This window comes from Mugil cephalus, chromosome 3 (genome assembly GCF_022458985.1).
Source record: "Mugil cephalus isolate CIBA_MC_2020 chromosome 3, CIBA_Mcephalus_1.1, whole genome shotgun sequence".
In the NCBI taxonomy this organism is placed as follows: domain Eukaryota; kingdom Metazoa; phylum Chordata; class Actinopteri; order Mugiliformes; family Mugilidae; genus Mugil; species Mugil cephalus.
In genome coordinates, this window is record NC_061772.1 from 22,918,719 (window position 1) to 22,974,945 (window position 56,227).

Sequence of the window (56,227 nt, forward strand, 5' to 3'; positions counted from 1 at the left end):
ATATAAATAATAATGATATAAAATTCTGTTCATAGCAAGCATGGACAGCTCTTTTTTTTTGTTTGTTTGTTTTTTTGAATGGCAGTTTTGCTGATATATAATATATATAATTTAACAGAATGGCAGAAAACCCAATGAGAGAAAGTTTTTAAAGAGTGAGAGCAGTTTCAAGGTGTTACAGATGAAAGCATGTTGTCTAAGGTGAAAGTAGGTTGTCTAAAAGGACAGAAGTCAAGGGCAGATGTGTGTTGTTGTTTTTTTTTTTTTTTTTTTATTGCAGGTGGAACAGTCCAGAACACAGAAGCTGCCTCTCGCTGTGTTCCCTCTCCCCTCTGTACCGGATTTCAGGCCAAGACCGTGAGCTCAGCATTCATAGGTCAGATGGTTATAGTGGTATAACAGCACGACAGAGGATCAATACTGAACTAACTGGCCGGGATAGGAACTACTGGCAAGCTCCGGGTTAGAGGCACACTCGGCTCAGCGGTGGCGCTCGTCTGATTTATTGCAGTTGTTAAGGAGAAAATTGAGTCAGAAGGTTTTCATTTAATGGCATACTAGTCTCTGGCTGTACTCTAATACCGCACTTGACCTTCAGCTCCAGATAGGAATCAAACAGCCGAATTAAATACTGTAGTGGCCCGAGAGCTTATCTGCTCATGTTTTCTATGGAAACGTATAACGTCGGGCTGGCGGCTTGTGGCTGAGTAAAAAAATATAAAAAAAAAAATATAGGAAGCAGGGCTGAGATAGTGGTTAATAAAAAGGTTCTTTAAGCCTAAGCTCTTTCGCAGGCTTCGTTCTGTCCTCTTGTGTGTTTGCTGTGGCGGCCCCGCGACGCCACCTGGTGGAGAGGATGGCCGTTCTGTGTGAATTTCAATTCCTCCTGAAGGTGAAACTGCATTGTCATAGGTGGTTTTCGGTTTTGCAGCTGCTTATGGGAAATTTCTTCCCAGAGAGGAATGCACAGAGTAATAAATCGTGGCACGCAGCACTTCACTGGCTGTATACTTTAATGGCACAGTTGAGGAGCTGTACTGGTGTTCTTCATCTTTGGCCCCTTGTAAACCCTTATGTAAGCATGAGCACTCACACGGTATCCATCCATCTATCTATCTATCTATCTATCTATCTATCTATCTATCTATCTATCTATCTATCTATCTATCTATCTGCTGTGCAGCTTCAGCACAGTGAAGTCCTGCTAATTAAATTACGGGGGCCGGACTCTCTTGTCCCAGACAGACTGAGTAATTATCTTAATGAAGGAGTGAAATTTGATTACAAAAGTGCAGTAAGAGGCAAACAAATGCATTTAGCCGAGAAGTACAACCTAAAGCATTTCTTATTTTCCTCTGCTGACTATCTCATTATAAGCCCCTGCTGTGTGTGTGTGTGTGTGTGTATAGCCACACCACATCTCTAGTGTTTCATTGATTTAGTAATGAAGTGTAAATATTGAGAATACGAGAGTCTGGGTCCTCTCTTAATATATTTACTGGTTCATATCTCACTGGCTGGTTTCGATGGAGAAATATTTGCAGTACTATCTAATCAGGGAAAGTACACGTCACGCATTGTGCATTTAAAACCACAACCACAGCTGCAGCAGTGGCGGTGCCAGTGTTTCTGGTTTGTCCAGGTGAGAGTCGTTACTTCGGCTTGATGCTACCCTTCCTTCCTACCTTCCCTCCTTCCTTCCTTCCTTCCTCGGGTTGTCTCCCTGGCTGATGAGATAGTGCTGAGTGCACGGGACTAAACAAATCTCATCCTGCGTCATTGTTTTTAACTTCCCCCATCCTGCCCTGTCCTTTGACACGTTACTCAGCCTCATGTGGCTCTCTTCGTCCTGCTGACAGGAAAAGCTCGCTCTCGTAAGTTTCACGGGAAAGAGAAGATATCTGAAGAAGGGGCACCTCATCCCCTCTTGACTCAGTGGGAGGAAGTGATCTCTGACTGTACTGTAGGTAAAAAAACACTGAACGCACTCCTTGTTATCTTAACTATCATTCATTTTAAGTGCTGGATTTGCTTTACATTGCAAGCCTGCCACCTAGTGGAGAAACAACAATGCAACATTGTGCCTACGAGTCAAGAAGTCGAGGTAAACATGCTCGTTAATAGTTAACCATTTTCTACTGGTCGTTGGCAGTTTGCAGTGTGTTTAATGGCTTAAAGAACAGTTGGCTAATAAGATTAATAAGATAAGAGAGGACTTTATTTATCCCTGTGGGGAAATTAAGGTGTTACAGTGGCAAAAATACACTGACAGAATAAGATAAGACAAGAAGATGTGAACATGTATCAGTCCAAATTTATTGTAACTAAGCCAACTATTACTGCTCATCAAAAATCAACCAATGTTAATGGAAGGTTTAAGTGGTAGGAGGCTGGATATACGTTTACATGAATATCATGAATAAACACGGACTCTGTGTATTGCACAAACCTGACACGTGTATGGGTATTGCACATGAACTTTGACAGATTTATTGATAAGAGAGAACACTTTTGATCATAAAGAACTCATATGATTCAATTTGAAAGCAGAAATACCAAACATTTGCTGATTCTAGCTTCTTAAAAGCAAAGAGTGACAGCTTCTTCTTTTTTTTTTTTTTTTACTTTTGTGACAGCTGTCACATTGTAAAAGCATGTTTCACTGTACTCAGAGGAAAAAAAAATATATAAAATCATGTCTGTGAAGGTTGATCCAAGACGCGGTATATCCAGATAAATAAATAAAGAACTGAAACAATGGCATCTCCAAGAAAACCCAACTGCCTGTGTCTCAGCTTTGGTTTTTTTTGCATATATACAAAATTATGATTAGTTGCAGTCCTAGACTCAGTCCTAACTAACAACACGGATAGTTGCTACCTCTCTCTGTCTTTTTTTTTTTTTTTTTTTTTTTGCACTTCTTGTTGTGTGGTACAGGATTCATTTGGTATTCTCGTCTGCTGGCGCAGATTCCAAACATTCCCAACATTTGTGCATGTAATTACCTCAGTCATCACACATCTACTGCACAAACACACGCGCACATCAGACGAGAGACGGCGAGGGGGAAGGGGAGGGGAGAAACAGAGAAAGACAGATAAAAAGAGATGCTCTTTGTGTCTCTAGAGAACCCCGTCTTTAAAGCAGAAAGAGTTTGAGAAACACGTCTGCATTCACAATCAGCCTCTGTCTCCGCAGCTGAAGTGATGTCTCAGCAGCGAGCCTGCACCTGTCTGGATGCGGCCCGGTACTTATCATACCAATTTGCTCCGTATAAACCCCGGCCCATATGAATTCTCTGTGGTTTTCCCCATCAATAGCTCTATTTGTATATACTTCATGAAAATGATTTGTCAGCGAGTCTTTAGCGCGGATGATTGAGCCGCGTACCATCACATGCTAGAAAAATATCCTCTTGTCTCTCTCTGAATGTTGATGGCCCGAGGCAAGGATTCAACCAAAGTTTCCCCCTAGAAGAAACTGCCACTCAGCACAGTTTGACAAGTCGAATCAATGATCAAGCTGCCTTTCATCAGCGCCTGCCATTTTCTTTAATTTTATTCATGCACGTCTTACTGGAGGCTCACTTTTCAGAAATGTCAATAGTTTGTGAAAGTGGCCGTGCGTTTGTGTGTGTATGTGTGTGCGTTGCGCTCTTTCCCAGCAGTCCATCCATCCAGTCTGATTAACTCCTCGTGTGTCCTGTTGCCTGCAGCGATTAATTAATGACCCATTTGCCTAATTGCAAAGAGCTTGCAGGACAAAGAGGAAAGCAAAAGAGCCATTACGTTGGGGATTGTGGAGGGGTGGGGTGGGGTTGATGTTTGTGTAAGGATTTAGACGTAAGGGAGAGAGCAGGTGAGGCCGAGCAGATGAAAGCCTGAAATGAATGTTGAAAACGATAGCACGGCTAAGTGTTAGCGTCAAATAGGCTACGGGCTGCTGCGTGCCTTGTCTCCTTTTGACACCGTTGTGTTTTTCCTGCCCCAGCGTGCACGTGCGAGCGCGTGTCCGTGCGCGCCGCAGTCCAGGGCGCGAGCGTCGGTTTACGCGTGCGTCTAACGAGACAAAGCAGAAGCTTCAGGTTCTTCTCCGTGTCTCTTTCTGCGTCATTGTGCTGAAAGCGCTTTCCTGAACGCGGCACACATTGTCGACAGTCACCGGTTCACTCCGACCATCTGTCACAGGCCTGCCTGGGCTTCCCTACGCAGTTTGTCCACAAGCTGTGGCTGCCATTTGGTTTAACAATAAAAGTCACTGGAAGGTTTGTCCTAATTTTTGCGCACCACGGGTCAATTCTGGGACATGGCTTGACTTCAAAAGTTCTGCTCCGTCGGCCAAATTAAGAGGGAATTGGATTCTGATATGTATCCTTTAGTACGAGCAGAAACTTCCCGCAGTGATTTGATATTTTTCTGTTTTAGCTGAGTAATATTTTTTTTGTAGAAGATGCAGATTTCTTTAGTGCGAAAAAGAAAAAAAATAGGATGAGCATTTGAAGTTTAGGTTTTTATGTTAAAAACTGGGTCTGTAGAAGTTCTTAATCAATGTGTAAAGAGCTCACTACATTAAGACTAAGATTTACTTAAGAATTTTAGTTTTTAAGTTAATAGTACGCTGCAAACTTGGGTCATGTATTATTGAAAGGCATAATAAACAGTCCACTCTTATTATACCAGGCGCCAGTTTGAACCACCTCCCCAGTCTGTTCTCTATGGTTCATCTGTTCTCTTTCTCTCTGTGCGCCGTGTCTGCCATGTGTTTCTTTCAACAACACCAACTTCTTCTGCAGTTATATTCATGCCAAGTTGCCATGCCAGGGTGGGTCATGTCCGCTGGCTTAAGTCTGTCTATACAGCAGATGCTTTCATTGCATTGTGAAATATTACAAAACTTTAATGGTCTACTGATTGGGGAGGATCGGTCAAATATTCTCCGGAGAGGGACGTCTTCCGCTGTTGGTGGGGCCGTATGTCGAGTTCTGTATGAATGTGTGTGTATTTAACTCACCCTCACATATGTCTCTCTTCTGTTTTTACAAAGAACAGTTTGCTTTTTACAAGAGAAAATGGCTTTTTGGCTTCCCAAGATCATTTATCAAATCTTGAAGCTCTGGTTTTATTATAATAGGACACAAGCAACGGGTCCTGACTGGAATCTGCTCATTCAATAGAATTGTGTCATGGCCGTTTAACGGCTTAATAATATCTTTCCGTGTTACGCCCGGGCATCCTTATCTTTGTTATGGAAACAACATGATCATTATGCTTTCTTGTGACCTTAACATTCATGCAACGCAATACCGGTTTATGCACATTAGCACTAACATGGCAATCTGATAAGTAGGAGGCACAGATAAGGCCCTGATTGCGTAATTCTGGCAGTGGTTTATTTCTCTATGTTCACCTGGCAAATGAAGAATGTATCTGCTACGTTTCACAAACTGACCGAAGCTTGTTTATGGTGTCCGCTTGATGGCATCTTGCTGGTCAGTACTTTTGTTAAAGGGACACAAAAGGTGTTGTTGTTGTTGCCAGATGAGAATAGAAGGCTTTGTCTATATGTGCAGGCGTGGGTTACATCCTAGTGAAGCTTCCTTTGTCCAAGCAATGGGATAGCCGGTCTGTGGCTAAGTTGAGGCCTCAGCAGGGGGAGGGATGTTCCGCTACAGCTGGGAAATAGATATGAGGCCCATGCTTCAGGTAGGGTCATCGAGAGCACCATGTGATGTTACATAAACAAAGAGAATCTTGGCCTCAGGCTCGGAGCGGATTGTTACGCCGATGAGAGAGAAAGAGGCGACGGCTTGGCAAACTTTGGCGTTTGTGTTCGCCTCCTATGAAGTGCAACCGCAGCTCTTTGTATTAGTCTCCTGTGTGGCCTAAAGTGATCTGGGATTTGTGGTTTAGGTGGTGAGGTTAGGTTGCAGCCAGGGGAATATCATAAACTTTGCACCTGGTGTCGACATATTCTAACAAACAACCATGCTACATACATTAATTTATGCTTCATTGTTAACGGTTTTATAATTGTCCTGTGCACAATTAATGAGGACAACATTAGGATCTCCAGGCTGTAAATAAAACAGTTTGTTTTGATCTAATGATATTTATTCTTTGTAGCAAACTCATCAGATTAATAATCAGTTTGTTTCTCTAAAATGCCGAGAGCGTCTCAGTTCATTTATTAACCACAAATTAACATTCACTACTGTGGACTTAATGAATTCTAGTCAAAAATTTAAATTTAATTTATTCATGACTTATTAAGGCAGGCATAAAGGGCCAGTGTGGAGGCAATGAAGACCAGCCCGGTGCTGTTGACCCCCACTGGGTTTCAGTTAAGTTGTCACTCTAATTTCCAGAAGCTTGATCAGTTTGAGGTCTGGTGAATTTGGAGGCCAGGTCAACACCTTGTGCTGTTCTTCATGTTTTTATATTTTGAGTTGGTCAATTTTTGTGTGTGTGTGCCTGTGTCAGGCTGCATCCTGCTGGGGATGACTGCTTTGTCTCTCATAACCGTTTGGTATAAGCATTGATCCAGGAGCTAAGCTAAGCTTAGCACAAGGGTGAAATGAATAGGCATCAATTAGCATGTATCTGTTTTTTGCTGTTCCCAGTTTCATGCTAAGCTAACAGCGTGTTGGCTCCTGCTACTTATTTATTCCAGGACATGAGTGAGTCTACTCAGTAAATGCTGCGTGCGGATATAAATTACAAAACAAGAAGGCGTGGTCAGCTACACAGTTACAGCTTTACACGAGTGCTTGTTGATGTTCTGGATCTGATTAAAGTTTAACTGGTGAATTGAACTGGTTGGTGTGTCACTGAGTCAACGGAAAAAAAGTTGGACTCAGTTCAACTTCATTTGTTGGGAACTAAGTAAATGATTTCCCAAAATGTCGACCCATTTCTTGAAGGTAACAACCTGAAACAACAAACATCACAATTAGCCAAAGGTTTTCACCTCTTGAGTGTCCTCACTTGTTTTTCACAAAAGGCTACGTGTTACTTTTACACAGACATACTTGGACACACTTCTCCCACTCCACATCCTCCCCCCGTATATAAATGTAATTTACAGCCACGGAGGAGAACGGCCCCTCAGCGTTGACGCACGGCAAGTTCGACTAAATCAACTTCGACCGCCGCAGCAACTCCAGCAGCAGGTTCGTCATCGAGGAACTGCTTAGAATGCAGGATCAATGCGAAAGAGAGAGATGGCTTAACACGGGGGAGGGACGCGCTTCCTTCGGTTACGTGCATGAAGGCACATACAGGCACACACACACTATTCTGACTCTTATCTGCAGCCCGAGGGAGTCAGTCAGAGTCCGCGAGGTCCCCCGCACAGAACTAGTCGCCATGGCTCTCCACGCTCCTTGATTACTGCGTTAGATCCCAGCAGGTGAAGGACAATATTGTTCAGGCTTTGTATGGGAAGTCTAGCTCCAACCCCACAGCTGTACCTCACATTTGCATTTGTGTTCCTCTTGAGTTCTCTATCTCTCTGCATTGAAGTCCCCCAGGAGAATATATGCAGTTTCATTATTCATATTCTGATATGGAAAACTTTTCCCAGGGGATATATATACGTTGATCATGTTCAATTACGTTTGCATGTGTGCACGCAGACGTGAGTGTGTGTGTGTGTCCGTGTGTGTGTGCACCTCACATTAAATGAGGCAGCGTTTACAGCTGGCCATGTGAACTGATGTGTGACACTGGTAACTGGGAGCTATGATAGCACGTTTTCCTCGTGAGCGAGTGAGCGGGCCGGCAACTCGTCCTCTTAGGCTTTCTTGCCCTTCCAAGCCGGAGGAGTGTTCGTTTGACTTCCATTGTGTGCGTTTGTGTGGGGAGGGTTTAGAAATGGGCCTGTCAGAAGTGAATGATCAGACTAATCAGGTGGAACACAGCTGACAGCAGGATTAAGACACACTGGAAAAGGCCCAACTATAGCAGGGATCAAGCCACACCTCATGCAACGAGTGTGTGTGCGTTTTAAGTGTAGACCCAGAAGTCTCATGACGTCACATGATAGATCTTTTTTCCCCTATTATTTGATTGACAGAGTCACGTCATAAGAGTCTAAAAATCTGTCATCACTTAATTTAACCATGTTTCATTTGTGGAGTGCTTTTAAAGGCACACGTGCTTATAAATAAACAATGGCATTATTAGAGCTAAATCTTTTGATTGTCCTTCAAGCGCATCAGGTATCTCAGAGACATCCCATTTTCACCAGCGGGTCTTAATGGCATTAACTGTTAAGCAGAATGAGTTGTTTCGCAATGAAGCTTGACAAGTTGTTTACCTCCTGTAACAATCAACCCATTTAACATAAATGAACCTTACAAGCTTAAACGGATAGATCATGAGCAAAGGAGATAACAGTCTGTGTTTGTCTCCCGGCATCTTTCCATTTAGTTATCCAATTACTGATAAATGTACATTCCCGCACCCGTTTGCCCTGACAAATATTGATGTTGCTTTGTTTTGTAATGTGTCGGGATAAAAACAATCATCAGTATTAATGGCCACTCCATTCAGAGCTAATGCTTACGTTCATTATCGTCCATTAATGTTTGTTTGTCTAATTAGATTAGACTATAACCTTCACAAAAGCATATAATGCGCTCCTCGACGTTGTTTAGATGTGGGATCCTAGTGGAAGTGAAAGTCGAACTCATCCTGTGAACGTCGGTGATATTAGCTGCTTTCTAATTTCTAATCAGGCCATGCTATAGAGAGTCTCGTGATACCTGCACATCATGTTGTTATCATTCACTTCATTACACTTCCAATCAGACTCGCACAGCAATGCCAAACGGCGTGAGTCCAATTTTCCTCTCTCTGTCCCCGTCTTCCCCCCCCCCAACGATTATGCTTTTTAAAATTTGACTCTCTTATGCTCATTTCTCGCGTCCCTCTCTCTCGTCTTCCTTCTAGGCTGCCTCTCTAGAGCTGCTCTAATTAAACACAGGGTCGATGGTGGTTCAGAGTCTTCCAGCCGAGCAGAGGAGAAAGGCTCTAATTCCAGCTCTCAGGATGGAACTATGACACACAATGGCCCTGCCATCCTCTCTGCCCCCCACAGATCCCCGGCTGAAAGCCCTCTCCTCAGGCAGCTTTTTAATAGGCCTCCCCTTCCTCAGCACACACATGCAAAAACACGCAGGCAGGCACACGCAAACACACGCGCACCTATGTAGCAGCGCACACGTACGCAGCACACACACACACACGCACAAGCCATTGACCCCCCGTGTGTATCTGTCACTTGTGCTGCGGCTCACACTGCTTTGGGCCTTTTGAAGTGCTCCCGAGGCCAGACGACAGTCTTTTTACTTTCCACATCATGCAGAGTCGCAGCCGCTAAGCTAAAGCTACTACTCTGACGAGCAAGTATAGCACCTCTCAAGGGCAGAGTGATGGACACCGAAAGTTCCTGGCCATTGTCCCCGCAGGGTGTGGATTTTAAAAGCACTCGATGCACAAAGATTTAGCATGAAAATGTAGGTACTTAGGACTGGATGCAGTTTCCCTGTGTTGAAATGGGGTTTAAGTCATTAATTTCTGAAACCAAGCGAAATCTGAAGCTGGATTTTGCATTGCAACACAACACATTTGATCTGATTAATTCTGACAGTTGGTTTGTTTGTCGTTATCTTTATCAAGGGAGAAACAGTGGAGACAGTTTTGGTTTCCATTTTTCTTGTGGAAATGCTCCTCTTTTGCTTCTTTTTTTTAAACAAAATAGCAAATAACAAATATTGTACAGCTAACTCCTGCTATATCTTCTGTTTTGCAGAGCTCCACTGACGTCTACAAACTATTAAAACACACAGCTACACGATTTGACTAGCTAGCATTTCTTCATCACCTTGGACGTTGGCTCGGAATTTTATTTTTAAATCCATGTCACTGTGATTTCTCTGACAGTCTTAAACTTGTTACCATTGCGACATAGGTGCATTGTATCTGGGTTCTGCTCAAAGTTTCTTCCTGTCTAAGGTTTTTTTTTTTCTTGCTGCTGTTTCAAACCGTGTTTTGTAAAGCGTCTTGAGACAATTTGTATTGTTAGTGACGCAATATAAATAAAATTTAATTGAATTGCTCCACTGACAAGCGTTTTGGGGGCGTAATTACAGAGTTTAAAAGCCACTTGCCATTTAGGCGCTGCATGGATTCATTGCAATTATCCGCTACAACTCAGCTATTTTCTCATTTGAGTAACATTTGCTGAAAGTCACAGCGTCCAGGTTTTTTAGGAAAAAAATTAAACTATGTATTTGTGTCACTATTTGGAGATTAGCATATTCAGTAGAAACAAATGAGATAACTGCCACAGGAAGGACAATAAACAAACAAAAAAAAAAGTTGAAAGCTGTCATCCTGTAAGGGCTACTACAACTTCAGAAGGTATGTTATGAAATCAGATTTTTTTTGCAGCTGTGTTTAGAGACATGCAAATGACTCAAAGCTTCTTTTAGGTTGTGTGTGGGTATGTGCTGTCGGGGATGGGGGTGGCGCTAAGCCGTATCCTGTGCGTCCAGGGTATTGGATCGTTGTTGATGTGTTTTTGCCCTGAATGATAATTCTGCCTGTTGGAAAGACTAGGGGTTGTTGTGCAACATCTTGGCACTCAGCTCTTGCCTCCTTTTTGTGCCATCTTCTCCCCTCCGTCACTCTCTGTCCTCACTCCTCTTTTCCCTTCCAGCTACCCTCCTTCAGCCCTGCGCGCTCCCTGAGACTGTAGATGTGCCTTAACAACACAAAGAGACAGTGTTCAGTCAGGGGTGGGAAGGAGCGAACGAAAGCTCATCTGCTCAGTGTGCTGCTCGTTACACATTGATCTAGACGCTGTTTGGGGCCGCGAGGGCAAGTTTATGCTTGTGCCTATATAAACGCAAAAGGAAACAACAGGAGAAAGCTGTGTGTTGGCCTCGGCGCGTTCCTGTGATTTCTCGTGATGGCTGGTTGGGGGATAGCCGTGGAACAGGAGCAGAATTAGGCAGCTGATACAGTGCTGACTTCATTAGCCGTTAGCCAGCGTCACATTCAAGCTACATTCAGTTAAACCTTGCAGAGCGATTCATTTGCAATTGCCCTGCATAATCTGATCCAAGGGACGTGGTTGTATTACTTTATTTTCGTCATTCACGGCCCGTCGTTTTGCTCTGATGTACGTCTAATTTGAGTTATCTGATCTGAGCAGGAGAATTTAAACAGCCCTTTGTGATGTGAAGAAATGTTGGCGCATATGGTGTAAGCTGTTCATTATTATTACAGCATACTGCTCATTCAGCCAAAGCGTTCGCCCGAGGGCTGGTTTACACTACCGGCTGTTTATGTGTTTGTATGCGTTTGTGCATGAGGGGCTTTCCCAGGCTCAGTTTTTTACAGGCAGGTGACGAGGGTCCCGTCGGCTGCAACTGGTACGTCCTCATCACTCCCCCCGGGGGCAGGGTGTGTGTGTGTGAGCCAGGGTGTGTCGAATGGTGCGTGCCTGGGAAGATGTGATTTCTCAATGACAAAGCACCATAATAGCAGGCTAGGCTTTAGTCATAAAGCAATTGGGATAATCCACTGGTTTACCAGCAAAGCTCCTAGAACACCCACACTGTAAAAAGGTCTGAGTCAGGCTTCAAAGGCGGGCGGATAAAGACGGTGGAAAGAAAGGGAGAAAGAGAAATACAGTTGCTTGTTTGCACCTAAACAAAGCAGGCGTACGGCTGTGTAGCTGTCAGGTCAGTTGGGCACTTTGTTAGTTGTACTAATGCCTAACTTCAATGCCCTCGCAACAAGAAACATGCTCAGGTGCTCCTTAGTAAGTAAGTGAATGTGCTCTCGATAGGCTTGCTACAACTTGCTCCACTCACCCAACTCCTCTCCAAAACACTCTCTTTACTCTCTCACACACATACACACACAAACACAGCCTGGTGAGCAGATTAAATCTGACAGATAAGCACCTTCACTTGCAGGTGCTGTAGCCGGGTCTGTGCATCTCAAAGAGCCACATTGGACAGATATATATCTTACGCTCTCCTCCTGCTCTTACCACTCTCCCTCTCAGACTGGCTGTGTCACAGGCTTGATGCCATGCATGGTAATAGGGATGACATCCGTCTAGATTCAGATGCGCTGCCACTCTAATTTCCAGACTTATTAAAAAGTCAAAGATGTCTGTAACCCCTCTGTGATCTTAGCACTAGATATGGCACTACACACCGATCAGGCATAACGTTATGACCGCCTTCCTAATATTGCCTCATCAGAGAATAGACGTGGCCTTTTTAGGGTGTCCTGTGGTGTCCTTTGGGTCCTGCGGGTTGAGGGGAGGGGTCTCTCTGGATCAGGCTTGCACAAGTGCATCTCACAGATGCTTGATCAGTTTGGGATCGAATGAATTTGGAATGCAGGTCAACGCCTTGTGTTGTTCTTCATGGTTATTGAGTTGTTCCTAAAGCGTTTCTGTATGTGTGTCTGTGTCAGGCTGCACCCTAATGGAGAGGACTGCTGCCATCAAGGAGTGTCATTGCTATGGGTTGGGGGTGCCTGCTCTGGTCTAGGTGGGTGGTACGAGTCAAAGTAACATTCACACGAATGAATATCAGGTCCAAAAGTTTCCCAGCAGAACATTAAATTGTCACAAGTAGGTCAGTGTTATTTACTTGTCCTGTCGGTGGTTTTAATGTTGTGGCTGATGGGTGTATATGTATGAAGAAATACTTGCGTTGGGAAATGTTAATTAAAGATAATTTTTTTCATTCTATCCTAATCCCAAAGTATTCTCATCACATCCAGGTTATTAGCAGGATAATGTCATGTTTTACTACAAATCTTATTCAACTGTTACGCCTAGTAATACTTGATTCTGTTAATGAATGTAAAACTGATTATCCAGGCGCGATCTGCATAAAAGAAAACTAAGTCCCTGGCGATCATGTCGGCGAGAATTTCACCGAGACGACACAAAAGTCTTAATTCCAGCCGTGCACTATTTGTGGCGACAGCGCTCAGGAAGGCGGAGACAAAAACTGATGAGTCGCGTTGTTAATGCTCTATTTTTATTTCTGGATTCCGCAGGATAAGGCTGCGCATTGTCTTTGTAATTATTCCTTGTGGTAAAAAACAGGTGGAGGAAATGCAGATGCTGGTGAAAGAGCATGTTAGTCATCTCATATTGTGCAACAGCCATTCGCCGGCAAGGACATCTCACTAAACTTTGCATAATATACCAATGAACTCAAGTCTGCGGGGCAAAATTACCTCCATCTTGCCATCACCCGCTTCCTCTCTGGTGTCAATGCAGTTGATTGCAGGGGTTGGTTGAAACTCTGTAGGGGAGAACTGAGGAAACTCTCCTTTTTTTTCCTCTCATTAAACGGCCTTGTTTGTGGGTTATCCGCAGCATAACTGCCTGCATATACTCATAAAAGCATAGGAACCACTAGCCCCTTCCTGTCTGTGCTTCCATTCCTCATATTTCAACAATTTCTCTCTCTATTCCTTGCTTTTTGCCTTCCCTTTTAAGTCACTTTTCAAAGCAATGTGTGCCATTAACCAGCTGTCAATGTAAGGGCGGTTGGCACATGGATTAGATTTTGATGGCTTTTCCCGACTGTGGAGGCTGCGCCGCGAGAGCGTCAAAACTTTATTTTTTTTTTCAATCCGGGCTCAAAGAAATGTCGTCTTCCTCCCTGCCATTTAGTTCCACTTTCAAATGAAGCAGTTCCTGGACACTCTGTCAGTTTTTAATGCATCAGAGAGAGAGCGCATGTACTCGCTAAAGCCCACGAAGAAACCCTCTAAGCACCTTTCTGTGATTGAGGCTTGTAAGTGTAATTGCGGGTTTCACCTCCGGGCTTTTAAGAAAAGAGGACAGGAAAGAGTACAGATGGGTGATTTTTGGTCTAATCAACCTGCCTTAAATTTCTAAGGAGATGCAGCAGAGAATGCCAGTCATCAGTTTCATTATGTGCTGTGTGTGGTGTACGTGCGGTTACGTATTTTGTGCATGCACACGTTACTGTTCTCATTTTAATCTGTACTTTCAACTTTAGCAATTTACCTGCCTGCATCTGGATAAATGCCCTTGCTGCGTTCCACTTATACTTAAGTAATAGATGTGTTTTTTTTGTTTTTTTTTTAAAGTATATGCTTCCCCTGTCCCCACGAGAAATACAGTAAAAGCACACAAATGCGCAGACACATCTGTATGACAACAGGCGCGCGCTCATTGTCTGGGAACAGTCGGTCCTTGTAATGAGACTAAAGTGTGGCCGGGCGGACGGACAAATGAATGAAACGGCTACAGAATCGTTGGCTTGTGTTTGATTTGCCTCCGCTAATTCAAAGAGACCAACTGATAAATTGAGAGGATGGGATGTACATCAGAATAGCAAGAGGCGCCTCCTTTGTTCTTCCCCCATTCCCAACCAAATCACAACCCAACCCCCTCTAGAACACCCAGAGGGGAGAATGTTTCCCTTGTGTGTGTGTGTGTGTGTGAGAGAGAAAGAGAGAGCCTGGTTGCTAGGAAGTGTGAGTTTTCAGGAGGTCCTGCTGAAAGCAAATGAAGAAGTACTTGTGTCAACATTCTGACGGCAGTGATGAGCCACAAAGCCTCCTGGCCAAACATCCAAAGGGCTCGATCACCTCCCTGCGAAGAGGCAAGAGCTGTGCCCCCAGTGCCCTGCTACACTCCCCCTCTTTATGTGCAGATCAGTGAGGAGAACACCCTTCTCCTTTCAGAACGGTTGTTTGACTTTAAATATGTCCACAGTCTTTGACTAGGGCTCCAACAGGAAGTTAGCTCTTATAATAATGATTACTTCCAGCGTACTGGAGTTGTCTGTGGTGTTTTTCAAGGATATGTTTTGCTCATTTTTGCTGCATTTGATATTCAGTGAGGACGTATACAGATTAGAAGTTATTTTACCATTTCCACAGGTACATTGGAATTCTTGTGCGTTTCTGTGAGTCAAGCTCACTAAGAATTTTAAAGCGTAAATAAAAAATACTAAAGTTGGAAATATGAGCACAGAAGATTATAAAATACTGCCTAATATAGGCGCAAAAATCTGTATCAGGACATAGTCTTGGAGTCAACGCGCTGAGGACAGGCGGTGTAAACATTTTTGAAGAATTGCCCACATTGCAAACATATGAAAAAGTGTTGCACATTGTTATAACATCTGGGAACGAAAAGAGGAGCTACGACAAGCATTTGTTAAACAGTTTCTTGGCTCAGATCGGGGGTGATGGCTAAGCCAGCGTGACCTCAACATCTGTGTTCTCGTTTAACTGAGTATCATGGTTAATAATATACTTAATAGTTCACTGAATGTTGTACTCCTTTTGTCGTACTGTACTTATCCCATATGGGGAAATGATTTCTTGCATTTGACCCATCCATTTTTGGCCCATCGGAGCAGTGGGCTAACACCTGGGGAGCAGTTTTGGGGGTTAGATGCTTGCTCAAGGCACCATGGGACGCGAACCAGTGACCCTTCCAAAGCGGCTTCGCTAGCCAATACCACATCCCCCCCTTGAAAGAGCTTAACTACTAAACTTAAACTTCCGAGAGACATTGACGACATTTCTTTTGTACGAGCGTCACATTATTTCATCTTTGTGATCTTTGTTTTTAGGGGTAAAATTAGTTAACTGAGCTCTAGCACAGCACTGTATCCAGCTCCACTGACCCTGATCAAGTCCAGTATGAACGCTGCCAGCGGGAGTCAGGGGCGTCACTGGGTTTTAAGGACAGGGGGGCTTAGTCCCCAGGGGATACAGAGGAAGGGAAACGGACAGATATATATTTTAGGGAGGCTTCAGCCCCCCTAAAATAGGCCTAAAGATGACAGTTGACTTGTTAGCTTAGCTACAAGCCTGAAAGAACACGAATCAGCTAGTAATATTGCTAGCAAAATACACACAGTGTACGGCATTTCTACAGTTTTATTTGTCATTTTAGAGGAAGCTAAACAGGTACAATCAGCTAATCTGGACAATTTCGTTTTCCTGTAATTTACTGGAAATACACTCAAAAAAAAACTCCGGTTGTGTGAAATGTATTATTTCATATATCTGAAGTTCTACAGTATGTGATGCACGTGACCGTATTATACATTATGTGCACGTTCAGAGGCATTCCTCTACAGACGATTTACTTATTTTCAGTACCGCAAATTAACACATGCAGAGTGATTATCTCTCCTCCCAACCATCTCTTCTTTATTCTTTGTTGTTGACGGCTAATCTTATCGCAGCCCCATCTCTGTGTAACATCGTGCCCTGGATGTTTACGCTGCATGCATTTAAATGTATGCAACCGCCAGTGTGCGTGCGTCTCTCCACAGCTCACTGGCGACTTAGATCTTGTGCCCCGAGCAGTAGTCAGTCCAGATGTTTGGTGACTACAAGAACATTCTACATTGGAAGCTTTCCCACATGTTATCTGGTGTGGGTGATTCTGCGCTGGCCCGAAACATCAAAACAACCCAGTTCTAAAAATAGTCTTAATCGTTCTGCAGACTCTTTAATGTCTCTGATAGCCAACGCACCGCTAAGACGTACAATTTTACTCACACACCAGTCATGCTGCAACTACAGATTATATCTCATGCGTCGGGATTCACAGGGCAGATTTTTTAACTCTCCTCAGCTGCGTCGTGCTCTCTCAATCCACAAATGCGTGACAAAAGACAAAGTCTTGAGGCCTTACCATGAAGAATCTCACAGAGCCACTCTTTCTGTGCAGTAATATTTTATTTCAACTATACATGCCGTGTTAAAAAAATCAACAAAAAATATCATGAAACAAAGACCATCATTATTATTTACACATTCACAGTACAACTTTACAACATATCTACACGCTCAAGGACTCTGGAGATCGTATCTACAGCTGGCCTCGCGTCGCCATGTTGCACAGTATTTAAATCAAAAATGACATGACAAAATCTGGTTCATCTCCACCTGCACCAAGCTCAGACTGAAATATAAAGGCTTCCATTTAGATTGCAACAGAAAGACCGAGCTCATATTGCAATGTACAAGGCAGTTGAGCGACCTACGTTGAGCGAATGCCTGTGATGTGAGTATGTGCATGTGTCGAGTAGAAAAGAGAGCCCAAACACTGGTTAGATGACAGGCAGAACGTCTTTACATACAATCATCACTTGTAAACAAAATGTGGCTTTGGGCTAAACAGGCAACTGACGCTCACCCAAATAATGTACCCACTGCTACGAGAAATGATTCCTCGGTCGTCCCAAATGGCCAATAAAAACAACTCCGCTCACTGCAACCCTTTGGAGTCACAGATTTTGCACGAGACCGCTTTCATGTGAACACTGTTAATACGTTGGCTGCGGGCAGGATGTGCTGCATTGAGCCGACTGCTCCACAGTGCAAGGTCTCGCCACCTTACATCCCACTGTCAAAAAAATACATTCACTGCATGGCACCTCTATGCGGTGGATTAACACCATTCTCAACAACAGCGGCAGTAAAAAGAAAGTATTCAAAATCCCAATAAGTGTTTTCTTCGTCTTCCTCTGCGTGACTATCACAAGAGGAATGTTTGCCAGTCAACTTGTTTCCCCACATCACATCAGTTCGTAATAGGTAGTGATTTTACAACACACGTCCTGCTTGATTTCAAATTGTGCACACACACAAAAAAATGTTCATATAGCATATGACAATAACATAGAGAGGACCAATTGACGTTGCCAATATTGTAGACTGTAGAAGTTTTGTGATAAGGCACACAATGCACAGATTCAGGTTCACTTGCCTAAAAATATTTATACTCCTTATTTATAGTATTTAAGTATATACACGATCTTGTCATTCCCAGCATGACTCTTTTGGACACATTGGTAAATGTTGTGTTGATTGTACACTGGGCACTCTCTAGGAGGCTGCACAGGGAATATGGGCCGCAGAACCAGAACCATAGATGATAAGAGATGTTACATCCGTGTGTTGTTCTAAGGTCAGTCTAACATACCTTTATCAGGATTAATGTAGGAGGAAAACACTGTTGTTCTATTGGAAGGGGTGGGGGACAGGCAGGTTTAACAAACCACAAGTCCCCCTGAAATGTTGAATTCATACACATGGGATAAATCGTTTGTGTTGCTTTAGTGTCACGTGGTAAATTCTTTAAATAAACAGCAAAATGTTACAAAAGCAAACAGTTTGTTCATAAATGAGATGAGAAATGTATGTATTTTTTTTTTTCGTAATACCATTGCTACATACAGACAGGACGACCAGTCTATAAAGGGGCAGTGGAGGATGGGAGAGGTTTCAGTCGAGGAGAGACACGTTTTATCCCGTGTACCAGTTGTTTTAACCGAGCGGTTGTTTGCTTGAAATTGTACTTTTTAAGCCTCTGCAATGCAACACACACGCATAACGTCACTCACATATCCGAGGCTATCCCAACTTGGTAGAGGAAAAAACAAAAAATCAAAGACAAACACCTATGTCAGAAAAACCAATAGCAGCAAATGTACTAAGTAAAATTTCCCAGTGAGTTACAGTCCCTGTTTCATTGCCTCCAGCTCGATCCAGCTTTACTGCAGCCTAACCGAAACACCACAAGCATTACAGAGTGACACAGAAATGTGGTTTAGGCTCTGTTCAGATGGGTTCAAGCAAGACCACAAAAGAGGGAATATTGTTGAAATGATAAGACAGTGCCTTGGATCTTAACTGATCTTAAGGTGCATCCTCTGGCATGTGGCACCGCTCTCGACTGCCAAGTGTGAAGGCCTTAAATGCGTGCTGCCTTTACACAATTCTGCTTTTTCCGACAAACACTCCAACACATTCACCTGCGCTCTTTTTCTATTCGCTTGCTGCTTGATTCAGCGATTCGCAGTTATATGTATTTTAAGCAACACACACTTGATTATTGACGTTCCTCTCCTCTGCCCTCTGCCCTCTCTCTACCAAAGGCATGGCCGACCTTGCCTCTCTGATCAGTTCACATTAGTGGGAAGACAGTGCTGGAGGGCAGTGACAAATGAGACTCATTCAAGTATTCCACTGTTTCTGACCTGGTACCACATGCACACACGCCAAGCGGTCCTTGCTGGTGTCCCAAACCTCGTACCTAATATGGGAACAGGCGACACCCTGAGCCCAGATACAATGGGGAGCAGCAGATTCACCACTGTCCACTGTTCATATCCTGTGGCTACCTTGACAAGGGAGGACGATGGGGTCGTAGGGAGCAAAGAAGCCCCAATGAGTATCTTTGGCCGCACATGTGATTTTCCCTTTTTAGTGTAAGCGAATGTGCATATCATTTAAAGGGGGAACACACCTCAGGTTGATACACAAACACACACTAGGCCTTATCCCATCTGTACCCCACCAGGCCCTCAGGGCTCAAAACTCTACAGTCAAGAGCTCAATCAGAAGTGTCCATGGTCTCTAATAACTGTACTTGTTGACCACTCGCATCTGTGGAGTCTGTGGTGAAAACCCATTGGGTTTAGGGGGCACATCTGGCTTTATCGATGGGGTCCGTTTGAGCCCCGTGCGAGGGAGTGAGCCATGCCCACTGTAGCTACTCTGTCGGGACACAGAGGACGGGTGGGCTGAGTGCATTCCAGGTGACATCAACCCGCCATGGGAATCAAGTCTGGAGGGGGGTGTCGGGGGCATGTAACCCCCTCTGTTCATACTGTGTTGCCGAGACAGAGACACCCCCATAGTTACCCCATTGGGTGAGGTGGATAAGGATTGCCTATGAGAGGCACTCCGGTGTAGTTGATAGCCCCCCCTTTGTCTCTCCAGGGTACCACCCATGCTCAGGCTTCCCGTTGGTGTAGTGGGAGTGGTGGGCATGGGAACATCAACCCTCTTGGTGGGGCTGTTCCGTGGCAGGGAGGAGGAGGGGGAGTACAGGGAAGCCTCACGGCTGGGTACCTTGGGGGGTAATTCAGTTAGTTCCTCCATGGGCTCCAGTGTGAGATGCTGCCTCGGGCGGGGCCCTGATCCCTCTTGAAGAATGGCCTTGGGGTTGGCCACAGAGTCATTCAGGTGCTTTAAAAGGTCATTAAGTGTATTTCTGGCATCCACAGACCTCTTCTGGTCTTTCCTACCTCCCTTAGAATCTGGATTCTTGAGCTTCTTTTCAGAAGAATGTGGCAGTGTATCATCTCCACTTTCAAGGTTAGGGTGGTCATGTGTGGCGTTGGGCAAGACAACAGCACTAGGGATGTGGGAATGTCCCAGGTTAAGGTGAGGGTGGTGGGGGTTGGTGTTCGCAGGAGCAGGAGATGAAGGAAGGAAATGGGGACTCTTGGCTGAAGAGCTGGACTCCTTACGGGGCCCACTGACCTTCCCATGAGCCCTCTCCCACTGGTTTTTGATCGGCTGCAGGCCCTTCTGCTGAAGAACTGGGGTGGACTCGGGCGTGGGCAAGGCAGCCAACTCAGGGGGCTGACAGCCGTCTCGTAGGATCATGGTCTTGGTGTCACCGTTAGGTGAACCCAGATCTTTACCATTGCTCAGCAGGTTTGTGTACAGCTTGGGAGAATCAATGTTGGTTTGGTACTCCTAAAATGTGACAATACAAACAAAAATATTAATATTAGACACAGTCCTCTGTGTTTAAAATCACTCCTTTCCATGGAAAATGTAGCATTTCCAATGTTTTTGTTGCAGTACCTTTACAGGGCTGTCAAATAAGCCGTTGAGCTTCACAAAGCTTCCAGTGGAGTCGGAGCAGGATGGAGCAGACTCGGCATCCTTGTGGACATGTCTTGGTTTACGCAGGAATGAGTCTCGGTAGCAGAAAACAATCAAACCAGCCAAGAGAGCACCCATGAGGAAAGCAGCAAAAACGCAGGTGATGAGGATGTTCATGTGGACCATCTGGTTGGTCTCACCTGCTTGGATGTCCCAAACACCTACAAAACAGTGAGGCATTTGTTAAACCCCTGGTGAAAAGAGTCAGAATGCTTAGTGATGCGTACTGCTCTATCTATCCCCATAGCAGAAATGTGCATGTTTGTATGTGAGCACAATCATGCTTGAGTTTCTGTTTTTATTCCTCCTCCATCAAACACATGGTAATTATAGCTAAAATTCCACAGATATTTTTACATTACAGTTTATCTAAACCCAGATGAAGAAGAAGAAGTGGAAATTAGCCGATGCTGTTATGTACCCACATCCATTTCATCATGTTTAAGAAGCAGTGTTATGTTAGTTGAGCAGAAAAGACTTGAGAGTTGCCTTGACCCACGTTCCATTAGAGGCTTTTTGTCATGCGTCCAGTACCAAGGGGTTAGGGGTGCACTCTTAACTGAGATAGAGAGCCAAATCAATCTTTTTGACATAGTCCAGCGGGAAACTGATCAGAGGACAGAGGATGAACCTTTTGTCTTCCAGGTGTTCAAATGATTGATCTACAGGAGATTTGTTAGTAACCACAGACATTGAAAGAGTTAGTCATCCACCGTGCGGCCACAATAGTGATGTGGCAGAGCAGGCCCAGTCAATGATCTACCAGTCAGGGTAAACTGTTACTAGAGCTATGGATAAAAAAAAAATCTATTCAGGCAGAGAGAAGCTAAATCCAAACAACATACTTAAAAGAAGCTAAAATGAAAAGAAGTTGTTAACTGATAAGAAAACTAGAATTAATCATTAATCATTTAAAGAAAGAAAGAAAGAACGAAAGGAAATTACTATTTAAATGAAAGGATAAACGGTACATAAAAATATAAATGCATACTAACATAAATAACGTATAAAAATGTTTGATAAATAAAAGAGGCTGAATTTAAAATCTGCCATTTTATCTGCTGCCTCCCTGAGAATGTACGTGTTTGCATATGTATGCCTGTATGCGGATTCACATTTGTGTGGCTCAGGGAGGGCTGCTGGCAGCTATCAGATCAAGCTCAATGTAGCATGCTGGCTGCCTCCCCGTGGGCCTTACCCTCTCTGCCCCCTGGGATAGAGTCTAAAGAATGGGAGGTGGCTGGGTCATCCTGCAGCACAAAGCCTGAGCCGTAGAGCTCTGGACCAGGCCCAGAGCTAGGGTTCTGAGTGGGTGTGAGTACTGGGGGGTGTATGGGCACACTGGGCTGGACAGTGACTGGCGTTGATGAAAACTCCATGTCTGTGGTGACAAACAAACTGTTAACAAAATGTGCAGACGAGTGAAAAGCATACTGTTATCATCCCAGTTAGTTGGCACGGGCAGAGTGTATGACAAAAATAACAAGTAAACCTTCAGCTGAAACATAGTGTCACATTCACAGACCAATTCATTTTTTCATTCTTTTTTTTTTTTTTTAGACATTTTATGAATTGTTCAAAGAGGACTTGGTACACAACAGTGAGGATGCGAAGGGGTGGTGTGTGGGCATGCAAGACGGAGGATGCACCAGAACTGGAAGTGATGAGTGAAAAGAAGGAAGTGAATCTGTGCCGAGACGGAGCACTGATGTCGTCTGGTGGTTTTGTTATTTGTGGTAATGAAAATGAAGCGGGTGACATTAGCATTCGAAGGGTGCTTTTGGTAAAAAATGAATAAATAAATAAATAAATAAGATGAATGGTAGCATAGTGGAAAGAAAGGGTCAGAGATGCTGAGATGCTGAACTCAAGGGAAAAATAAAACAATTTGAGTAAAAGATCAAACTAACCAGAGGTAGGGTCGCCAAATGATTTGTAATCTGGCGCTGAAGTAGTGCCCAAAAACGCTAAAAGAATTAAAAGGACAAGAAATCATTATAAGGGAATTCAGAAGTAAGGGTAAAAAAATAAAAAAAATAAAAAAGAAAATCCCTAAGAGACACTAAGAGTGCAGCTCAGTTGGTTTAACAATACAGATATGAAGCACTCGCTGGCAGTGTCGTTTTCTCACTGGAGGCCCTCTGGTTCTGATCAATACTGAGGTTCAGCCTGGGTCATGTTTAGCTGATACATATGAAGGGACTGGTGCATTAAAGAGAAATTAGTAAAGGCGCATTTTCTGGCCCGCGAGACGTCGTAAGACCTCTGTCATTTGCACCAGCTGAGCATGACCTTCAAATGTACATGTCCATGTTTATGCCTCGCAGGCGGAATTAGTTACAGGGTGGCCATGTACTCTATGTAGATGTGTGTGTTAATACTGCACATAGACTAATGTAGGGGGCAAGTTAACTGGAGTGGTTACTGGTGTGAGTGTGCAGGCTCATGGTGTATGTGGAGATGGGCTTGTGTTTCATTTACGCGCAGCGTGTGCATGTTTGCGTGTGCGCTTGTCCTGTGTATGTCTCCGGATAGATGAAATGGCATGGAGATGAGATTCATACCTTGACAGTCTCCTAGGTGGGCAGTGTTTCCAAATTCAACATCCTGCTCATATCCAGACCTGGAGAGGAAGTAAAAAGATTCTTGTAATCTCATTTTTTTTTTTTTTTTTCATCTGTAATATTTCCGCTTCATATTGTGGCTGGGGCTTGAACTCACAAAACACCAGGCTGTATTCTTTCACAGGCTCCATGGGGCAGCCAGCCACAATAAGGATCCCTTGATGCAATGCAGGACCTGTTACAAAAACACAAACAAGTAGGCCATCAGACGTTTAATCACTCCGGAAACACTGTAATAATTTGATGTGACTAAACATTAACCACGAGGCATAAGGTGATGCAGTTATCATCGGCTTTATGACTTTTACCTGCAAAACAAAACAATAAAACAACAAATGCAACGGACATTCAGCCTCATCCTAAGTGCTGTGTCACTTACTTGTGGCAGGACGAATGCCTTTCGCAGCGACTCAGGGGAACACGGATGACGCAGCTCGAAAAGGCGACATAAAGGCTGTGTGCGTCTTTGTCCACGTGCAGCGAGAGGACACGCTTGTCATCCTCTCGGTTAGACAGGCACCTGGGGAGGGAGGAGGGAAACCCAATCAGAGGTCTATCAGATAAGTCTGTCTACGGTTTCAGTCTCTGTAGATTTAATCACTTGTTAGGTTGAGGAGCCACATAAAGCTTTTCCTCGCAGTTTAACAGGATTTTAACCTCTGACAGGTAGCGTGTCACGCGCGTGTTTCACTTTCGCAAATAATCACGCACACACGCTGCTATTTCAGGCCTTTCGTTTTTTTTTTCTGATTCCTCAGTCGGAGGGGACGGAAGGGGAAGAGAAAAAGAGAAGAAGGGCAGACAGAGGGAGAGGGTGAATATCCTTACTTGGCCCTGTTGAAGACATCTATCTCCTCCAGAAGCAGGCTGTCATTTAGGTATACGGAGGAGGTCTTGGCTAAAACCTTGAGGACGACCCCCGACTCAGCCCCGATGAACACCACGGTGTGGTTCTTGTGTGGCCCTGCCTCGTTGTCAACAGCCAGCGCTGTCAGCCTGTACCTTCACACACAGCAGAAGGGGCATTCGTTACAGCAGGGGATAGCTCATCCAAAATAGGTATTCGCACGAAGGGCGGTTTATAGAAAGGTTCAGATTCCAAAATGAAGTATTGCATTAGAACCGGTACCTGACACGTGTCTTCGTGAACCAAGGCTCATCCCCAATCGAAGGCACAGCTGTGTCCATGAGGGGGTGGGATTTGATGAACTGCAGGGTGTCGTCCGGGAATTCGACGGAGCTCTTAAAGGACGCGGCTGGACCGTGACCTGCACAGCTCCCGGGTCTAGGACACGCACAGAGGGCAAAAAAAGGTCAAAGATCAGCCCATACAATCACACACCAGGGAAAAATGATAACTTGTAATGAAACGGATGGAAAAGTGCAACAAAGACGTGGGTGGGCAGTGGGGGGCAGAGTAGCAGGTGCTTATTAGGATCACAAAAAGGCCTCAGTTGGAAACATAAAATATACATATGCGTGCTTATCCTCCATGAATGATTTACTGGGGCAATGAGGTGCTTCGTGGACTTTGTGTTTCGGACACAGGGCACTGCTGCAAATATACGTGCCGACTGTAAACGGGTTAAATATGCAACGCGTCTAATTATGACTAATTAATTATTTATCCATCAGCAGATGGCGAGTGTGCGTGCTGGGTCAAAACTAATAACCTGGTCCTTTACTAGTGAAACGGATTTGATCTCATTGGGTTTAACTCACACAAGGAGTTTAGAAATGGAGGAAACTGGCAGCTGCTGAGTCAAGCACCACCTGCTCAGAGAATAGTCACATTTAAAATCTGAACTACTTTGGCTTTTCCTTTGCTTTCTTGACTCTTGGTGCTTTGAGGAGGTGGAAATTTTCAAGGAGGAAGAGAAATACATACCGAGGTTTGGGCAACTTCTCCTCTGGAAATGGAGTCCACACGGAGTCAGGAGTCTTCTGCTCTTTGAACCGACCCCAGAACACTTTCTCAATGTCAGCCATGGAGAAGGCGCACACCGCTGACCCCGGTATACTGTGGAGAAGGAAATGCATCAATGCAGCGGTTCTTCCTTTCGCATCCCTCACTAATATCCCCGGCAGTGGTTCAGCTAAATCTAACCCTTACCTGTTCATCTGAGTGGTGAACACACCCACCACCGAGGGGACTCCATTGATGTCGATGATGTCCGTGATGGACTGCAACACGTCGAAGTAGAAGAAGGACTCGCCCGGCACGGAGCAGTTCAGCCTCGCCTTCACGAAAGACGTCCAGTGCTTCTCCAGCACCCGCTGCGAACCGCCCACGTCGTTTTTACAGATCCGGGCCACGCGGGAATACACAACCTACGAGGAGCAGAGGTTTAAGAGCGGACTGAGGCGGGAGGAAGAGGAAGCCATCTCTGTGAATGTCACTAAAAACACTTCAACATGCTGAATAATGCATTTCTCTATCCTGTAGCGACCCGGCGCAGACGACTTAACAAACACGCGCTCTCTTATTCAACTCAGTGTGTGGAGAGTGTTCACCGTGACTGCGACAAATATTTAAAAAAAAAAAAAAGAACACAGTCAGTGTTTCTGACTGACTTATCATGTGAACTTGAGTTTGATTCTACATATTACCAAGGCTTAGAGTATAAATGAACTACTTGAAGCAGTTGGCTTAGACAATTTGAATAATTTACCAGTGCAAACCTCCATCAGAGGCCAGGTGTCACCCCAGGATTAGTAGGTTTTAAATATTTATTAGCTGGTGGCTGATGGAGGATGCTGGCTTCCTGTGGCTTGGCCAGACCAGCTCAGGACGAGGCACGGTCAAATCTGAAGTTGGCTTCGAACATAGAACATCCTAATTCCCTCTCCCTGTGTGTGTGTGTGTGTGTGTCGCAGGGAGAGACAGACACAAAGCGGGCAATCTCGGGAAGACAAATCCTCTCGCTGCGTAATGGTTTTACATTACTGGAACACTCCCAGAAAACACTGCCGGTTGAAATTTCTCGTGTATTCTAATGCGAGTGGTGGTGTCGTTGCCTGAATGCGCCCCATTACCGCTGGGTCCATTTGCGGCAGAAACATGCACTGAGGGAGGTGTAAGCTTTTTTTTTTTTGTTTTGTTTTGTTTTATTTTTTTGCGGGATAAAGGCCTGCATACGGTTTATTTGTGTAGACTGTGTGATGCATTATAAATGACAGGTGCGGCGTCTTACCTTTCCCAGATTGCTGTGCTCCACTGCAATCTCTCGGTAGAAAAAGTACACATAATTCCCATACTCTGCTGCATGCAGGAAATGAGGTTCTGAGGGAGAGAGACAGAGAGTTAAAGTGTGTTTCTGCACCGTCACCACCACTGTGCATGTTGAATATTTCAGGGATTTGTACAAGGCTGTATATGACTGGGGGTGACCTAGATTGCCTGGGAGAGAACAGGCCACATCCCCATAGAGCTTGGCATGACAGGAGAGAGGGCTCTATCACTCCAAAAAAACAGCGCTCTATCATTCAAAACAAAAAAACAGCCCTGACAGCCATGTACATACATACACCATGCAAAGGCACCATGGGTGTCTACTTATCTCCAAACTACAGAGGAGGTGGGGTGGGGATTGGTCTAAATAATGAGGCGTTTGCTTACCTTTCAGCCATTTGGAGTCATATTTGATAGTCCTCAGGGCTGACCCATCACCCATACTGCGATAGATGACAGAATCACTGGCCTGGAAGTCAGCTACAGTTGCAGAATACAGCTTCCCTTCTACAAAAAGAAACAAAAAAACAAGAAGGAACACGGTCACAAAAAAAATACACTGTGAATGCTTTGTTGTTTCGCTCTTTTCATAAGGCTTAATTTGTTGAGTTGTTATCGCTGCGGGCGCAGTTTTACTGTGGCAAAGGCACAGAAGTGATAATGAGAGCATAAGTAGGAACACATTAGTTCTTCTTCAGCAAGACTAACTACGCGAGTGGGTGGGTGTGCGTTTGACCCTTACCAGCGAAAAGGGCAACGTTGGTTTGCTTGGAGTCGAACGGGCACCTTGCCAGTCCATTGATCTCTTCCCCGTCAAACTCTAGGTTATCCAGCTGCAGGGAACACCGACCGTCACCCACACAGAAGCAAACACACACCAGCGCGCACATAAATCAGTCAAATGAGTCTAGTCAAATGCATTTAAATCAAAGCGTGCGTTGCTACCCAAATTACTATTTGCGCGGTGCAAGTCCAGATTTTTTTATGTTCGGATCAGAGTCTGAAATTTGCCTCGTGAAATTGTCACGACAGGCTCTGAATACTGACCCTGTAGTATCTGCACATAGGGTTGAAACCGTTGGTGCCACAGATGAAGACCAGATCGTCGTTTCTGGGAACAAGCACTTTGATGAAGTTGTGGCACTCGTCCTGGAAACAGATACACAACATGGGACAGTGTTTTTGAGAGGCGGCCAGCTTGCTCTGCTCCCTGCAGTTCCTACCCGTGTTAGGTGATATAAAACAAACAAAAAAAAGGGTTTATTGTACATACTCTGTGTTTTCCCTTGACGGCGCACGTCTCTCTGTCGGCTTGACCCGACCGCCATGTTAGCTTCTGTTAAAAAAAAAAAAACACAACAGCAAAGCATTAGACGTGGAAAATGCACACATGTATACACGCACTCCCTCCCTTTTCCACTCTCATTTTACAGCCTGTCTAAATTGTGATGAATGGCTCAGTATTTTCTGTGGAGCCCTTTTAGTGTTTGTGGATTGAGAGAGAGCAGCTTGTGGCGAGAATCTTACCCGGTAAGGAATGATCTCATTCCTGTAGGATTCTCTCAGACTGACGAGATAAACTTGATCTCTGTGGACAAGAGGCAAAACACAAAGCTCAGTGATACTTCACAAACAGGAACACACGCACTGGCCTTTTTTTTTTTATATGTGCAGTGTAAATATTAAATGTCTTTCTATGTATTTCTTTGCCGTTATTACACTATTTCATATGAAAACCTCCTCTGATAAGATGCCAGTTATGAAAAACTGAATATGAATGTTATTGACCCGTAGAGAAGCACATTTTGCTTCCCTTTTAATAAAAATAAAAAAAAAAAATACGCCCACGCAAATGCCCAAAACTGGCAAGATGAGCAACCGAGAAACTGACAGCACAGATACATGTGGTGGTGATTACAGGAGCTGCACAAGTAGGAGTTTTACACTATACATGTCCAAGTGATTTCCTGCTAAGCAGTCAGATTAAGTCCAGCGTCCATAAATACCAAAAACGACATGTAAAGATGCCAAGAAATCCCTGACAGGGCGTCAGGGCTGGGGACGATAGACGCCTTTACCAGATCAATATTGGCCGTATACATCAGAAGCGGGCCGAGAAGCCACGGATCCAATACCGCTAAGAGCTTTTCCCCTTATGCCACTGTTCACCTGCCAGGCAGTGACTGAGTATACTGGTGGTGGGGGAAGTGTGAAAGAGAGGGGGGAGGGGGAGAGGGAGGGATAGAGATAGCGCGTCTGCTGAATTTACCTGCCAGCAATGAACAAAGTGTCCTGTATCTTGGTCATCAGCTGAAAGTCAAGGCGATGCTGGGACTCGTTGCCAGAGGGCCTGCCTCTGAACACAGGGTACCTCCGTGAGACTGCAAAGACATCACAAGTAGGGACACGCTTTATACAAATCCTCCTGCAATTAAGGCGGTGGTATAATAGTATAATAAATCGAATAGATGGTAGGGTATAATAAATAGAATAGACGGTGGAGTATAATAAATAGAATAGCGTGTTTTTTCTCTCCGGTCACGTGCGTGTGTCACAGTGTTGTGTTGAATAAGACCGCTTACGTCAGCACATCTCAGAGATGAAATTGAAATCCACTTAATGCCACGACTGACCATACACCAGACTGACTTTATATGGGAGTAGCGTGATGGCGAATGAACTGCTGACGCGACAGAGGGGGGGGCGGCGTTTGTCTCTGTGTCCAACGATAGCGACCGGGGGCAAGTAAAAAAAGTGTACATTGAGCATCGTCCGCCGCTGTCGTTTTTCAGTGACGTTGCAGTAATTGGAATCTAAACTCGTCTCTGCTGAGCTCATACCCCCCCCCAACCCCCCCGCGTGTACTCACAGTGTGCGTCAACGACATCGAGGGGTACGATGTCCTCTGGGAAGCTGACTGCGAGGAGAGTGCGCGAGGCTGTCAGCAGCAGCAGCAGCTCACTGAGCAGAAGCACAGCTCTCTGGCCCATGGCTGCTCACAGACGACACTTCCTGTTTCGCACCGGCGGAGATGTTACCTGCAAACACACACAAAACGCACGCTTTGGTTGTCTGACACGCAATGAATTTCACGTTATATTTAGCGCGCCGGTGCACGCTGCGCTCTCATGAGGCAAATTCAAACCTTTTATTAAACTCCTCACAACGATATTAATAACCTCCTGTTCTTGGCTGCTCTGTTAGTAACATGCAAACATATTGCACACATAATAACCCCTCTTATTTATTGATGACTGAGCTCTCTGCGGCAGGGCTTGGCGCTTTCCCCTCTACCTCTCCCTGCATCTGCTGTCTAAAGGAAGGTCAGCCAAGTGACCGGTGGGGTGTCTCCGTGTGTGTTGGATGCAGCGGAAGTCCACTCTGTTAGGAGCGTGGCAGGCCTGCTGTCTCAGTACATCTGTGCCCCGGTGGCTTTGCACTAGGCCCGGGCTCAACACTGATCAGCACATTGCAACTTCATCACCGTCACCGGCGCAGCCTCCGCTCTGACCGTAGCGGACTTCTGCTGGCTGTTATTGTTGCAGCACTTTTCCTTGTGGCGGCTGAGCTTCGGTGCAGCGCAGCGATTCACACGCACGGGCACGATGAGTGCCAACATGTGCACAGCTGTTTTGACACAGTAGTGATTTTTGTGGATAATACTTCGCACAACATCTGATCGTAGACATGATACACCAACAGCTTCACTGGTAATAATTTACTGTGGGAGTGGCAGGGGTTTAGTATGTTGGAAGAGTACTTTGGAGACAGACTGTGTCTGTGCATATTAATGATCGGTGTACATTCAAATATTTATAAGGCAAACAAATTATTCATGCAGGCAAAGCCCGAACGGATATAAACAATTTACTGGGGGACGTCACACAGGCAGAGGGATGGATTAGCTATGAGCACACTGGAGTGCACACGCACACACAAACACACACACACACACACACAACCCCGACTCTTTCAAATGTAGTAATGCAAAGACTGATGCGTGTGCGCACACACACATACAGTATTGACTCGTTTTTCAATTAGCCCCGAAGCACACCTGCTCCAGGGCTGTCTGTGAGCCCTGCCTGCCAGGCCATTAGTGCTCTGATTGATCCACACAGGAAACATGGCAGATCCGCAGCCGCAAATGGCAATCTATGGACTTTTACCATATCAAGAGTGGCCACGTGAGTACTTTGTAACTCCAAATCGGGCCACTTTTCCCTTTTAATAGTTTAATTTCTAAACGCTCGGTTCGGGGCCCCTAATAAAATACGATACATATGGTTGTCAAGGTGATTAACGGCAGCGCACATGCTTGTCGAGTAGAGAATTAGACGGCGAGATGTGTGACAGCAACAACACATATCAGCATGTCAACCTTTTGTCAGTGTGCGGATGACATAACATATAAATTATCCACGCAGCCTTCATGTCGAGGTGGAAAAGCATGGCGCTTATTTTCCCAGACTCTAATAATCCAGTGTTTGGCCTAAACAGTTACTATTTGATGATGTGTCACTAAAAAGAATAGCCACCGCGGTGAGAAGGAACCGAGGAAACGGCAACATGTTGTAGTCATCAACAGTGTGTAATCACGGCTATTCAGCTCGCCGTGGGATGCTGAGGCCTCTGTAAGAGCAATGTCATTATGACTGAGTAATGCAAAGCCTGAATGAGGCGACGCTTCAACCCAATCAGTCCATTTAGCGGTTAAATTACAGGGTTGGTGTTTTGACAAAATAGGAGGATATTATGAGGGTCAAATGGTTGTTTTCTCCTACAATAACTATAACTAATTCTAATCTAGATGCGAGTGAATCTCCGGACGCGAGAGAGCCACAGATCCAATGCACACAGACCCCCATATCTGTGCAGCTGTCGGGAACTTAATTTAAATGTGAAATAGTGAATGCGGCTGTGAAAGGAGAGGTGATCAGGTTTGTTAAAAGCCACCGTAAACTGCTGAGTTTATGGGAAAAGTCTGGGTCTGGAGTAGATACCAACTGTTCAACAGCAGAAAAATAGAGGAACTATGGAAGGTAAATAACCAAGCTCCGCATTTTAATTCTATGGCGCTATCGTAGGGGCTGCAGGCTGTGCCCGGCTGTGTTCACAGGTAAGTCATTTCCTTACTTGTCAGAATGTACAGCCCCGCTCTATATCTATATCGCCTCTTCAGGAGCACTTACATTCACGCCACTTTTTTGCTGCCGCTCTCCCTCACTAAACAATTCAGGAGAAAAACACTCCGTGCCGAGGGAGAACGCTTAGCGTCCGTCTCCCATGATTCCTTGCACCGTAATAGCCATACTGCAGGCTTTCCTCAGAAACTTTAATGTAAAACAGAGACAGAAGACATCCAGAGGTCATTGATCTAAAATTACTTCTCGGTCTCTAGTGAGCCCAGCGTGTTTTCTATTGACTATTCCTTTTTCGTTCTCTGGTTCCTGCCCTCCAGAGTGTGTGTGTGTGTGTGTGTGAGAGAGATCGTGTGTGGGTGTGTGCGCGAGCACACATAGGCCCCGACAAGCCTGGAGACGCTGGGCTTGTCACGCAACTCAGTGCCATTCAGTCTTGCCTCATTCTACCTCTGTTATTACAGGCTTTCCAGTGTCCTACAACCACGCACTTTCCCTGCTGATGTTGTTGGCCCAGGCCCATGGTGTTAAACATGGCGGGGAGGGGGACTTGCTATTTCTGCTGATGGTGGGTGTAAGGGTCTGTAGCCCACTCCTGGTTGGAAACAGCCGAAGCTTTGGAGTTCCGAGCTTAAAACAAGAGATTAACACATACTCGCCTCTCAGTTGTGCTTTCATTGGCATATGTAAGCCCTGACCTCTCCTCTACCGCAGCACCGGAGGGATGTGTTTTTTGTTTTGAGGTCCTACCGGGGGCGAACGTGGGACAATAAAAAAAGATGGCAAACAACAGGGGTGCGTGAGGTTTCGTAAATTGTGTGCGAATGTGATGGGTGGATGTAATCCCAGCAGAACAATGGCCGCTGCTGCTCGAGGCCGCCTGACTTGACATCTAGCACCACAGCGAGCTGTAAACCTGACGGCACAGGAAATCAGATAACCCAGGAGTTCAGTTTCAGGCGTTCGGTGCGTGTGCCTCTTAACCTGTATGTAAGTAAGTAGCCGTGTGTGACTGGGTAAAACTGGATAGATCCTATAACATGGTTGCAGCAACTGTCAACTGTAATCAAGATGCAGCAACGTGAGAGACCGCCACACGGAGCAAGGAATCCTCACTACACCTTTTCCAGATTCAGTAATAACCAGCGGCGCTAAGCACAAGTGGGTTACCTAAGGATCGCTTCTCAGGGGCTTGGTTGGACCTGCTGCTTCAGATATTTGGCAGAATGAGGCACCTGTGCCACCCTAAACCGTGCTTCCCTCCCTTTCTTCTGCACCTTGGCAAGAGGCGGAGTGAAACAGGAGAAAGGCTGTTCTCAGCAGTAGTTCTTCTATAGTACACCACAAAGGGCCTAAGCTGCAGGTGTGACCAAGAAACAAAAAGGGCTTTGGGCAACTCAACACAATAGAGCCCCACCCCCGGTCAGTGGACCAGCGTTCAGAAGAGCTGTTCTGGGGCTCGTGAAAAGAGACTTCTGGAGGAAACAAAGCAAACTATAAACATGCTGACTCCAACTGCTGCGCCGAAGGTCAAACTTTTATCGCCTGGCCAATTAAATACGGAACAATCTGATCCCCAAGCAGAAGTTTAGGCAAACCATCAGGCTGTAAAGGGTTAACACTGATCACTGTATGGTTTAATGATGGTTGTTCCGGGGTTACAGCCGGCTGTAGAGGAGGTTAACGGTGGTCGTTCTGGTCACTGAATTCTGACCCTGTGGCCACTGAGGCGGAGTGAGACACAGCAGCCAGCTGTGCTGTCATCAGACCCAAGCCTGGTTCTGATGTTTGACCTGACCATAGCGCGCTGCTCCTGCCAATATGTTGTTTGTAATTTCAGAGGCTGAGGGCTCTGATCTCACTCCAGATTTTTCAGGGGAATCTGCATGTCTTATTTTGCTTCTTTAAAAGCCCTGTACTTATTTGAGCATATGGCACAAACATTTTGACCACTGGCGAAGTAAAAAGTCTAGTCATTTAAAAATCATTAGAACCAGGTTACTGTCTGGAGACAGGAATAGGTCCATGTGCTGGGTATGTGGCCAGTCTTTTTTTTTTGCATCTGGCCATATTTTCTTAGATATTAAGACACATCTCCTAAAATCCGACTCGCACACATGCTTGCATATTTGCTTAAAAAAAAACAATTAGTTTTTTTTTTTTTTTTTAATTTAATCCATTATTCTTCATTCTTTTAATCCGTTTCGATTTTTCAAGTTTTGGATTCTCCTGTTTTGCGCACACAAACCCATGCAGCAGCCCGGGCAGCCTCTAATGCTCGTATTGTGCGGACCAGGGCATAAAGGCATTCAAGTTTTGTCCGTGCTAAATCTTTTCAGATGCCTTTAGTTCACATGTAGGACTCATTCAAAAGACAACAAAGACGCGGGGGACAGCGGTGGAGTGACAACAGTGATGGGGTTGCGTTTTAACTGCCTCCACAGCACTTAATGCATGCACAGGGCTGGGCTTCCATGCTGCTCTTCCTCCAAAAAAACATTATGAGCGCCCGTGAAATGTATTATCCAATGTAAGAATGCCAGAATGAAATCGAGGAATACATTAAAGCGGTAAAAGGCGCCGGAGAAGGGGCAACATTCGTGTTAAATTGTGCGTCCCGATCGGCTCTTATTGTTTGATAGCGTACCGTGTTTATCAGTCCGCCCAATCACGTGTATATTACCTTTGTTACATGAAGTTCTGTAGAGTCCAAATATCAGGAAACACTTAAAATTATGCCTCGAACCATTTGAAACAACTCGCATTTATTGAGACTTTTAAGTGTACGAAAATATGGTCACCATCCTGCACGAAATGTTTAATATAGGACTGCACTGGTGAGTTTTCTTTATGCCGATCTGATCCATCGATAACACAAATCAGCCCTTTTATTTTGAACTCAGTTTGACAAAAAGAAATATCAAAGAAATAACTGTTGATTTTGACATATAGTTGGCTCTCTTGTGTATAGATTCTGTTCACAAAGAAGCTTCCCGGACAGAATGGAAGCCAGTAGTGATGTGTCCTTTAATAAAATCAAGGACCGCTTTAATAATACAAAACAGAAAGTGTATCCTAAACCAGAAAGAAGAAAAAAATCAATAATTCAAATTCTCTGAGGGCACCTACCTTGAGTATCCGAATTCACACATCAACAGGGCTCTCCGACTGAACGCAATATTCCTTTGGTAATCCATTTGCGAGAAAACACCCAGAATGTAATATTCCTGTTATTTTAAGCTCCATCCGGACCCCACTTTTCTCTTTTTATCATCCAGTTGCGCACAGATTTCAGCTCCGCTCACCGCACATGAGCATTTTGACTCTGACTCTGTCTCCGTCCCCGGGCCCCTGCGCTCTGATGAGTGATCTTCAAAGCTCTGCCACGACCACACGACTCCCCCCTCTCTCTCTCTCTCTCCCTCCCTCCCTCCCTCCTTCCTTCCCTTCCTCCCTCACACACACCAAATACACCAGCCCCTTCCACTACGATCAACTTTGGAAAACAGAGGGGAAAAGGCATAAACATTAACGACGCGCAGCTCTTACTACGCCGCGCTCCGACTCCGTGTATCCCGTAACCGGAGATTTAAAAGAACGTGGAGGTGTGCGGGAAGCACGAGAGCGCACGTCCACCAGATATAAAAATTAACAGATTCACAAAAAACTCATAGCTGTGTTTGTTTATGCAAGCAGACAGCGATCACATAAGTTTGAGTCCATCGGTTTGGCACATATTTTAAAGATTACGCGTGTTTTTTTTCCTACAGGAGCGTAAATTTGGCTCACAAATGAAGGTGGTGCGTAAAACGATTTCAGTTTGATTCGTCCCTGCTTCTCTTGCACGCATTTACTGCCCGTGCAAAGACGCCTCGGAGCAGAGCAGATTGATTTTTTTTGCCAGCCCTGTGAGAGCAATGAATGGACAGTGCGTCGTATTGAAGTAAAAATAGTCCGGACCTGAACTATTTCTGTTCTGCAAGCATCGGTTTTGCAGAACAGCATAGCGACGTGGTCAGAAGAAATATATCTATTTTTTCTTTTTTTTTCTTTTTTTGTTTCCCGGCAAAGAGTTCCCGTCCCCAGTTTTCCCCCCTCGACTTTCGCTGCACAAATACGGCGCAACAAAGTGTGTCCACGTAGCTGCAGGGAACTCACCTCATCTGAATTGATTATTTTGTATCCTTTGGCGTTGCCGTAATCCCCCAAAAAAGGATAATATTTAGCGCGTTGTATTGGACCAACTTCTCCTGGCAGGGAGAAAAACAAACTAATGCACGGCAAATGGTGTAATTCGACCCGTGCTAAGTCAATCCATCCAGCCAGGACCTAAGCCTACCAATAAGCAGCGCTCTTGCTCCAGTCCCTCCCCCCGAACATCCATCTCTCCTCAGTTGGTTCGGGCTTCTCTGCCTTGCTCTGGCTTCCTTCCTTTCTTTCCTAAGAGAAAGAAAAAGCGACCCCCTCCCTCTCAGTTCTCCTCCTGTGTGACCCCGTATTGCCCCCCCTCCCTCTTCTGCTAAACCCCCATCCCCCAACACCAAGTCAGCAAGAGCGCCTAGTTAAAATCATTTCAGCTCAGTTTTCTGGCAAGTCTGCTGCTTGGTAAAACACAACTTTAGACATGCTAGGATTTCAGAAAGAGATTCTGCACAAATATCCCTCTACTTCAGCACTGCTTCCTGCAACGCACCTTTTTTTTTCTCTTAAAAATTGGATGCAACTCTGTAGAAGTAGAGACAAATTTGACCTTTATGCCAAGTAAGTTTTGCACAGGTTTTGCACACATCGATCTGTTTTGCTCGAAAAATATTTTAATAGATGAATAGATGCCAAAAACGTGACAAACCCAATAATTCTCTGTAGCAATGTTAAATGAACTTTTTTTTAGCTCCTTTTATTCATAGGCATTCAGCGTGTATGTGTAAACACTGAGCGCGAGCATCTTCACATATGCATGCGAAGCTGAAGTCCTCGCTGAATGTGACTGGTCATTCTGGCCAGGTCGGCAAGGCTTCGACAAAGGAGGCCCATTTGCACCCCATTATAGAAGCAGGTTAGCAGATGTGTGAGAATCTCACATCCTCACCCATAAGCACGCACACACGCACTCCTGACAGCCCCCATTATGGGCCGCGAAAGAGGGATCTGCATCTCAATACTTGTATAGGAAACACTAGTTTGCACTGCTGATCTGCCTGATCCCGGTCTGGCACTTCTTGCATGTCTTTGTCCGCGCTTGTCCCACCCTCTTCCTCTTTCTTTTATAGTATCCTGTCTCTTCATTTGACAGGACCGTTCTTTTTCCTCATGCTCGCTTTACTTCGTCCAGTCCCACTGAGGGTATCTCGACACATACGCTGCGGTTTCCCATTTATGTGACGTTTCATCCATTTTCTCTCATGCTTCGCACTGGCCACCCAGTGTTTCTGACAGTCCTGGGTCTCTCCTGTGTGCTTTCGCTGCGTCCTGCGGGGACTGAATCAGCACGAGATTCTACGTGCGAGAAGATAGATTGGATGGACGGATCGATGCGTCTAAGGTTTGCCAGATACAGGTCTTGAGTGTCAGGGAGCATGAATAGATATATGGATCTGTGGGCGTCTGGTGATTGGTGGATCTATTGATTGGGCTTTTTTTTCCAGGGAATTGACGGTTTTATTGGTAGCGTAATGGCAAAGTGACACCATTTCAGCAGGTTGTGGTGGCCTTTAGTGCACAACTGTCTCTATTTAGATGTGCTTGTTGTGTATTTCGTGCAAGTCCAAATGAATTTTCATCAACCTAGTGAGACTGATGAAACAATACTCTATACGCTTCCAACGCAACCAAAAATCCCATCTCTCTATTTTCTTTACTTTAAAACCATGAAAAATGTGATTTCCTGAACAAAACACATTGATGAGTCACGGGAAAAGAGATGATTAAATGGAGATTCAATTACAAATATAGCTGTAATAAAAGTGAAACAGATGGGTGTATGACAAAGGTCTTTTAGTCCAAGAGTCTGCTTGGATTGGTAGTGGGAATGAACAGATGAATGTATTGATGTTGGGAAATTGAGAGATGCATGGTGGGAGAGTGGACGGGGGAGTAGAGGATGAGGGGGTGGACAGAATGGACAGAAGACAGAAGGCCTGTCCTGCTCCAAAAGCCTGAGATGCCCCCCCTGGGACCTGGCAGTGTGTAGGTCAACCCCAGGGGGTGTGCACGGGTGGGCCCCAGGGTGCAGAGGAGAATGTGTGGGCTTGGCCTTAGGTTGGGCTTACAAGAGAGGTGCACTACCCTTCACTCCCTTATTTACTGCCTGAAACGCTGGTACAGATGGCCATGTGTCAAGGATTGGGGCTGCAGGTTTAAGGTTGCGGCCCAGGTCAGAGAGAGGGTTGATGTTTTAACTGCATCACTGTTTTTTTTTCCACCACCTGACACATCTGATAACACATCTTAAATAATTGAATTCAAACATGCTTAAGGCAACTCACTTAGCTTAGTCTTACCGCCGTGATGAACAAGCAAAAGAAAGACTCCGGTGTGAGTGGTCCAGTTTTCGGAAGTACAGAAGTAATGAGACGACAGCGGTGCGCTAAGTAGGAGAAAGGAGGGAGCGCTTCTTGACTTGGCATTAAGTGTTCTATCAGATGGCCGCCTCTCAGGGTGGAGACAGTCTGGACTCAGCTTACGTGCCGACCTCTGATTGATTAAGAGGCCGTCTTGGGGCCCTCTACTGGCCTGGGGCACCATTTGTCACCTGACAGTGCAGTCCTGTTTAGACGCTTCGTGTCCTCCAGTCCACACGCAGACCTTCTTTCTAAATCCACCAACACAGCCGGATCCACTGGGGCCACCCATGTCAAAAACCTGTTCACTCACTCTGGTGCTCGGCCTTTTGGGTTGGAGTAAACGCCAAATGGCATTTTTAAAATCACATGAAACCCGTAATTCACTGCAATTGTTTGAATCTAACCTATTGAGACCAGAGATTTTATTTGTTGTGTTGTTAATTTCTCCAAGGACCTAAGAAGTATAAAAACTAAGCAACTTTGAGCAGGACGTTTAATCCCAGTGTCCTCAAATGGGTACTTGCTAATTAGCAATGCTCTCATTTGTCACTACTGATAGAATTTGTTAAATTTGCAAGTCATATTAAACTAGAAATGTTAACAAGTATAAGTAGATAGGTTTCAACCATAAAAATAAAAATTTCGCTGAAATGCCCGCTATCATGCTATTATTTAATCATTTTTTAGCTAGCAGCTAACGTATTGACCCTTTTCTACCAGTAGATGGCAGATAAATGCGTCGACTTATGAGGACAATGGGTCTAAATGAACCCGAATAAGACTACCACTAACTTAAAACCTTATGTCCCCATATGAGGACCAGGTCTAAACGATGAAGCCCATGTGTGTGCAAAAATCTGCAGTTCATCCAGTGGCCACTTGAGGCTGGCTCCAAAAGGGAGCAAATCCCCATACACTCCCAAGTTAAAAAGCCAAATTTTACAGCAATATCATACAGTTATAAAAAGGTAAGGAGTGTAGTGTTTTCCTGCTATGCTAACAAGTGATTCCGCACAGTGGTTGATTAGAAGTGTCGCTGAACACACAGATATCTCCCAGTTTTGCTTGATTTACGATGTGACTGCTTTAAATAACAGGTGGGTGCCCTCACAGGTTGTCTGTTTTCCACCTAGATGTAACCCACTTGCCTCAACTTGATCTCACACTCCACCTCTTTGCCTGAATTAGCCGGTAGTTAGGCAGAGTCAAGATGCCAAGATGGCATCCGCCACGTCACCAATACTGAGCGTCAAAACTGCTTATCAGGAATCCTGTGGATGACGTTGCAGAGATTGATAGTGATGCATAATCAATGGTGTGTGGGCGTTTAAGCGGAACTCATCTGAATTAGTCATCAGGGGCTTTATAAGACTAAGAAGCGTGCCAGAGAGTACTGCACCACAGAAGCTGACAACACATTAGAACTAATGCTGGCCCTCAATCGTTACTCACCCACTGTTGTGAGAAATGCCCAAAAAAAGGCTAACAGAGCTTGTTCTAAAATATAATTTATGTTTTCTTGTACAAAAGCAGAAGAAGTGGAAAGATTTAAACTTCAGTTTGACTTGAAACCCAAACCAGCAGCATCCAAGTTATTATTATTATTATTACTCTTCAGATGAGCTGTATGTCAGCGAGAGTAGAATTCACGATAAGTCATTTGAATTTACTTCATCATCTGCTTTTATGGAAGATTCATCATTACCAAAGGTCAGAGAGAGGTGGCAAGTTTTATAGCCCACTGTTTAATGCACCAACGGGAGTTTGGATTGAAACATATATCTGTAATTTGCGATGAAATGACCTGCGCTCTGTTTTCACATATTGCTCCTTCAGGTACTTTATGAGATTACATTTTGAACGAGGGAGGAAAGTAAATGGTTCTTTTCACCTGTTTTCCGCTCCAAATTTAAGGAAATTACAGTATCTTTGATGCAATCCTGATGTTTGCCACGTTTACTCAAGGAAATGCACATGAAGGTATGAAATAAATTCTGATATAATATAATTGGGTTTATTAGAATTTGGTTGGGGAAAATGAGAATGCTAATCATATTCATAGCCAGCGCTGTGGGTAATTTGGAGCCCCCGATAAGCTGCTATATTGGTGTGAAAGCTGATGATTGAGTGACACACATGACATTTCTGACTCATTATTTATTGATCCCATTTCGGTTCCCATCTAAATGTTGTTATCTGCCTTGGCCATCGCTCACACAGGAGGGCTATAGGGAACCTGAGTTGACCGTCACTAAGTTACCCTCCGTTTTATGTATGAAATAAATGATGATGTGCTTGTAATGCGATGCCACCTTGACACCATTATGGCAATGTTTCCACCAATTAAACCCAGGCCTTACACTAGCATTCATTCGGTGTGGGAAAAATCCCACAGTTAGGGGGCAAACGTTTTATTACTTCTGATAATGATAATAAATGCCTCCTCCCACACGCTATGCCCTTCATTACAGCATTGATCCCCTAACATCTCGGTAAAAAATCCATCACCGTGTCTCCGTTAATGAATGCTCCAAACGTAGCCGTGAACCACGCGGATGATCCAAGACCCTCTCACGTTCTCAGTAATGAAGTTAATGAGCTTTTGGAGAAGTTAACATTTTCAGAAAGGAAGGATATGACTCGGTGGAAGAGGATAGAAGCAGGATTTAGCGGGCTGAGGGTGAAGTGTGAACAGGAAAGGCAGGAGTCGCAGAGGTTGCTCCGTTCACACGCTCTGCAGCATGGGTCTATTCTCGTGCGTGATTTGCCTGGGACACATTCATACACAGACATGCAGTCAGGTGCTGTGTGTGGTACGCAGCCTGCATGGGGCAACAGCTGTGTTTTGGAGCTTGTGTTCTTCGGGTGCTGGGAGCTAGCTGTTGCATTCTCTGACCTTACCACCGGACACAGCATTTGCCACAGACAGACAGATTCACACACAGAGGGGCAGCTGCAAGGTGCCATTCAAAGGGGCCCAAAGCCAACTGCACCCACCCACACAGAATTCACTGTCTCCAGCGTGATATGCAACCTCCCAGCCAACGAGAGTTGGAGTCTGCCTCTGCCGCACACCCCCTGAACAATGAAGATCTGTGACTGTGCTACCAACCAGACGCAGCCTGTCAAAGGACGCACTGAAACTACGACTGCTGGCCCAAATATTTACCTACCCGTTACCCAACCCCAGCACCAGCCATAAGACCAGGCATCAAAAATCCTGTCCCACCTCCCATCCTGGCTGCCTGTCGCCAGCTAAGTCCTCCTTGGAGCTTGGAGGCTATCTGGGATTTAAGGGAAAAGCCTTTTATCCAGGACTTTCTCTACGGGCTGGGGTGAGCAAATGTCTCATGTCAGCAAAACACCATAAATGCTGCAAATGGCATCTTTTCTGCCTGTCAGAGGTGGCAAACAAACTTTTCTGAGGGCGTAATACACAGTGTATACCTCATGAGTGAAACGAGCCATTGGGAGGTCTTTGGGGCTTCCACTTACTAATCTTTTTATTTATTTATTTATTGTTTAAAAGATTTATTTTTACATCTATTTTTTTAATTTTTTTTTTAATTTTGCATCTGTTTTACATTATGCATTTTATATCCACAGCATCATTTCTGCTTGTGTGAGTATACATAAAGGTTGCACTGGTAGGATGTGATGCTATATGCTGATTAACCCTTAGGTGGATTGCACAGGCTAATCTGGGGAATTAAGTTCCCTGCTCTCAGGAATGCCATCGGCTTCTAGATCCAGACCAGGTGTCCACGCGCGGTCGGCTGGGGGCGGGTGGGAAGTGCGCTGTGTTAGTTGTGTAAGAGTGTGTGCGTGTGTGTGTGTGTGCACGTAAGAGCGTAAATGACAAGAATGGCCTCGCCTGCATGACAATAGCAAATGGTGGGATTCACAGGGTGGGTCAGAATGTTGGAATCCTCTGGACCGTCCACACAGCTCTTATCACATTTACATCAACTGTTTGTATGAATGCAGATGCATTGAGCTGCAGAGCAAATGTTTATGCTCACGCCCACATCACTCAACATTCTCTAATGCCAGGCACACAATCCCTGGCTATGGACTATGCCCAGAGTATCAGCTCCATTTACTGTTTTATCAGCTCCACTATTACGCCTTTGCCGATCCAGCGTGTACAGACAGAACCTTGTAAACTTGTGAAATAGAACAAGACCGATGTGCTCTATTTCCTTTGCTGGGAATGTTGCGTAAAATGTTGCAGCTTGACGTACGTGGCATTGCTCAGGCTCCAGGTCCAGTTCCCTGTCGCCCACCTTATTAACAAATGACCCAGTTGTGATGAGTGACAGATAGCACCAGTGTCACCACAGCCTGTCCCTTTGACGGTGGCATTAGGAGAAGCAGCTTGCAGGAGAGCAGCTGGAGAAGGTAATCCCGTCTCTCCAGGTCAACCATCAGACAAGCTGTAGCAGGCCCCACTAACTATAGCCTAATTAACATACACCAACAGGGAAATCTTTCTTCCTCAGACCCATATTGCAGCACACACACACACAGTTCTCCAGCCAGGAGTTCTAGGGTTAATACTTTCCAGCTTCTACACTTGTGGGATTGACCGGCTCCAACATGCTTCAGCTCCTGCTTCCCAGCTTCCGTGTCACACCCCCTCAGGGGATCAACTGATAGATCAGTGGATGATGGAATTAGATCGGTTGTTAAAACATGCAAGGTGGGGTTTTTTTTAATCTCTTTCAGGAGAATTTCCTTGGAAGCGTCACAACTTTACGCTTCTTCAGTGCCAAATTTCTTCACGTGACCTGCCACACAGATTCAAATGTAAGATTAAGTGATTCAGCACAATTTATTCAGTGGAAAGCCTTACCAGTAAAAAAAAAATGGTTAATCTATACATCAATCAAATAAACAGGGAGCTGTTTTACTGTTGAATTTTGTGGACGTAATTTTACGATGTCTCTTGAATTGAAAAAGCATGCTAAGACACATTTCACCTGAGAAAAACCTCAAACAAGTCAAAATTCAGTCTCCAAAGACCTGCGTGTTAGGCCTTAGGTGGATTGTTGATTCTAAATTGGCCGTAGGTTTGACTGTGAGTGTGTACACTGCCTCTCTTGGACATCGTCATATGGGAGAGGCTCCAGCTGACTTTCGTCACTGGAAACCCTCTACAAAACAAAGACGCTGAAACCACAACTCATTACATAGATCAGCCGTAACATTAATGTTACCATTAAAACTCCTGACAGGACCCAGCACCCACCTAGTACAAACCTCCACCCACCTCATAGCAATGACACTCCTTGATGGCAGTAGCCATCCACTGCAGGATGCAGGCACACACACACACACAAATGTTTAGGAACAACTCAAAAAAACACAAAAAAGAACACAATGTGTTGACCTGATCAAGTATCTGTGGGATACACTGGAACAAGTCCAATCCACAGAGGCCCCTCCTCTCAACCCATAGCACCCAAAGACCCCCACTAACAACATGCTGTTATCCAGCAACCGCAGGACCCCCTCAGAAGGCCTCATGTCCATTCTCTGATGAGTCACAACTGTTTTGGAAGCACATACACAATACTAGGAAGTCAAAATGTTGTGGCTGATCAGTGTATAAAAATACCAAAGAAGCCTTTTTCTTATACGTAGCACAAGTGAATTTTTTAAATCAGCACTACTAGTTTAAATAGGTTTGTCGAAAGGATTGTCAATCAATCCCACCTTTTCATTATGAAGTGAAGCAAGAAGTGACAACTACACAGCTACACAGTTTGAAAACTATTCAAAGGCAAAAGCAGGAAGCCATCTCGCGAGCCGTGATGGATGTTTTAAACAGACAGCTTCGGTAATGTTTTTTCACAGCCCTTCATAAGACCAATTCATGGAATCTATCACTGACAGCTCCACATTGACGCTCCCCCTGCAGACTTTCACTCTGACTGTCACACACCAGGTGGAACGTGAAACCCACACTACCCCAAACACATGGAGACAGCCGTGCGCAGTGGCGGGACAGAGATGCAACATCTCTGGCGTCTGACCCCTCACATACTCCTCCTCCTCCTCCTCCACAACAGCACTCAACCATTCCTCGGCCCCCCTCTTCCCCTCGCATGCCCTCTTTCGAGTGTGTCTTTTAGCTGAATGGCGGTAGGCGAGGGGGTGGCGTTGGGGCCGGGATGGTATCAGGTATCATTTAAAAAAAGCAGTTGTCAGGGCTGGCTGAAAATGGAGCATGACTTTATTCAGTTTAAAATTGTAGCCTGCTGAAAACAGCGTGGCCTCTCAGTGCCCTCCCTGCAGTGGAGTGGCCATTTCTGTAAAGCTCCAAGAGTCGGTTTAATGGAACTCTATTAAGTGCTCTGTTTTTATCGGATTGATTTCTCCGTCCTGTTGCGCCAAATGAATATTTCGATGGATTTCTCTGCTCCTGCCATTGAGTAAAAATAACGTCTTATATCTCCCCCAGGTAGATTAGATTTAAATGATGTAAACCTCACTCATTTTTTCTTCTCACAAGTCATCTGGCTTTAGTGGCCACACAAAGCACTGTGCGTTCACACAATCGACACTGACTTCAGCTATTTTCTCTCTGTTGGCCTCACATGCACACACACACACACAGTTGGAGGGGATTATGGGAGAGGAAGCGGAGTGAGCACACAGGGTTTCAGAGTCAAAACAACAGAGCTGGACTTGACCTTTGGCCCTTATGGCCATTCATCTGTTGATAACATCAGTCAGTTCCATGAGTCCGTTCCAGCTCCAGAGTGAGTACAGGCCATTAAACGCATCCAAGACAGCCAGTATGCCTTTTCAGGAAATCTAAAGGATTCGCCATAAGATAGTGATGACTGGAAAGTGGGTATGTGATAATTAATGGCTGCTATTAGAGGGAAAACCCTTCCTCTGCACTTTTATTGGTGGATGGTGGACGGTGGATGGAGCGCTGAAGTAGCTTAGCTCTGTGTTTTTGTCCTACTCAGGGCTACAGACAAGTGGTATCCTGCATGTTAAATAAAGCCCCCCCCCCTCCCTGATCCCAATTCCTCAAGTTAAATCGAGTCTATCCGTGCTCTCTTCACACCTCTGCCTCCTCCCTGCTCCCTCCACCCAGGCACTGTTACACCCCTTTCACATCGAAAATACCGGGTTGACACAGGATTTTCAGACCCCGTCGCCTTTGGTGTGCTTTCACATTGCCAGCAGTCCCAGGTCTGACCTCCTGTTATGGGAGCTGCGTGTCTGTTTTTTCCTCCCTCTTATACGTCATTGCGTCATTGTCATCATAACATAAGTGTGACGAATCTCCTCTTCTCCACGGATGACGAGCAGCTCGCGGATCTCACAGTCTTGCCAGTTCACTGCTATGATCGATAAAAAAGTGTGCCTTCTCGCTATACAAGCTGAATATAAACATAGCTGTGCATGAACTTCCATTAACAATAGTTTACATTTGATTGAAAAAATGGACAAAAATCTCTGCCCTTCAGAGACCGTTTTTTTTAAAGGAGTAGACCAAAACTTTGCTCTGTTTTTGAGCTGCTCGCAACCCTGGAGCTTCTACAGTGACACAGTCTGACAGGCCGTCCGGTGACAAAATCAGAATGTGACAGGCAGGTACATCAACATCACAGTGTAAATTCGTGGATTTTACGCGGCATTCCTGTTCACAGCGAAGCCGAGCTGAGCTGATAAAATCCCAGGTTGGTTGCCGGGTCACTCGACCCTTTTACATTGCACAAAAAAAGGTTTTTCGTTTGATGTGAAAGGAGCTTTTTTCAGACCTCTTCTTAAATTATAACGTGCCGGCATTAAACATTATGTCGCATTTTCTCCCAGACTGTTGAGTAACATGCTAGAAAGGGGAGCAGTAAATAATTCCTCTGATGGAGGCAGCATGATGGAACTGTATGTTATGCGAGTCCTTATCTCCACAGACTCTGAATGTGTGCATGTGTGCATCGGTGCGCCGTCGCTGTGGGATGTTAATTTTATCTCCCATCAGACTAGTGGCTGTGTCGTGGACTAAGTAGAGTCATTTACCAAAGGTTACGGCTGCAGTCATGGATACCAGCGGACGATAACTCATACCAATGAGCCTTATCCTTGGCATTCAACCATTATATATTCTCCATTTCCCTTTCTGGCATCCTTCTTTTTGTCTGTCTGCATTTTTACCTCTTTTTTTGACACCCGAAATCTTCCTAATTCTCTCATGCCTTGCTTTACGGAAAAGAGCTAACCAGCATTTAGCTGTCAGAGGGTTGTTATAGTGCCCACCATTTTCAGTGAATCATGGTATCAACGCAACCGTATGATATCCACCGCTATGGAGTTATGGAAATGAGACAGCAGCTCTCAACAGGGGCTCTCAAAACAATTATCTATACTTCATAGGCATGGATGCTGCTGGGATGCTGGCCAGTGCCCTGGGCTTTCTCATTTCTCTAAGAGGTAAATGTTGCTGACTTACCACTCTCTCTCAGCACCAGCCTTGCCCTTGTTATGTACAGAGATAACTGGAGGCCTTTTCTTGCTACGGCGTGTCCTCGTGTTTGGAGCCAAACAGCAGAAACAACAGGTATAGTGTGACAGCGAGGTAAGGGGAGTTAGAGTGGGTTTAACAGAGCGGCGCAACCGAGAGCTGGGATGAAAGCAGAGTGGAAGGCTGTGGATGAGGAAGGGACTTAAACGGCCTTGAAAAGCATGTGAATTCCTGCCAGGAGTTAATTACAACTTTTCATTGAATTGGAATGCATATTTTCTGCGCTGATGGTGCCAATCCCTAACCACATCTCGCATAACTTTAACGTCTATATGTTAGAGAGCGTTCGGCTAATGAAGATCAGCATTTGATTTACTATCTCATCTTATAGAAGTGCCATTTCCTCTATACCTGTCTATATTTGGCACTATGTTTAAATATATCAAGAAATTACACTTACATTCCTGTTTCTGTACGTGTAGATAATAAATCCCTGGACAAATTCAACCCCTCTTCGTGAGACAACCTCAAATTGGCAACGTTTCCTATACTTTTAAATTTGCTAAGCTATATTTAAAGACTTTATGTGGGCTCTTGCCAGCTTTATTACTGCAGGCTCTTTCATCTTAGTGCCAGACTTTTGAAACACTTTCAAAATACCTCTTTTATTCGTGTATCAGTGTCGGGGAGCACGGCCAAGTTTGGTCTCCTCGAAACTCTCCCAAGCTCTTGGTTGTATCCCTGAAAGACCTGCGGGGTCCTGATAAGTCGGTGCATCATATACATATCGCTCGGGCCATGTGAGCCCGGCAGTCAGCAGCCGTTACGCAAGGAACAGTTCGTTTTCTGTTTGTTTCTGTGTTTGTCTGTCAGCCTGAGCCTGTGTGTACACGCAGAGCCGTGACTGATGCACGGCCCATCCCTTGATTTGACGAAGGTATATGTGGGGCAAAAGTGAACGCAGTAACGAGCACTCGATGAGCGTGTGTACAGGAATCATCTGACTGTATACTTGTGAATCAGGCTCTTGCCCAAGGGGGTCTGGGCTGCGGTTTCAATCTTTTGAACAGAGAGTGATTAGGCAGGAGAGTCAGACTGAGCTGTGTGTCAGAAGCATGACTACTTGTGTGTGTGAGTATAGGATGAATGCTCTGTGGTAGCTGGAGTTCCCCTAGATCAAGCGTAGACTGTTTTCAGATGACTGTTTTTAGCAGCAGCTGTCAGCCTGTGCTCTGGACATGAAAGGCAAAGATGGAAGGCAAGAAGGCCAACATCTAAAGACCAGGGATCCAAAAAAAGCTGCGCAGGGAGACTTCAAGCAATTCCAGCCACCCTGTTTACCATTGACACTTTTGATTGTGTGGATAGAGACAACACTGCTGCCTCAGCATGCCAAAGCTTTAGGCTGCAACGCACTGACACACCTGCCTGAGTCAGCTGAGTCATGTGCGACTGGAGAAAAGTGGGTGTGCACATCTTTATTTATGGAGAACGGGCTAAACGTGGGATCGAAAAGGTTTTTCCCCTCTTTGCTCTCTTGCTCTTCCTTCATCCTTCTCCTTGTACAGATCGTTGTTGTGCTTCCTCCTTCCTCCTCAGGTTGTAATGTGTTTCTTAGGGCTCTGTGGGAGAAAAATCAGTCACCCTGTCCTCTCTGTTTGCGTCCTGATATCCTGATCCTGCTCCACACAACTCGCCGGCCACAGGCGGTCAAAGGAGCGCAGCACTAATTGCGCAGGTCACCAAGGTTGTGCAGCCTCCCTACCCTTTCTGCCGCCGCCTCCTTCTCCTTTGGTGTGGTTTACTCCTCGCTCTCCGCTCGGTTGCTGTATAATAATGCATGACATCACAGCTTACATTGCCATGAGAAACAAATACTGCGCTCTGATGTTTGAAAGTGGAAACTTGCGCCAGAGGTTTTTTTTTTTGTGCGGCACGGAGGCTAATCATGCAGTGAATTCGGCACAACATTCTGCGCATCTAAAATCATTTAGGGCTTGTTTTGTTTCCCCTCTTTCTTCGCCCGCTATGCGCGATGTAGGAAATGTAGGAGATGTTTGTCTTTTCAGGCGGGTTTCCGTTGTCTTTTGTGTGTCTTGTCTGAAACAGCATGTCAGCCAGGCGGGGCGGCTCTGGGAGGATGTGTGTGTGAGAAAAAAAGAGAGTGTGCGCGCTGAATGAAATGTAAAAAGCAGTACGCCTGCCTGCACACACACACAACAGCCTTTGGCCTAATGGGAGCTGACACTCTGACAGGCTCTCTGAGCTCTTTATCTGGGCCTCTCGCCTCCGAATATGTGTGCGTGCGTGCGTGTTTGTGCCTTGTGTGTTGCGTGTTTGTGCCTGTGTGTGTGTGCATGTGTGACCCCAGCGGTGGTAGTCGCCAGGCCCCTAGAGAGTTCTTTAACCCCCAAACAGAGTCAGACTCATTTACATTGAAATGGGAGAGTGGCAGGGCCTCTTTATGGACTGTTTGCTTTTGCTCTATAGAAAAGCCTCAACTCCACCTCTTTCTCTCTCACACACACACACACACACACACCAGTGCATGCATGCCTACGCACACACATGCATGCGCACACGAAGAATCACAGCAGATATATGGGAGTTCGCTCTGCTGCAACACAGTTGGGTTTTCAAGCTGTGTGTGTGTGTGTATGTGTGTTTATGCTTGAGTTATGAGGGGTCAGCAAGGGCTGCTGGATCAGGTCTGTGTGACAGAGACCATGTGGTTGTTAGCTGAGTGTTTTTCCACTTCACACTACACTACTCTAGTAACCGTGGCCTGGTCTGGATCTGGAGTTGCTCAGGTTTCCTTCAACTAGCTGGTTCCAAACTCTTCCTTGTGGGGGTGGGTGGGGAGTAAGCTCTAAATCAGACCCCACGCTGGTGTCGGTGGCAGCTCAAGGGAAGGGGTTCCCAAAATTGGCGGTGGCTGCCAAAAAGAGCACCGGCCTAAATATAGCAAGCAGGAAGTGAGCGGGAAGGAACCGCCGATGATACATGTAATTATAAGTCTGTCAGGGAAGTAGTGTGTTGAGGAGGGGGGCATCTCTCCTCCATCGCATACGCATAGAAGTCTAGTCCGTTGCCTCTTGCATACAGCAAAGACTCTGTGCTCGTTGCAATTCAGTTTCCCCCCATTATCCCTCTTCTTATCGTCCTGAAAGAGCTTTCTATAAAAATGGAGAACAGAGTGCACTGCAGTCAAGTGGCCGGTAAAGAGTAAACAGAGCTGATGTTTTCCACCTGTCTACTTCTTCTTCTCTAATTTTTTTTTTTTCCTTGGTGAATTCTCAAGTGTACCGGCTATTTCTCTCTGTGCCTGGAGCCTTCACATTCTGACTAGACCCAAATGTTTCACATCACAGAGGGATGTATATGAGAATCTATATAAGCTGCTTCCTGTATATATATATTTCATGTGAATTTTAGTTTATATGCAGTGGCTACATTGCGGTTAAGTGCAATGGACTGGAAATGTAAAAGAAAGTGATGGTTTCTCCATAAAAATACAGATTTTAATTTATTTGTTTATTGTGCTGAGCCGATACCCATCGATCGGCGTATAATTAAATCTGTTGGATCGCATGGTTTCAGTTTTATTTATGGTCAGCTTTAGGGAAAAATGCACCTGAAAAATATTGCAGTTTCCGTATCTAAATCTTCGCAAAGATCGTTGTATTTGAAAAGATTCTGATGTGGATTAAGGAGCAAATTTGCCAGAGGGATGAAGGGAAGGGAGGAAAATCATTCAGCGTAGAGCGGCCAACGTTAAATACCAATAAGGATTAACTACAGTAACACAAAATATAAATGTTATAATAATAATATTTAATTTCATCAGGTGGTAAAAACCAGAACCTTGGTGTAATGAAACGTGTGAAGCCCTCGTGCTAGCTGCATGTTATACAACGTTAGCATGCGTGCACGTTAGCTTGCGTATGAAACTATGACTCTCGGATGGAAGAATTAATTTTAGGTGCAGTTATACATGTTGTAGCCCTACACCACTTCCCTTTCCTGTTGAGGATGAGTCATCGTGTGTGTTTGCGCGCGTGTGTGCGTGTGTCACCACAGCAAGAGCGAGCCACTTTGCCTCTCTGTGATGAGATCCAGATGGAAATTTTCAGAGGATTGCCCACTCTGCTAACCATTATAGTTCCTAAAATGTTCCCAAAATGTTTTCTTTCTCCCAAAGTCTGTTGTGCCCCGAAATAGTTTTTGTATTAGTTGCGTTCTCCTTTAATACGGCGGTGACTATGTTTAATCTACTACATCAAAGGGTTCATTGACTTTGTTGAAGTCTGCTAATGTGCTCTCATTACGCTTTAAATTTTGAGACCACTACAAACGTTGTACCTGTATTCATCCAGCGCCGAGAAAAGAGGAGAGCTGCTGCTTTCCAGACTCTCCCCTGGATGTCTCATTTGCACCACCACAAACCAGTTCAAAAGGATCTCTCTGTATCCACAGTCTTTGGTTGCAGGAAACTCATGCCAGGATCTTAGGATGCACTCAAACACTCATCCGAGCAGGGACAAACACACTCATACTGTACATCCAAACAGAGTCAAACAGAGTGTTTTGAGCTATGACAAACAGACCCACCGGGGTCTGAGGCAAGAGGGCTTTCAAGTTTGGCCAAGTGGTCTACCACTCATTCCATCAATCAGCTCCCCTCTGGGTATGGGACACAGATCAAGGGTCAGAAAGGATTCAAAAAGACCCCAACTCATAGGCAACACTGCTTGAACTGTGTAGCGACACGCAGACTTCGGCTTTCCTGCTCATGCACAATGGCACCTATGTAGGAAATTTTAATACAGAATGTGTTTGTTTTAACTGTGGCTAAATAAAAAACAAGAAGTCAAAACCATCTCGCAATCGGATCACACTTTCCCTGATGCCTTTCAGCGCCCGAGAATACGCGGTGAGTACACAGACCACATCCATATTCAAACTCGGAATCCATTTTGATTTAAACTACACCCACTAATGATTCGTGACTGTACCTTTCCTGTTTGTCATACTATCATGTTGACAAGATCTGTCCTTCTTTCGCTCACCTACATGCAATATTTGCATATTCACGAATGTGTGCGTATGCGATAGAACAATGCCACGTTCATTTGTTTTGCTGCTGCTCCTGGTTTAACGTATTTGCCTGCTGCCAGATGGTCAGGTTTGTCATTCCAAAGTTGTGGGTAATTGTGCATCTTGTGTTGTCAGCTGTGTTTTTCTTTTTTCTCTGTGTGTCTTAAACATTTTCATCTAAAATTTGTGTTTTATTCGTTTTTCTGTGTATCTGCATGTGCCAAAAATGGCTGAAACCACAATTGCCCAGCTGTGTTTTGTTGATTTGTGTTGCTTGAATTGCATTGTCACTGTATTGTTATTGTAATATTGTATAATTTTTTTGCTGTTTCATCTTGATTTGCATTGCCTGGTTGCAAAACATCTTACAGTTGGGATTAAGCCCAGTGGGCAAACGTGGGGCATTAGCAATATCGATAATGTTCATTGTCCTTTACCACATCAAAACTAAATGAAAGTGAAAGTCGGCTTTAAAGCAACTTTGATGTGTCGGTTCATGCCATCACACGTTCACATAAATATTAAATAGGTCATTTCCAACGTGCCTGTATGTGTTTACGAGCCAACAGTATTGTGTGGCACGGTGGCCTCTGGGCAGAGCTTCATGTTTGCATAAAAGAAAGCTCATGCTGAGAAAATGCCAGCAGTTGATGAATTCTTTCCCAGTGCAGCAAGGTCAAGCAGTTTCTTTGAGAACACACATTTCAAACTCCCGTTGCCCATTTCTTAGAAGGAGAAAATGATTTTTTTTTAAAAACTGAACACGCGTAGTTCATTGTTCGGGACAACAAGGCGGACTGTAGGCTGGGCTGGGAAAGGCCTTCGCTGCAGCAGAACCACACACAGCCACCAACAGTTCAATCTGCGGAGAGCGAAAAACAGAAACAATGGAAATAAAACATGAATCTTTTTTTTTTTTTTATCTCGTCTTCACAGCCAGACTGTCTGCTTATCTCCAGCTCTGTTTCACCTCTCACTGCCTTTTACTGCCTTCTAAAAACTACAGCGGCAAACTTTGCTCAAACCACTTTACAGTGGTGACCTCAAATCTCAGCAGGGAGGCAGGCAGAGTACTTGAGTTGAGTTGAAGCGTAAGTTTGTGTATTTTTTTTTTTTTTTGTCAGACTTCACTTGTATTGAATAATTCACCGGTGGATCTATATATAGGGTTAAGGACGCTGGGTTCGGTATTTTTAGCAAGCGACGGGCTTTATGTAAGGGTCTTTATGTAATCACAAGGTTTAATGGTAGATTTTTCTGTTAGACTGAGGATGAAAACACACAGTGCCCAAAGACTTGTTACCCATCATTAAAGGAGAAACATGCACATGGCTGATCTGCCATAACATTATGACCGTGACTTAAGACAGAAGTGAAGAATGTTGACCATCTTGTGACTATTCAATTCTTTTGGGAAACTTTTGGACCTGGCGTTCTTGTGGATGTTACTTAGACGTGTACCACCCACCGAGACCAGCCCACTCACCCCCACCCCATAGGAATGACATTCCTTGAGGGCTCCAGCAGGAAGCAGCCTGATACAGGCACACACATACAAAAAAAAAAAACATGAAAAACAGCACAAGGTGTTCACCTGGCCTCCAAATTCACTAGATCCCAAACTGATCAAGCATCTGTGGGATGATCCAGAGAAGCCCTCTCCCTTCAAGAGATAAGAACCAAAGGACCCCCGCTAACAACATTCTGTTGCTGGACACCATAGGACACCCTCAGAAGACCCATGCCAATTCTCTGATGACTCTTAAGAAGGTGGTCATAATGTTATGCTTGATATATATTAACAGATGTGCGTGAGGACTACCTTTCGCCTATATGCACTATTTCGTGCCAAATTTGCCTGCTTTACAACGTGTCCCCAACTCCCTGTATCACTCACTGCCTTTTATCACAAGCCACACACATCACTGTAATATCACACCTCTGCCTGTCCAGCGCTGATGAGAATGAGTCACCAGCCAGTAGGCACTGAACAGCCAGAATGGAGGCTGTGAAAGAGTTATTAGTAAACACATTCATCTTCCTGATGGGCCCTCTGTGAAAGGGGTCTTAAGTCTGCATGTACCAGCATCCAGCAGTTCCTTATCTGAAGCTAAATGGAAGTGGTGTTGAAAACCACAATTAGGCCGGACAGCACAGGATGGGAGAGGGTCACACGCATAGTAATTACTTAGTCACCACAGTGAGGCCAGCAACACTAAAATGCTGGCTGCAGATCATAGACAGACCACTGTGGCAAATATGTCATTAACTGTTTGACTTCCAAACTGAGAAATACAATTAAATATCATTAATTTTTAATCTATATTGTGCACGGCAAACTGAGTATTTTGACATGTCGTTATTAAAACGTTCTCACGATTGTACAGATTCATACAATATAAATACTGAAGCTGTGTGACGTGTATTTTCTAGCTATGGTCACCTGTTCAAAAGTGCTGTATCTCAAAAAGTATAAAAGCTTCGATATTTGTATATATAATGTGTTCACACAAGAGCAAATTTGTGTATCTTACCACCTGAATGACTAGTAATGGTTAGAAAACAGGTACAAAATGAGAAATTAAGCATTTTATGGTCTACGACTACAAAAAAGATCAACCGTGTGGTTACAATGCCAGTTAAAGGGTTAAGACAAAATATACAGTTTCAGATACGTGCCCCCACTGTGCAAAAGCCAGGGGTGTATTATGTCAGGTAATCAACGCCATGATGTTTAAAAAAAAAAGGAATATTTTTTTCTCATTGGGTTGCAGAGCAGAGTTTACTGATCGACTTCATAAATAAATCAAGAATGATTCGAATTTAATTAAAGCAGGGTTTTGAACTGTTGACTTCTAAGGGAGAAGGGAACCTCTCACCTACTGTGATACCTTATATTTAGCTCTCTTGTGTATTTGCTATTCAGAGGCTGAGGTGAAAATATTGAAAGTTATCTCAAGAGTGAGTTATTATTGCAGCATGGGTCCAGGCAGGCCCTCAGTGCCAAAACAACAGGGTTAGCTGGAACGTCCTTTGAAAAACAAACCTGAACTCTCTCCGGCACAGGACGTTTATTTATCCCGCAGATACAGGCTCTATTGCACCGGGGCCGCCTGACACAGCCATGTTCTGTGTTTCATATATTCACCGTGGATAAACAACGCAGACAGCTCCGCTCAGAACGAAGTACGTCAAGATGTGTCCGTATGGCCGATCAGGCGTGACATTATGACCACTGACACTGTTTATTAAAAATAGATGAAAAACAGCACAAGGTGTTGACTTGGCCTCTAAATTCACCAGATCCCAAACTAATCATGTATCTGTGGGATGCACTGGAACACACCGGATCCACAGAGCCTCCCCTCCCATGTCCATTCTCTGATGACTCACAACTATTTGGAAGCACAAAGGAGGCTTACACAATATTAGGAAGGTGGTCATAATGTTATGCCTGATCTGTGTATGCGATCTTCCCTGCCTCCTGACCGAGTGTCTGTCTTTGTCTCGCTGTGGCCTACATGCTTATCTGAGTTTTGAATTTCTGTTGGTGCCCTTCCATATTCTTTGTTTGAAACCTGGTATGGAGCTCAGATTGTAAATAAGAAGCACACTGTACCTCATCGGACACATTGATCACGCTACACATCAGTCAGCGGGTAGAAATAGATTGTAACTGATGGTGCCTAAAGGACTGGATGTGTTTGAGGGTTTGTGAGTTGCTGTTTTTGTGTGTGTGTGTCTGTATTTGTGAGTGTGTGCATGTTTCCCGCTGGGACCGATACATTCTCGGGGATATTTACACCCTGAGTTGACTGATAACATAATTAAGGCCGTGTAGTGATCTGTGGCGCCTGTGTCCCACTACACACCGAACCCCGTCGGTAAATAAAGCCCCGGACCGGGAGGCAATCCTGTGACACGACATATATTCAGCAGACGCATACGGCCACACACACACTGACACACACACAAAAAAATAAATGAGGAAATCTACAGTCATGTCACAGAGCCAAAATGTTGCTGTTAGTTGGTGCAATGTTGTGAGGGCAAAAAGTACATTGGTGCTACTATGTGACAACACACAGCTGATGATGATGATTTAACAGTGTGCATCCTTTTTATAGCACGAGGATGCGCTTGGTGGGGAAGGCGAAAAGAGTCAGACAAGTCACAGTTTTATGACAGATGATGCATTTTTCCAGCATGCACATTTTAGTCACATTAGCATCACAGCAGTGCGCTTTTCGCTGACTGAATATTATGATGCTCTCCATTAAAAGTTTGACTCTGACA

At 44.8% G+C, this 56,227-nt stretch overlaps 1 protein-coding gene across 5 annotated transcripts; it reads right to left on the bottom strand.

Annotated features, from left to right (window-relative positions):
• Positions 1–16,762: 16,762 nt before the first annotated feature.
• Positions 16,763–36,152, bottom strand: sema6dl (sema domain, transmembrane domain (TM), and cytoplasmic domain, (semaphorin) 6D, like). Of its 5 annotated transcripts, none has more exons than XM_047580067.1 (20): positions 35,945–36,152; positions 29,515–29,683; positions 28,915–29,026; positions 28,173–28,233; positions 27,919–27,981; positions 27,693–27,794; positions 27,388–27,478; positions 27,033–27,152; positions 26,608–26,696; positions 25,527–25,744; positions 25,302–25,433; positions 24,543–24,698; positions 24,242–24,415; positions 23,793–23,933; positions 23,511–23,588; positions 23,354–23,412; positions 22,700–22,756; positions 21,988–22,170; positions 20,709–20,950; positions 16,763–20,597 (listed from the first exon to the last, which is right to left on the bottom strand). In XM_047580067.1, exons 2-20 carry the CDS (start codon positions 29,633–29,635, stop codon positions 19,467–19,469), a joined length of 3,330 nt encoding a protein of 1,109 aa, XP_047436023.1. In that variant the 5' UTR covers positions 29,636–29,683; positions 35,945–36,152; the 3' UTR covers positions 16,763–19,466. The 5 variants fall into 5 exon arrangements, with proteins under 5 accessions (XP_047436023.1, XP_047436022.1, XP_047436024.1 ...); XM_047580066.1 differs by lacking the exon at positions 35,945–36,152 and adding an exon at positions 34,916–35,173; XM_047580068.1 differs by lacking the exons at positions 22,700–22,756; positions 35,945–36,152 and adding an exon at positions 34,916–35,172.
• Between the last annotated feature and the right edge of the window lie 20,075 nt (positions 36,153–56,227).

Bases quoted from the DNA above. Each gene is read 5' to 3' on its own strand.
- sema6dl (XM_047580067.1), bottom strand. From the start codon at position 29,635: ATGGGCCAGAGAGCTGTGCTTCTGCTCAGTGAGCTGCTGCTGCTGCTG. The intron at 27,982-28,172 runs GTAAGATTCTCG...TTTTTTTAACAG, and splicing joins ATGAGATCATTCCTTACCGG to AAGCTAACATGGCGGTCGGG. The intron at 27,479-27,692 runs GTCAGTATTCAG...TGTTCCCTGCAG, and splicing joins CTATGTGCAGATACTACAGG to CTGGATAACCTAGAGTTTGA.